Source organism: Bos javanicus, chromosome 16 (genome assembly GCF_032452875.1).
Source record: "Bos javanicus breed banteng chromosome 16, ARS-OSU_banteng_1.0, whole genome shotgun sequence".
NCBI lineage: Eukaryota > Metazoa > Chordata > Mammalia > Artiodactyla > Bovidae > Bos > Bos javanicus.
In genome coordinates this window covers 76,821,501-76,893,589 of record NC_083883.1, presented here as the reverse complement: position 1 = coordinate 76,893,589, position 72,089 = coordinate 76,821,501, and the positions used below count along the sequence as shown (strand labels likewise).

General features: G+C 39.9%; 1 protein-coding gene and 1 non-coding gene across 2 annotated transcripts; one reads left to right on the top strand and one right to left on the bottom strand.

The window, feature by feature from the left end:
* Positions 1–17,043: 17,043 nt before the first annotated feature.
* TRNAC-ACA (transfer RNA cysteine (anticodon ACA)) lies at positions 17,044–17,115 on the bottom strand. Its single transcript has one exon. It is a non-coding gene; the product is annotated as a tRNA-Cys (tRNA).
* A 3,768-nt stretch (positions 17,116–20,883) lies between these two features.
* Positions 20,884–60,004, top strand: ZBTB41 (zinc finger and BTB domain containing 41). Its single transcript, XM_061383686.1, has 11 exons — positions 20,884–21,101; positions 21,736–22,975; positions 34,256–34,463; positions 35,142–35,211; positions 38,687–38,834; positions 41,747–41,876; positions 45,206–45,301; positions 46,632–46,738; positions 48,200–48,305; positions 49,308–49,396; positions 53,804–60,004. Exons 2-11 carry the CDS (start codon positions 21,853–21,855, stop codon positions 54,457–54,459), a joined length of 2,733 nt encoding a protein of 910 aa, XP_061239670.1. The 5' UTR covers positions 20,884–21,101; positions 21,736–21,852; the 3' UTR covers positions 54,460–60,004.
* The last annotated feature ends 12,085 nt before the right edge of the window (positions 60,005–72,089 follow it).

The following is a 72,089-nucleotide window of genomic DNA, read 5'->3' as shown; positions in this document are numbered from 1 at the left end:
CGAGTCTCACTGGGCTAAAATCAGGGTTCGCTTAGCTACATTCCTTCAGAAGGCTCTAGGGCACAATCACTTGCCTTCTCCAGCTGCCACAGGCTACCTGCATCCTTGGCTCATGACCACTTCATTCCAACCTCTGATCCCAAGTCATACCTCATTCCCCAACCCTCTCTCTCTCATAAAGACCCCTGTGACTAGAGTAGGCCCACCCGATTAATACAGGATCAGCTCCTCATATCAAAATCCTTAATCAAATCTACAAGGTCCATTTTTCCATGAAGGTCACATCTTCACAGGTTCTGGGAACTAGGTGCTGAACATCTCTGGGAGGCCATTATCATGCTTACCTGGGTTTCCCAGGTGGAGATGTGGTAAAGAATCTGCCTCACAATGCAGGAGACACAGGAGCTGCAGGTTTGATCCTTGGGTTGGGAAGATGCCCTGGAGAAGGGAATGGCAATGCACCCCCATATTCTTGCCTGGAGAATCCCATGGACAGAGGAGCCTGGCGGGCTGCAGTCCATGGGTTCGCAAAGGGGTCGGACACGACTGAGCGTGCACACATGCATGCTATCCTGCATACCACAAACAGCCTCTTACTCTGGCCTGTGGAGGAGAACTACTCCTGAGATTCTTTCCACGGTTGGTGCCCCTCTCACCAACTCATTCCCCACTGTGGACCAAGAATCTTTCAGGCCCCCATGGAGCCAGCCCCTAGTGGGCTTCCCTAGCGGTGTGTCCAGTCTAGCAGGCCCACTTTGCCTAGCCGTTTGCCATCCGCCATGTCAGTTCTGGCATTTCCACCTTGCTTGTCATGGCTGCATGGCTGCTTGCCTTCTCCCTGGTACTAGTGCCGACCTTTCGGTATGGACGCACTGTTTCCCAGGGTCCTTGCTCAGCTGTGATACCCTGTATCCTCAGAGTGTTTCCGTATTGTACTTGATCCACTTTACGATACACCTCTCTTTGGTTCCACCACCCTCAGAACCCGGTTCCAGGCTTATTCTCCTGAATAGGCAGGTAAAAACCGTATGAGACAAGTCCGGCAGCAGACAAGGTGGAGGACACTCTTCAAATTTTAAATGCAAATTGTGAAAGCATTGGTAATTAGATGGGGAGGAGACAGTCCTGTCCTACTTGCATTGGGCAAAGGCGTTTTTTCCTTCACATAAAGCCCTCAAGGGCATTCCGCCCTGTCTCATGAGTACAGATTTAGAGGTAACACAGACAACTCAGTGAATCTGCTCTCAGCCTTAGGATCCTGTCACTACAGGACTGAGTGTCTTAAATTTTACTCTAATTATTGAGGGTTTGTTAAATCCTACCCACCTGTGCTATCATTCAGGTAAGACTGCAGATGGAGTACATGAAGCAAACGTTGTGTCTTATGTAATACTTTATGTTTGTATGTGTAAACTTTATTAAATGCTCTAAAGAAACCTAACCGACAGTTCTCCTGAATCCGAGGTGTCTTTAATCATCATACAATGTTCTACTTTCCATATGAAACGCTCCATCCATTCCCCTCCTCACCTTTAGTCTTAGCTCTTCTCTGAAAATTATCTTATCAAATTCATCTCATTTTAGATATTGATATACTGAAACCTAGTGTCTTGTTGCTCTAATTTATTTAAGTCCTGGATTTTAGGTGACATGGACTCACCATCAGATAGAAGTTGCTGAGGAACAAGAAGGAAAGGGCAAATGCTGAGGAGGCTACAAGTCATCCTTCCTACCTTTATTTCACTCAAACATTTTTTCACTCCCAGTATGTCTTTACTTAAGTCTTTTCAATACTTCTGTGCTCTCCCAGAACATAGTTTTAAGCCATTCTGAAAGGAGTTAATCTGAGAAGGTGGGAGAGAAAGCAGAAGAGCCGACTGGAGGGTTTTCCTTTTGTTCTTCCCTCGTAGAAGCAAGACTGCGAATGAGCTGGACTCTGACTGTAAGAGGAGAAGTGAGGGAGGGCATTAGAAACAGAAACCCAGGCTCTGAGCTCACCTTCCCTTTGACGTGAGGCTGGCTGCCCTGGCCCGGAAGAACTGGAAATCAGTCCTTAATATTCACTAGAAGGATTGACGCTGAATCTGAAACTCCAATACTTTGGCCACCTGATGTAAAGAGCTGACTCATTGGAAAAGACCCTGATGCTGGGAAAGATTGAGGGCAGGGGGAGAAGGGGACAACAGAGGATGGGATTGTTGGATGGCATCACCAACACAATGGACATAAGTTTGAGCAAGCTCCAGGAGTTGGTGGTAGACAGGGAAGCCTAGCATCGCTCAACCTCAGTCAGGGATGCCATCTTATCCTCTGTCATCCCCTTCTCCTGCTGCCTTCAATCTTTCCCAGCATCAGGATCTTTTCCAGTGAGTCAGTTCTTTGCATCAGGTGGTCCAAGTATTGGAGCTTCAGCTTCAGCATCAGTCCTTCCAATGAATATTCAGGACTGATTTCCTTTAGGATTGACTGGTTTGATCTCCTTGCAGTCCAAGGGACTCTCAAGAGTCTTCTCCAACACCACAGTTCAAAAGCATCAATTCATTGGCACTCAGCTTTCTTTAGAGTCCAGCTCTGACATCCATACATGACTACTGGAAAAACTATAGCCTTGACTAGACAGACCTTTGTTGGCAGAATCTTAAAACCTTATGATATTCTACAGTCTATTCCCACAGACCTTTGGTCATCTTCTCACCTAGGAAGTTTCATGTAATTTTTCCCAAACATTGATTAAACCTGAAGGAAAGGGCCTTAAAGCAAACTTCATTTATTCTTTTCCTTAAAATAAGAGGCTGGTGGCAAGTTTAAAGAGAAGTTGGCAAAATCAAGGCTTGTGTCTGAGCAAAGAGGAAATGCTGGGAATCCAGGAAGTTAGTGAATTTCTTTATACAAAATGACTGTGTCATACTTATTCTTTACTGACAAATCATGTCGCTAATCTTATAAAAATACTTTTAACTTCTTTGATCTCAAGAAGAGTACACCATAGTACTCTTCCTGGCTACAGAAAGAGAAGTAACACTTGGCATGAATTAAAATATTTTAAATTGACAATGGTAAAAAGCAAGTTGCAAATTATTACCCTGAGTGGAACAAGCTTTGCAATTAAACTATGGGAAGAAGCAATCTTAAAGAAATGATGGTGTAGAATTAAGCAAATGTGTATCACTAGCCCAATAACATATTCAAAATCAATATAATAGTCTGAAAGGAAGTTTGATGGCCTCATGGCAGGGTCACACATACTGAGAAAGGCTGTGGTTGGGTATTGACTGAGGATTGACAACATGGGTTTTTAAACCTTGCAAAAATCCATAATTGTTAATATGATCAAAGATAGCGGCCTATAGCAGAAAACCTCAAAATAGAGGCTTACAGGAGCTAGAAGCCTCTCTTGCTCGAGCCTCTCTTGCTCTTCATCCCAGCATCTTGCCTGAAGGTCTACAATGGCTGCTTAATCTCTTGCTGCTCTTCATGCAGGCACTGGAGGCAGGAGGAGAGAGTAAGCAGGAGTAAGTGTCGCAGACCACAGATCTTATCTCTTAAGAAGTCCCCCTGGAAGTCCTACCCAACGGTTACACTTAACATTTCCTTGCCCACCTGTTGACAAGTCATGCATCTCTGAGGCCACATGAGCTGAGACGATGTGGTCTTTTCCTCTGAGTGGCAATCTTGGTGTTCTGCTACGGGCAGGGGAGGAGAGAAGAGCTGCTGGGATAGGCAATTAAGAGTCTGAGTCACCATTTCTCTAAGTCACGATTAAGGGAGTTCTATCAGTTTTGGCCAAGGAAAAACCATAATAGTTGATGGACATATTTGAGACATTAGCTGCAATGCAACTTGCCTGCCTTCAAGTGTCTAAAATAAAAATCAAGACATTGCTATTTGGGTAACAGGAGTTGACAAAGATAAGTCTAACATAGCTATTAAACAATGATCATGTCTGGGCCATGCAGTCAGGCCACCCAGCCTGAACGGTGGTAAGTATAAACTTGGGTAAGTCACAAGACAATTCAGATTCCTCTTCTCTGAAGTGAGGAAAAATGGTACCTATTTATTGAGGTTGCTGTGAGAACAAAATAACTTTCTGTTTTTTCTGTTAAAAACAGAAAGTTAATCAGTAAAAAATTCTGCTGAGACACAACTGATTGGTAATCAATAAATATGGCTGTTATTAAAAATCTATATTTTATTAATGTTACATCTAAAGTGAAGTGAAGTAGCTCAGTTGTGTCCAACTCTGTGACCCCGTGGACTGTAGCCCACCAAGCTCCTCCATCCATGGGATTCTCCAGGCAAGAATACTGGAGTGGGTTTCCATTTTCTTCTCCAGCGGATCTTCCTGACCCAGGGATTGAACCCAGGTCTCCCACATTGCAGGCAGATGCTTTAACCTCTGACCCACCAGGGAAGCCCAATGTTATATCTAAGACACACATTAAAAGCCTTCATACTACATGAAGGCATATAATGAAAACAAAAAATTCAACTAAATGAACATATTAGTTTTATGCTTATTAAATAAACATTTAATTTTAGAGCACACATTATTATTACTGCTGCTGCTGCTGCTGCTAAGTCGCTTCAGTTGTGTCCGACTCTGTGCGACCTCATAGGCAGCAGCCCACCAGGCTTCCCTGTCCCTGGGATTCTCCAGGCAAGAACACTGGAGTGCGCTGCCATTTCCTTTTCCAATGCATGAAAGTGAAAAGTGAAAGTGAAGTCGTTCAGTCGTGTCCGACTCTTAGCGACCCCATGGACTGCAGCCTACCAGGCTCCTCTGTCCATAGGATTTTCTAGCAAAAGTACTGGAGTGGGGTGCCATTGCCTTCTCCACATTATTACTGCACATAGTCTAATAATCTGTATTTCATAGAGAATTTTAAATGAATACAGACTGCTAAAGAAAACCACTGCAAAAACTTCACAATAAGTAGGGCTGTATTTCTCTTTATTATGAGTTGTTAGCATACATTTTTGCAGTATTAAAAACCAAGAAAGTCATAGGCAGTATCCAAAAAAGAGAATAAAAAAATACACTTAGCTTAAAAATCACTTGATCCTAATTAAATCAAAAGTATACTATAGAATAAAGCCCAGATTCCTATTAGTGAAATTTCATTTATTTAAAGTTTCATAAAATCTAATCTGCATTCCACATGGAAATAATCATTTCTCTAATATTTTTTATAAAGTATACTCATTAAAGGAACTGTGGAAATATTGATACACTGATGAACTGCACCCTCCAGTGGGAAAAAAAAATGTTTATCCATAAAAATTTAGTGTGCTTCTGCAGTGCAGGTTTAATATATTCAAAAGAATTTTCACCTAAAAAATTTAATGTAACTGTGTTTTATGACCTTCACTAATGTATATCAGCATCTATTCATTTCCTCTGGGTTCCAAGGAAGTTGCTCTGAGTTTCAGAATCTATTACATAAATAGGCCATTAAATTCTGGGAAAGTAAAACACTTTCAAAGCAAAAATACAATTACGTAAAGTTTAAAAATAAAATTAAATTAAAAAAATTAAAAAAAAGAAAAGTAAAAGATAAAATTGGACACACACACTCATATATTGGTTGTTTTCTAGAAGAATATCCTTTACTCTGTGGTTGCTGCTCTGCGACCCTTCAGTCGTGTCTGACTCTGTGCGACCCCATAGACGGCAGCCCACCAGGCTCCCCAGTCCCTGGGATTCTCCAGGCAAGAACTTACTCCGTATTTAATGTAGAAATAATTTAAATATACTATACCACATCACCAGACAAATGTTTCATTCTTATTCAAAACATGTATGATTTTTTCAATGGGAAAAAATGTGAATCACTGATTGTAAAATTATTATTTTTCAGAAAGAACTGAAAGGCTGAGCACTCTCTATGATTTTCACTATAGTCTGAAAAGCATACAAGCTGACACCAACAGGATGTAAGAGGTATGCTTTGACTCCAAAACTGAACTCATCCCACGATATTCTATGCCACTCCCACGGTTACCGACCCCTTGCTTCTCATGAATCAACAGCACACTATCAAAACCAGGAGCAGGGATCACCTAAAACTGAGGTCTTTTTCTTAACCGTCATCTCTCCTTGAAATGCCTCCCTCCTTTGCTTTCTTCTCTCTGCTGCAATGTGACCTCTAAAAATCTCCTTTATTTTCCCGATCCTTCTCTAGCCTTGCCTTACACACCGTACACAGTAGGCAAAATGAAAGCCTGATAACCCAACTTGACCACCTTCCATCCCAGCACACTCTAGAGGATTTACAAGTCTCTTCCTTGCAGATGGCCATGCTAAGCAATAAAATTTTCACTCCACGTTACTACTTTGCCAAACAAACATCTGATGTCCTTGACAAATCAACTTAAAGCTTTCTGGCAGAAGAAAGCAAACCCGATCTCTGTTACCTGAGGCTCTTACAGCACAGGGCCTAATTCTGACACCCTCCATCTCCTCCCTGCTTCTTTCATCTTGTCTCATATCAGAAACCCTTCTAGAACCAGCGTAGGCACTGAGCTGTCAAGTATGCTTTGTTCTCACCCCTCTTGAATACCTTCCTCAACCTAATTCAGTGTGTTGCAGGTTCCAGGTTTAATTTCTACTTCTTCAAAGTGTTTTGTTTAATCCACTTGTTTTACTTATTACAAATATTTCTACTTTATTTTACTCAGTTCTTAATTTTTTTCATCCTTTAAAAACGTAACCCCCATTCCCTCAACTTTTTTTTCACTTAAAGGTGGTTGATTTACAACACTGTGCTAGTTTCAGGTGTAAAGAATAGTGATTCAGTGTTTTTACATATTATATTCCTTTATAGGTCACTAGAAGATAATGGGTAGAATTCTCTGCGCTATACAGTGTATCCTTGTTGCTTACCTACTTTATATAGAGTATCTTGTATCTGTTAATTCCATACCACTAATTTGTCCCTTCAGGGGTGAAGAATCTGCCGTCCTGTGTAGGAAATGCAGGTTGGATCCCTGGCTGGTAAGCTAAGATCTCATATGCCTCAGGGCAACTAGAGAAGCTCTCACACCACAGCGAAGATCCCTCTGTTGCAACTAAGACCCCATTCAGCCAAATAAATAAACTTTTAGGGGAAAAACGGGATGCTTTCCTGGTGGCTCAGACTGTAAGAATCTTCCTGCAATGCAAAAGACCCTGGTTCATCCCTGCATTGGGGAGATCCCCTGGAGAAGGGTATTGTGACCCACTCCAGTACTCTCGCCTGGAAAATCCCATGGACGGAGGAGCCTGGTAGGCTGCAGTCCATGGGGTCGATAAAAGTCGGACACGACTGAGCGACTTCACTTTCACTCTTCACTTTCATGCATTGGAGAAGGAAATGGCAACCCACTCCAGTGTTCTTGCCTGGACAATCCCAAGGACGGGGGAGCCTGATGGGCTGCCGTCTATGGGGTTGCACAGAGTCGGACACGACTGAAGCAACTTAGCAGCAGCAGCAGCAGCAGCAGAGCCATTAACACTCTTCTCCTTCCTTTCACCCTTTACCCTTTAGTAAGCACAGATTTGTTTTCTATATCTGTGAGGCTGCTTCTGTTTTGTATGAGTTTTCAGATTCCATATATAACTGGTATCATACAATAGTTGTTTTTTTCTGACATTTTACCAAGTATAATATTCTCCAGGTCCATTCACGTTGCTGCAAATGGCCGTATTTCATCCTTTTACGGCTGAATAATATTCCATTCTGTATGTGTACTTCCTCTCCTGAATCCAGTCATCTGTTGATGAGCATTTGGGTTGCTTCCGTGTTTTGGCTATTATAAACAGTGCTGCTGTGAACATTGGGGTTCATGAATCTTATCCAATTATTGTTTTCATTTTTTTCTGGATATATATATATATCCATCACTGGATAATACAGTAGTTCTATTTTTAGTTTATTAGGGTACCTCCATACTATTTCACATAGTAGCTGTACCATTTCCATAACCACTCCAGTATTCTTGCCTAGAGAATTCCATGGACAGAGGAGCCTGGTGGGCTACAGTCCATGGGGTCGCAAAGAATTGGATACAACTGAGCAACTATCACACAACAATTTACAAACATTTCATTTCCTCCGTATCCTATCCAACATTTGTTATTTGCAGACTTTTTGATGACAGCCATCTGATAGGTGTGAGATGATACCTCATTATGGTTTTGATTTTCATTTCTCTAATAATTAGTGAAGCTGAGCATTTTACATGTGCCTGTGAACCACCTGTATGTCTTCTGTGGAAAAATGTCTATTCAAGTCTTCTGTCCATTTCTCAATTGGATCATTTGTTTTTTGATTCTGAATTGTATGAGTTGTTTGTATATGTGGAAATTAACCCCAGTGAGTTGAATCATTTGCAAATATTTTTTCCTGTTCCTCGTTGATGGTTTTCTTTCTTTGCTGTGCAAAAGCTGTGAAGTCGATCATTATAGGTCCCACTTGTTTATTTTTTATTTCTTTTGCCTTAGGAGACTGATGAAGAGGAAAATATTGCCGTGATTTATGTCAGAGTGTTTCCCCTATGTTTTCTTCTAAGAGTTTCATGGCTTCATGTTTTACATTTAGGTCTTTAAACTATTTTGAGTTTATGTTTGTATATTATGTGAGAGAATGTCCAAAGAGATTCTTATTTTTTACTTCCCTCTCCCACATTTTGTGTTTTTGATGTCATTTTGCATCTTCAAGCTTATCACTTTACTGTTCATTGTAGTTATAGTTGCTTTTACAACTTTGTTTTCTTTTTTGAAATCTACATACTGGATTATTTAAATGATCTTCAATCCTTCTATGTATTTGCCTTTCTGTTGGGATTTTCCTTTTCCTATAGATTTTTGCTTCTTTTCCATTTAAAGGAAACCTAAAGCAATCTTGAAAAAGAACAAAGCTGGAGGCATCATACTTCCTGATTTCAAAGCAACATAGTATTGGCATGACACTGATCAATGGAATAGAATCAAGTGCCCAAAGTAATCCTGTGCATATATAGTCAATTAACTGACAAATGAGCAAGATATACAATGGGGGAAAGACATCTTTTCAGTAAACCTGTTGGGAAAGCTGGACAGCGCCATGCCAAAGAATGAGACTGGACCCCTTTTCTTACACCATGCACAAAAATCAACTCAAAAATAGATTAAAAACTTAAATGTAAGACCTGAGACCATAAAACATTTAGAAGAAAACAGCTGGCAAACTCCTTGGCATTGCTATCAGCAATGATTTTTTGGATTTAATAAAAGCAAAAATTAACATGTGGAACTATATCAAATTAAAAGCTTCTACATAGCAAAAGAAACCATCAGGAAACTGAATAGTCAACCTTCAGGATGGGAGAAAATATTTGCAAACCACTTACCTAATAAGGGGTTAATATCCAAAATATACAAGTAACTCATACGATTCAACAACAAATAACCCAATGGAAAACACGGGCAAAGGACCTATACAGACAGTTTTTCAAAGACATACAAATGGCCAACAAGTACATGGAAGGTTGCTCAACATCACTAATCCTCAGGGAAATGCAAATCAGAACCACAACGAGATGTCACTTCTCATCCACTAGGACGCTCATCATCAAAAAGACAACAGATAACAATGTTGGTGAGGATGTGGAGGAAACGAAATCTTTGTACACTGTTAGCGGAAATATAAACTGATACAACCACTGTCAAAAACAGCTTGGAGGTCCCTCGAGAAATTAAAAACAGAAGTGCCATATGATATAACAACCCCACTTTTGAGAATATATCCATAGAAAGTGAAACCATTATCTCAAAGTGATATATGCACTCCTGTGTTCACTGCAATATTCAAAATAGCCAAATTATGGAAACAACCTCAGTATCTGTAAACAGATGAATGCGTAAAGAAAATTTTATATTTCTTTATATATACTATTCAGCCTTAAGTAAAAGAAGGAAATTCTGCCTTTTGCAACCTAAAGGCATCATGCTAAGTGAAATAAGCCAGACACATATACAAAGACAAATATGAATACTATCAATATATATTACCATTTACATGTGGAATCAAAAAAAAAAAAAAAGAAGGTCAAACTCATAGAAACGGAGAGTACAAAAGCAGTTGCCAGGGCCTGGGAGGTAGGGGAAGTAGGGAGAGACTGACAAAGGGCACAGACTTTCAGTTATCAGGTTAATAAGGTCTGACGCTCTAATACACAGCATGGTGATGATAACAACATAGATGATTGAAATTTGCTCAAAGAGTAGAACTTAAATGTTTTCACTAAAAAATGTAATGTGAGGTGATGGATGTGTTAAAAATATGTGACATGATGGATGTGTTATTTAACTTGATGGTGTATTAACTTATAATGTGTATGTATGTCAAGTCATCACATTGTACACTTTAAATATATTACAATATTATTGTCAATTATACCTTAATAAAGTTGAAAAAAAATTTTTCTAGGTAGCAGAGAAGTCCCCAAGACTATGTTAAGTTTTTATAGTCCTTGTGTTTTCATAAGGTGACAATGACAAAGCTTTCTTATTCCTTGCTCAGCATATGTGACACTCTTCAACTTTGGAGTCTGAAGTCTAAGAGCCTGTAAGCACTATGACATTATCTGACACATTTTATTTATGGTACTTTTTTAAAAACTTATTTTCCTCATTAAAAAGTGTTGTTGTTGTTCAGTTGCTCAGTCATGTCCAACTCTTTGTGACCCCATGGATGGCAGCACACCAGGCTTCCCTGTCTCCCAGAGTTTGCTCCAACTCATGTCCATTGAGTCAATGATGCCAAAAATACATGTTTATAATAGAAGAATTGAAATTTTTGTTTTAATTGAAGAAAAAAAAATCTTATATCACCCCACAACCTGGAGAAAATTTCTATTAATGTTTTGATGCAATGCTTTCCAAACTTCACTCAGTATAACTTTTTTACACATGACCATACCAAGTGAACAAAAAGCACTCTTTTACACATAAAAATTATGTAAGCATTTTCTATGCTGTTACAATTACAAAATGAATATACGATTTTTATTGAATGTAATTCATATAAAATAAAATTTAACCTTTTAAACCATACAATTCAGTGGTCTTTCAATTCCTGGGTTGGAAAGATCCACTGGAGAAGGAATAGTAAGTTACCCACTCCAGTATTCTTGGGCTTCCCTTGTGGCTCAGCTGGTAAAGAATCTGCCTGCAATGCGGGAGACCTGGGTTTGATCCCTGGGTTGGGAAGATCCCCCGGAGAAGGGAAAGGCTGCTGCTGCTGCTGCTAAGTCGCTTCAGTCGTGTCCGACTCTGTGCGACCCCAGAGACGGCAGCCCACCAGGCTCCCCTGTCCCTGGGATTCTCAAGGCAAGAACACTGGAGTGGGTTGCCATTTTCTTCTCCAATGCATAAGAGTGAAAAGTGAAAGTGAAGTCCCTCTGTCGTCTCTGACTCTCAGCGACCCAAGGCTACCCACTCAGTATTCCGGCCTGGAGAATTCCAAGCGGTTGCAAAGAGTCAAACACAACTGAGCGACTTTCACTTTCACTTAGCGTATTCACAAAGTTGCACAAGTAAAATTACAATCTAATATTAGAACAATTTCATTACCCCAAAGAAAATCTGTACCCATCAGCAGTCATTCCTCCACTCCCCTTTTCCCTAGACCCTTACAACTACTAATCTACTTTGTTTTTGTGAGTTTCACTATTAATTTTATATAAATGGAATCATACACTACGTGGTCATTTACATTTCACATTTTTTCACTTAGAAATTTTTCAAGACTCATCTATGTTGTAGCATGTATCAGTACTTTAATACCTTTCCTGATAGAACATTAAATTCTATCAATAAGCCAAATTTTAATATCTATCAGCATGGACATCTGGGTTGCTTCCACCTTTTGGCGATTATGAATAATACTGCCATAAACATTTGTGTACAAGTTTTTGCGTGAAAATGGGTTTTTAGTTTTCTTAAGTATGGTTAGATAGCATCACCGACTCAATGGATATGAATTTGAGCAAACTCCAGCAGACAGTGAAGGAAGGACAGGAAAGCCTGGCGTGTTGCTGTCCAAGGGGTTGCAAAGAGTCAGACACAACGTTGAGAATGAACAGGAATAAACCTAGGAGTGGAATTGCTAGGTCACATGGTAACTCTCGGAGAAGGCGATGGTACCCCACTCCAGTACTCATGCCTGGCAAATCCCATGGATGGAAGAGCCTGGTAGGCTGCAGTCCATAGGGTCACTAGGAGTCGGACACGACTGAGCGGCTTCACTTTCACTTTTCACTTTCACGCATTGGAGAAGGAAATGGCAACCCACTCCAGTGTTCTTGCCTGGAGAATCCCAGGGACAGGGGAGCCTGGTGGGCTGCCGTCTCTTGGGTCGCACAGAGTCGGACAGGACTGAAGCAACTTAGCAGCAGCAGCAGCAGCATGGTAACTCTTGTATTGTAACTCTTGTTTCTCTTTTTGAGAAACTGACAAAACATTTTCCAAAGCAGGTGCACTTCATGTTCCCACCAGCAGTGTATGAGGGTCTCAACTTCTCCACAGCCTTGCCAGTGTTTGTTATCTATCTTTTTAATAATGACCATCCTAGTTGGTGTGATGCGGTAGGTATGTAACTGTGGTTTCAATTTACATTTCTATACAGACTGTGACATTGAACAACTTTTCATGTGTTTATTGGCCTTTATATATCTTCTTTGGAAAAATGTCTATTCAAATCCAATGTCCATTTTAAAAACTGGATTATTTTTTGATTCATAAAATTTTTAAATAGAATCTAGATACTAGATCACCAGATTTATCATGTGCAAGTATTTTCTCCCATCCTTAGGTTGTCTTTTCACTTTCCTGATAGTGTCCTTTCTTTCTGGTACTTTTACAAGACAGAGAGCTTGTCACTTTCCAACCATCGTTTTCTTACTTTTTAAAAATCTCTATTTTTCCCTTCAGAAACTAACAGGGAGCCAGCCTGCAAATCTGAGTGCCAGCCCAGCATCACATGCAGAATTTTGAAGGGGAGACTTGAAGTTAATACACAATAACTTAACAAATGGCACACAGGAAGGTAAGAGTTCCTTATCAACTGTATACTGCTTTTTTTTTAACAACAAAAAAAATAACTTTAGGGTTTAAAAAAAAATAAGTGGTATGGTCCAGGGGTTAAGAATCCATCTTCCAATGCAAGGGACATGGGTTCAATCCCTGGTTGGGAAACTAAGATCCCACATGCCACCAGGCAACTAGGCCCCAACTACTGAGCCTAGGCGCTCTAAAGCCTGTGTGCCCCAACTAGAGGGAAGGCTCTGTGCCATGATGATGAGCCCACGTGCCATGAGGAAAGCTCCCACACACGACAACTAAGACCCAATGCAGTCAACTACTAAATAAGTAAATATAAAAAAAATAACTTTCCATTTTACTGATATCTGGTTTTGGTTGTTTCCAATCTTATAATCTCTGGAAATTTTTTTGAGGTGGGGGGCAGGTGCTAATACTTGGAATTAATGCGTAGATCAAGAATTTTCAGTTTTTCTTCTAGTGTGAGCATTTAAAGTTGCCTTCTAAATATGATTTTAGCTATATCACATTTGTTTTGATATATTTTTATTATTATCCAGTTCGAAATAAGTTGTAAATTATATTGTGATTATTTTATCTTTAGGCTGTTTCAGTTCAGTTCAGTCGCTCAGTCATGTCTGATTCTTTGCAAGCCCATGGACTGCAGCACGCCAGGCCTCCCTGTCCATCACCAACTCCCAGAACTTGCTCAAACTCATGTCCATACAGTTGGTGATGTTATCCAACCATCTCATCCTCTGTCATTCCCTTCTCCTGCCTTCAATCTTTCCCAGCATCAGGGTCTTTTCCAATGAGCTGGCTCTTCACATCAGGTGGCCAAAGTAATGGAGCTTCAGCTTCAGCATCAGTCCTTCCAATGAATATTCAGGACTCATTTCCTTTAGGATTACCTGGTTTGATCTCCTGGCAGTCCAAGAGACTCTCAAGAGTCTTCTCCAACACCACAGCTCAAAAGCATCAATTCTTGGGCGTTCAGCTTTCTTTAGGCTATTGACTCTATGCTTGTTGTTGTTGTTGTGTAGGCGCTAAGTTGTGTCCGATTCTTTTGTGACCCCATGGACTGCAGCCAGTCACAGTCTTCTGTCCATGGGATTTCCCAGGCAAGAACACTGGAGTGGGTTGCCATTTCCTTCTCCAGGGGGATCTTCCCAACCCAGGGGTGGAACCCGCATCTCCAGCATTGGCAGGTGGATTCTTTACCACTGAGCCATCCATGTATTAATGAATTTCCAAACATTTTGGGTTTTCAAGTTATCTTTTTTGTACTAATATGATAATGTTATATATATAATTAGTATATAAAATATTATATACTAGTTACTATATACTAGTATATAAAATATTATATAATAGTACATACTTTTCTTATATATGTATATAAAATAGTACATATGTATCTACATATGGATAGGTAGAAATTTATCAGTATACAAAATATACACATAATTGAGTATAGGCATACATATTTGAAATTGCTATATCTTCTTCATGGATTGAAGACTGTATTATTATTACATGGCCTTCTATCTCAAATGAATCATTTATGTCTAAGTCTACTTTGCCTGATATTAATATAGGTACAGCAATCTATCTTTGGTTAGCATTTGCATAGTGTATCATTTTCCAACTATGTACTTTTAACTTTTCTTTAAATTTAAGCCTTACTTGTCTGCAGTAATCAAGTTTTTGTAGTAATGAAGTCTGTAATAGCAAGTTTTTATCTTTTTTCATTCAGTCTGTTAATCAGTGTCTTTTTAATTGAATAATTTGGTCAATTTCCAGTTAAGTCATTAACTGGAAATTATTACATTTGACTTTAGATCTTCCATCTTACTACATTTTTCTATTTGTTTCAAATGCTGTTGCTCTTTTCCTTTTCTTCTTCTTGATTTTTCTTTCAGTGTTCAACTTCCTTACCTCTATTAGCCTACTTATTAAACATTTAATTTTGATTTTAGTAGTTACCCCAGAGGCTAAACACCCTTGAGTTATTATATATAAATTAGAACTTTTAACACATGCTGAGTCTGGAGCTAGTGAATCCTCTCAAGATTGGCTTATTTCAACTAGTTTTTATCTTGCTTCTCATTTGAAGGATTTTTTCTAGCTCAGCAGTTGTCTTCTATGAGCATCATGAAGGTGTCTTTGGGCTTCAAAAACTTACACTGGGAAGTCAGCTCTTGGTCTAATTTTGCTCCTCTCATGCCAATACTCTTTTTTCTCCTGCATGCATGCCTGCTAAGTCGATTCAGTCATGTCTGACTCTGTGCGCCCTTATGTACTGTAACCTGCCAGGCTTCTCTGTCCATGTGATTGTCCAGGCAAGAATACTGGAGTGGGTTGCCATGCCCTTGGCCAGGGGATCTTCCCAACCCAGGGATCGAACCTGCATCTCTTTTGTCTCCTGCACTGGCAGGGGGTTATTTACCACTAGTGCCACCTGTGAAGTCCCTTTTTTCTCCTATGGATGCTTTAAAATTTTTTTCCTTACTTCCAATTTTCAGCAGATTTATATGCCTAATTTTACTTTTCTGTGAACTTATCTTGCTTGGAATTCCTACTTTTTCTTGAATCTCTGGCTTGATGTTTTTCATCAATGGGAAATTCTCAGCTATTCTTTTTAAAATGCTACATCTTCCTCATTCTTATTTTCCTCTTCTGCTGCTGTGGTTCTATTAAGATTTATGTTTGGTGTTTTATGTGTTCTAAATATTTCTTTTCCTCTTTCCTGTATTACCTATTCTTGGTTTGTGTTTTATTCTGGATATTTCTTCTGATTTATCTTTTACTTCAACAGTTTCTCTTCAGTTCTTTCTAATCGTAGGTTAAACATACCCACTCTTCTTAGATTTACCTATTATGTTTTCCTGTCCTAGAATTTGTATTTTATTTCCATTTTTTTGTTTAAAATTTCAATATTCTCTGTCAATTCCTTGAACATATCACTCATAGTTTATATGCTGTTGCTGTATTGGTCTAATAACTTCATTTTCTTCATCTTCTGTGGATCTGTTTCATGTTTTGTGTCTTACATTTTTGGAAACAGCCTTTGTGTGTATAGGTGTGTGTTTGATACTGGATATTATATATTAAAACTTAACAAGTTAGGAATTCCTTGGTGGTATACGTTATGACACCACACTTTCACTGCTGAGGGCCAGGATCGATCCCTAGTCAGGGAACCAAGATCCCACAAGTCATGTTGAATGACCAAGTTAAAAAAATAATGAGCCTGGATGATGTCATCATAATCAAGACAGGATGGGTTTTGCCTCTGGCAGGCAGGTAGGCTAAAAGAAGGAGAAATTCTTCATTGTCTTTCTCAAATAAGGAATAAAAATGTTAAGAACTTTAGTGTATGAAGACTGGTCTATTTCTGGTACATTCTTACTCACAGAGTTCCAGCTGGAAACATGGGGTGTTTATTAGGGTCCTTTTTTGTGGAAGGGGTCCTTTAATTTCAACGTTTATCTCCCTGTCTCACGGCTCTGTCAAGGATCTGCTCATGTTATCAGCCTCTCAGTTGTTTTTTTCCAGTCAGTAACTGCTTTTAGGGAGAAGCTCCCCCACCAAGGCCAGATCACCTCTTTGAGCCTCTTTTTCTTGCAGTCCAGGCCCTCACAATTCCTCATATACAACCTTGTTAGCTATGCCATGCATTCAAAACAGTAGCTTTTGTCTTAAAAAAAAAAAAAAAAAAAATTGAACTAGCTGTTTACAGCAAGACAATTGGTTCCAGCTACTTAATACACCATTGCTGATACTGGAATTCCTCCATGTAAAATATTTTTAAGTTTATATAGTTGATTTAACAATTTTCTTCCCTTGAAGTGAACTGAAGTCGCTCAGTCATGTCCGACTCTTTGCAACCCCATGGACTATAGCCTATCAGGCTCCTCCATCCATGGGATTTTCCAGGCAAGAGTACTGGAGAGGGTTGCCATTTCCTTCTCCAGGGGATCTTCCCTACCCAGGGATTGAACCTGGGTCTCCTGCATTGTGGGCAGATGCTTTATCCTCTAAGCCACCAGGGAAGTTTTCTTCCCTTAATTGCTTCTAAATTCTGACTCATGCTGAGAGAGACCTTCACATTTTACTGTTATTTTGTTATACTCCTCTTATGGTTTCAATTTTTAAATTTATATTTTTTTATTCATCTGGAATTTATCTTAATTAGCTGAGGTTATATACAACTTACTTTTATTTCTGATGCCCACCTATTTTATCTATTTTCATTTATTGGACAGTCTTATATTTTTGTCACAGACTTGAAACTTTACCTTTTTAAATAGTAAATTGACCTGTGAATTTTGATCTGTGGACTTTCAACTTTTCCATTGTTTCATTGCATGTCTGTCTGTGACATGTTTTAATGACTTTAAGATTATCATGCAATACTCTGTATATATTTAAGGTATATAATTTGATCAGGTATATATTTGATCAGCTATATATATATGTATACTAGTGTATACATATATGTATGTATACACTAGTGAAATTATCGCTACAATCAAAATTTTGTGTTTTTAATCTATACAAATTCTGATGCCACCTGCTGTGACTAAGCAACAAACTGTCATTTTAATCTGTGGTTTGTAGTTTTTTGATAAATCGAATCACATAGAATATACTGATTTTGTCTTTTATTCACAGTTATTTTGAGATATCTATTTTGTTGCCTTTGGCATTAGTTTGTTCCTTCTTACTGCTAAGTAGTGAAAGCGTTAGTCACTTAGTCATGTCTCCTCTTTGCAACCCCATGGACTATAGCCTGCCAGGATCCTCTGCCCATGGAGTTTTCCCAGGCAATGAACCTAGTCTCCTGCATTGCAGGTGAATTCTTTACCATTTGAGTAGTTTGAGACTCATCTAGGTTGTTGCCTTTGGCATTACTTTGTTCCTTATTGTAGATAGTAATAGTATTCTACATATTTATCCACTTTCCTCTTATTGGACATTCAGGTTGATCCTAATTTGGGGCTATCATAAGTAAAGCTGCTATAAAATTTTGTAAGACTCTGTGTGGATATAATGCTTTGATTTCTCTTGAATAAAGACGGACTGCCTAGCCTATATGATGTGTGATTTTCCAAAATTGTTCAACTGTTTTCTAAACTGCTTATACCATTTTACATTTCAGGAAGAAGTGAATGAAGGACTTCCCTCGTGGTTCAGTGGTTATGAATCCACCTTGCAACCCAGGGGATGTGGGTTCAATCCCTGATCTGGGAACTACGATCCCACATGCTGCAGAGCAACTAAGCTTGCATGCCTCAACTACTGAGCCCTCCCACAACTAGGGAGTCCACGCACCGAAAATGAGAAAATCTTGCCTGACAAAGCAAAAATCCCAAGAGCTGCAACTAAGACCGGATGCAGCCAAATAAATACATGTATTTTTAAATTAATGAGATTTCCAGTTGATCTATCTTCATCAGTTGATACATCTATCTTCCAGCTGAAACATCTTTTTCAACACTTGATATTATCAGTCAAATGTAGTTATTGTTATGGATGTACCTTACTGTGGTTTTAATTAGAATCTCCTTTAAGATGCAATTTAAAGATAATACCTTTCACATATTTATCTCTTTTCAAGCAATGTCTGATCAAGTATTTTACTCATTTTAAATATTTTTTTTCCCTTCTCATTAGCTGTAATAGTTCTTTTTACTTGGGGGACATTATGTTTTTCAAATATATTCTCATCTGCCTTTTGATTTTCTTAAACATGTGTTTAGCTACGCTGGGTCTCAGTTGCAACATGTGGGATCCAGTTCCCTGACCAGAGTTCAAACTCCAGCCCCCTGCGTTGGGGGCACAGAGTCTTAGCCAACGGACCAACAGAGAAGTCCCTTGATTGACACCTTTACAATACGCACTCTTCTAGTCCATGAATATGACATATTTCAATTATTAGGTCTTCTTTAATGTCTCTGAACTGTGTTTTAGGGGGAGTGCTCAGGTATTTCATATTCCCAGGTATTTTATATTTCTGATGCTGTCAAATAACACCTTTTAAGTTTATTTAAAATGTTACATGCAGGGTACAGAATAGTTGTTCAATGGATATTCAATGAGTAAATGAAGAAACACATTTTCATTTTCAGAAATAAATTTGTGAAACAGCCTTTTAAAGAATGTTGAATTAAGACCATGACAGATCAGCAAAAGGAAGCTATAGGGAAGAGGTTCTAAAGAGTGTAGATTTCCTTTCTGTCTTGGCTTTCTGGCTCCGCGCTTTCCTTCGAGGCACCCACCCCACTGTTACTTCCTTTGACAAAGACTTCTGACACCTTAGGGACACGGATGTGGGTGCCACATGATTGAGGAAAATACAAAGGCATTATTTTTCATTTTCCTATTGTTCATTGCCAGTGTACTAGTTCATTGCCAGTGTACTAGTGACGGTTCTCCAGAAAAACAGAACTGACAGGATAGATAGAGGATACACTGATATTCTAAGGAATTGACTTGCATGGTTGATTCTGGGGGCTAGTAAGTCTGAAATCCATAGGACAGGCCTATGAATAGACATTTCCATAGGAAACTCAGGTAAGAGTTGATGTTCCAATCTTCAGTCCAGACACTTCACAGCATCAGGCTGAAAACCCAGGCAGAGTTTTCAGGTTGAAGTCCTGAGGAGAACAGCTTCTGCTGGAAAGCTCAGTCTTTGCTCTAAGACGTTCCACTGACTGGATAAGGTCTAACAAAGATTCTCCTTGACCAAATTTTAACCAGGCTCCTCTAAACTCCCTTCTCAGTTAGGTTCTGACTTTTGAGCTTCTGTATTTGTCTCTGCATTCCTCAGTTTAGCCGGAATACCCCACCCTCTGTATCTGATACCTGGTTCCTTAACCTCTTCCCCAACCCCATCCCACCAGGTGATGTCTGACCAATCCCACCTGCCTCCAACCAGAATCCTGTTGGGTCAGTTTAGCCAAAATCCCCCGACACCCCGCGTTATCTCTTGGCAGTTCTCCATCCACTGACATGCCCGCCACCCCCAGGCAGCTCCTGGGCTGCAAATTCCCACTATTCCTTGTCTGGAATTGAGTCCATTCTCTCCCCCACAGGACAGAACCCTACTGAACGAAGTTTGCCTTACCGTTAACAAGTGTCAGGAATAACTTTTCTGTACCAGGTCCATCCACAGGGGAACAGGGAATGGGTTCCCCGAGCTGCTCGGCGTCAGCCTCTGCCTCATTTCCCCGGTGTCTGGAAAACCACACGACTAGGACCGCCTAGTAAACGTGTAGTCTTCGGGGAAGCAATCCCGGCACCACCCGGGACTGCGCTACAAACGCACAATCCTGGGCACTGGCCCCAAAAGTTAGCCTGTGGACCTTTTCTCCTTGGTTCAGCTTTCTTTCCTGTCCTACCAGCTGTATGCTTATGTGTACAATGTTCAATGTTTCTGTGGACGGTAAGAAGTCAAACACTAATTTTAGGAGCAACTGCGTTAGCTGCGTCCTGCTGGGTTCTTCCGACGCGGGGCGGCGTAGGCGGACACGCTGTCGCCTGCCGCTGAGGGGCCGCTGCGAACCGCCCCAGGCCGGGAGAACGCTGTCCTTTCGCGCCGCGGTGCCCCCGCCCAGGCCTCCGCAACTTCGCCTCGTCTTCTCCTCCGCCGGTCCCCGCAAGGCTGTCCCCCAGGGCCAGACTGGCTCGGGCACAGCGGCCCCTGAACCGCCGCGAAAACCCGGACTAACGGACTCGGAGTGTAGTCGCTGGGGTCGCCCGGGAGCGGGGGCATCACGGAGCATGCGCGGGGAGGGTGAGCGCGCGCACATGCGCAGGGCCGCGCGCTGTGGGGGTGGAGGGGTGTCGGGCGGCAGCGAGGCTGCGCGCCGCTGACGTGTTCGGTGGCCGCGGCGGCGGCTGCGGCGGCGGGGCGACGGCAGGGGAAAGGCGGGCGGGGCCGGGGGCTGAACCCGGAAGTGTCTCGGCGCCGGAGCGAGCGCGCCCGGAGTGGAGCTTGGCGGCCGGGAGCCAGCGGGGAGCCCTGCGTTCCCGGGTAAATGCACGCGCGGGGCGTCCGCGCGGGGAGCGGGTGGGCGGGCGGCGAGGGGTCGCCGTCGGTGGTGCGGTCTCGGCGCGGCAGCGGCCCGGGGAGGCTCTGCTCTGGCGGTCGTCCCCCGGGTGACCCCGACCTCCTCTCCGCGCCGCTCCCAGGGCAGTCCCGCCGGGCGCCTCCGGCCTTTGGACGCTCGCCGGCCGGGATGAGGTGCGCCTCACCGCCCCGGGGAAGCGTGTTAATGGGGGAGGGGGAGGGAACGTGGGTTCCGTGGCCGCGACGGCCTGAGTGTCAGCGCCCCGGCGCCCTTGCATCGCGAAGGTGGGCGCCTCGACCTGGCCCGCGGCGGGCTCGGGGGAGCCTCCCCTTCTGCCCGCTTTCCCGCTACTCCGTTCGGGAATAGGGCCTGCAAGGTGTGCCCTGCCTCCTTCAAAATTATTCTTTTGTTGGCTGTCTTTTTCTAACCCTGCCCTCCTCGTTCTCCGCCCTAAAATCTCAGCCACGAATGCGTGGAAGCGGTGACTTTGTCATAATTTACTTCTCATTTAGGAAGGTTTTGTTGACAGTACCGCGAGTGACTTAGGATGGCTGGGCCGTGGAGTTGTTTTACATGCTTCTACTCTCTTCTTCACAGACCATGCAACCTTCGGGCACGCCCCTCCAGAAGCTGTGATCCCAGACAATCCTGTTTTCCTTCATAAATCCCTCAAGACACTTATGAAGTTTCTTGTTCTGAAACCGTTGTACTGCAATGAAGAAGAGGAGAAAGGTTACTTCACATCTTGACGAGAAGATCCATCTAGGCTACCATAAAGATTCCCCGGAAGGAAATGTTGTAGAGGAGTGTGACCAAGTAACCTACGCTCATTCCACAGAAAGACCAGCTCCTGAAGCCCTACGCTGTTATCAGGAACTTCCTCCCTCCCCGGATCAGAGGAAACTTCTGAGTTCTTTGCAGTACAATAAGAACTTGCTGAAGTATTTGAATGATGACAGGCAGAAGCAACCGTCTTTCTGTGACTTACTTATCATAGTAGAAGGAAAAGAATTTAGCGCCCATAAAGTTGTCGTTGCTGTTGGCAGTAGTTATTTCCATGCGTGTTTGAGCAAAAATCCGAGCACGGATGTTGTCACCCTGGATCACGTAACGCACTCCGTTTTTCAGCATTTGCTTGAATTTCTTTACACATCAGAATTTTTTGTGTACAAATATGAAATCCCTCTTGTTTTAGAGGCTGCAAAGTTTCTGGATATTATAGATGCAGTTAAGCTGCTAAATAACGAAAATGTTGCCACTTTTCAGTCTGAGCTAACTGAAAAGTCATCACCAGAAGAAACACTAAGTGAATTAACTGGAAGACTATCAAGTAATCATCAGTGTAAATTCTGTAGTAGACATTTTTGTTATAAGAAGTCTTTAGAGAATCATTTGTCGAAAACCCATAGGTCCCTTTTATTAGGGAAAAAACATGGGTTAAAAATGCTGGAGAGAAGTTTTTCCACAAGAAGATCAAAACGGAATCGAAAGTGCCCTGTTAAGTTTGAGGACACCAGTGATGATGAGCAAGAAAGTGGTGATGGGTCAGACAATTTGAATCAAGACAGTTTTGATAAGGAAAAGTCAGATAGAAATGATTCTGAGGACCCCGGAAGTGAATATAATGCTGAAGAAGATGAGCTAGAGGAGGAAATGTCAGATGAATATTCTGACATTGAAGAACAGAGTGAAAAAGATCAGAATGATGCAGAAGAGGAGCCAGAGGCCGGTGATTCTGTTGGAAGCATTCATGAGGGGTTAACCCCTGTAATCATTCAGAACAGTAACAAAAAAATATTGCAGTGTCCCAAATGCGATAAGACATTTGACCGCATAGGTAAGAAAGAAAAGCATGTTTCTTGTCTCTAATAGTTTACTTTTCATGGGTACTTTAAAGGTGATTATTAAAAACTAAACTTTGAAAATAACTTTTGAAAAGTATGGAGGGTATTTGATTTTTGATCTGTATTTTATCCTGTTATAAATTTGTTGTGATTCAGGAATTAAGTATTTATATTACCTTTTATTTTCTTTTCCTCATGTCCTGGCAGTAGGTGACAGATCATTAGTTCCTGTGTTTAGTATGAAAAATTCCAGAGTGTCAATAATTACGAATATAGCATTTTGATTTATATGCTAATTTAATTTAAGCGCTATTTTTGAGTCATCATAGAAAATTGAAATAGGCCATATTGTATGTAATTTAATAATTCCTGTACTGTTTCCCCTTGAGCGTGGTAATATGTGAGTCATAAATATAGTCACTTTTCCAGTATCCAGTACTGTTTAGAACTGGGATGTTTCAGATTAAGAATAGTTACAGATAAAACTAAATTACTAAGTGTAATAAATGCTTTCATTCTGTAGGCAGAGACTTTAGGAAGTGTCCTAATAGTATTCTTGGGTTATTATAATAATGAAGAAATCAATTTTTTCTTTATTAGAAAAGCATATATATGAAAAGCATATGAAAAGTGATATGAAAGTGAAAAGCATATAAAAGTGAAAGTATTAGTTGCTCATTTGTGTCTGACTCTTTGCAACCGCATGGACTGTAGTCCACCAGGCTCCTCTGTCCATGGAATTCTCCAGGGAGGAATACCTGGAGTGGGTTGCCATTCCGGTCTCTGGGGATCTTCCCAGCCCAGGGATCGAACCTGGGTCTCCTGCATTGCAGGCAGTCAGTGAATATTTAATTTCAGGAGAGCTTACTTGCTAGTAAAATAATTTTTGGAGGTGTCTTATATGGACTTTATAATGTGAACTTTAAAATTGCAGCAGTTCACCTATTTACATATAAATGAGAGTTATGAAATTGGGGACTGTATTTTACCACATAGAATGATAAAAGAAGCTGCTGCTGCTGCTGCGTTGCTTTAATCGTGTCCGACTCTGTGCAACCCCATAGACGGCAGCCCACCAGGCTTCCCGTCCCTGGGATTCTCCTGGCAAGAACACTGGAGTGGGTTGCCATTTCCTTCTCCAATGCAGGAAAGTGAAAAGTGAAAGTGAAGTCGCTCAGTCGTGTCTGACTCTAGCGACCCCATGGACTGCAGCCAGATTTTCCAGGCAAAAGTACTGGAGTGGGGTACCATTGCCTTCTCCATAAAAGAAGCAGATAAGTATTATTTGACCTTGTAAAATTACTTACATACATTTAATATATCCCCATGTGTCCCTAGTGGGTCAGATGGTAGAGTCTGCCTGCAGTGCTGGAGACCCGGGTTTGATAACCTGGTCAGGAAGATCCCCTGGAGAAGGAAAGGCAACCCCCTCCAGTATTCTCGCCTGGAAAATCCCATGGACAGAGGATCCTGGCAGGCTTCAGTCCATGGGGTGGCAAAGAGTCAGACATGACTGAGCAACTTCCCTTCAGTCACTGATGTTATTGAGTTAGGAGGAAATTGGTTAAATAAGGTATTGATAATCATTTGCTCTCAAAATACTCAACAGTGTAAACTATGACACAGCAGTAGGTGCCTTTTTTTTTGCTTTTTTATGCCTTTGAATATTTTTTTCTAAATTAGAATGCTTTTGACAATCCAACTTAATAATTGTTCATGGCTATTTTTACTGTGTTTAAAGTTCTGTGCAAATGAATAGAGTAACTTTTTTTGAGCAACTAGTCAGTTGGAAGAGTGTGTGGATACAAGTAGCTTGTTAAACTAAGGCTGGTAAATATTCTTGTGGAGCTGTGAACACATACTGTGAGCATTACAGGGAACAGAAGAACATTCTTGAATTGAGATACCTGACAACATTTCATCTTTCTAGTTGATTCTGCCTTTTTAAACTTTGTATTCTTAGCACACGCTTCCTGTGTCATGCCTTGTTCTCAGTCGGGCTCAGTTGCTCAGTCGTGTCCGGCTCCTTGCCACCCCATGAACTATAGCTCCTCTGGTCATGGGATTTTTCCCGGCAAGGATACTGGAATGGGTTGCCATTTCCTTAATTTGGCCTAATTTGATTTGAGATGTGTGAGAGCAGGGTCAGTCTGCCAGTGGCATTGTGGGCCCAACAGATAGATATCAGGCTCTTGTATCCAACACTGGGCCTGTGGGATGCATTGTGAGCAAGGGATTCTGTGTTCAGGTAAGACAAGGAAGACGATACTCAATCTCTATTAACACTCTCAAATTCTCTAGCAAACAAACCTGTTAATTTTACTTAACCTGGCATTTTCTCAGATAACTTTATCACGGGACATTTGGAAACTCCCGGGAAACTAGAGTTCTGTGCACACTATTTGGGGAAATACTGCATAAGTTAAGTTCTTGATGTACTAAGAAGAAGGCATTTTGCAGCTTTTTGAACTAAGGTTAGTTCAGATAATCAGATAAATGTGGGTATCAATAGATCACATTGTCAGCTTATTTCCAGCCTCCTTTCTGAATGTGTTTTATATTATCCCCCTCTTATTGAACCCCTCTTTTGCTTAGCCTCAATGGGGCTGCTGACTTCTCCCCTGTGCAGAGAAAGAGAAGAGATTGAGATTATGATTTTATCATACTGGTTACGAAGCATTGATATGAGCTGTGGTGATGTCAGACTGCCTGCATTTTTGAATCCAGGTCTTATGTGAGTTACTTCACCTGTGTGTACTTTTGTCTTCTCACAGATAGAATGGATAATGCTAATAGTACCCTCTCATGGGGGTTACTATGAGGGTTAAATAGCATAGTCTTTGTGAAATTTGTGTGAATATAGTATGAAATTACAATACTGTGAAATTTAGGTGTGCAGTGAATGCAAGCTGCTTATTCATCATTAATATAGTTTCTAAGTGTCTATACTATGCCAGACACTAAACAAATATGAAGTGATATGTTCTTTGTCATCAAGAATCTTAGAGATTAATGAGTACAGGCAAAAACAAAATTATAATAAAGATAATCTTATCAGGACAGGGACAGAGGCTTAGGGGAATCTGGAAAGATTTCATGGAGCAGGTAGCATTTGAGCTGAGAACCTAAGAAAGGGAGGAGCTTGCACGGCAGAAGGACCAACAAGTACAAAGACTCTAAGGTAGTTAGGTTCTAGAAATTGCTAAAACTGGGGTGATTTCAGGGTGGGCTGCTGCTGCTAACTTGCTTCAGTCGTGTCCAACTCTGTGCGACCCCATAGACAGCAGCTCACCAGGCTCCCCTGTCTCTGGGATTCTCCAGGTAAGAACACTGGAGTGGGTTGCCATTTCCTTCTCCAGTGCATGAAAGTGAAAAGCGAAAGTGAAGTCACTTAGTCGTGTCTTGACTCTTTGCGACCCGGTGGACTGCAGCCTACCAGGCTCCTCCGTCCATGGGATTTTCCAGGCAGGAGTGCTGGAGTGGGGTGCCGTTGCCTTCCTCGTCAGGGTGGGCAAGTAATGGGCGTAATGAAAACGATGATAGATAGGATTGGGAAGTGAGCAGAGGTCACATTTTGAATGGTTTATATGCAGTGCAGAGGAGTTTTTAATCCAGTAAGTGATAAAAAGTTGAGAAAACAGAGGACCACCATAGGAGTTTTAGAAAGGTAAGCTGGCTTCAGGGAAGAGAAGGAAGTTGGAAAGAGCAGAGGGTTATTCAGGCTTGGGCTAGGAGGATGAGCAGCATTGGGAATGGGACGCGGGACAGGGTGGATCAGAGCTGCAGGCTTCAGTGGACTGGTGACCGGTAGAATGAAAAGAACAGGCAGATGGAGAAGACCTGTGATTCTTCAGTGTCCTCCTGTATCATCTCTATCAGAAGTCCTCTTTATTCTTGAAACATTTCCAGGGCTACTTTCCAATAACCCTTGTATCACCCACATTTCTTTAGGAGGTTTTTAAAATGTCCACCTAGGATTTTGGTTGTTATTTCCCTGCCTCATCAGATTGTGAGCTGGAAAGTGTTGTCTGTTACTTTTGGTTAGTATCCTTCATGATCCTCCAGGTCATTTCAAATGGAATAGTAAGTTTTCAGTAAGCTCCTCTTTAGTTGAACTAAGGTGAAAGATTGACCTCTGACTTGTAAGAAGCCTTTAACTTGCTGTTTAGGGGTGTTTATGAGAGGCAGCTAATGAGCTCTGGAACCATATGTAGTTTACTAATTTGATTCTCTCACTTTGGATCTTTTACCTTTTTTGGTGTGTTTCATAGATGCTCGGAGTCAGACTCCTGATGCAGTTGTGTTATTCCTGAGGCTCCAGCTGTCCTCCTCTCTGCCCATTCTCATGCAGATAAGAGTCCTTTGACCTTTCCCCCTTAAACTGAAAACCTCGGGTTAAAAGGCAAAGATCAAATTGGGAAAAGATGACAGATGGGGGTGAGAGAAAAAAATTTTGGATCATTTGTCTTTTCTGTCCTTTCCTTAGATTAAATTTGATCTCTTCTAGAAGCAAAAAATATTTTGTAGCTTTAAAAAAAATGTGACTTGTTTAAGACTATCCTGACAGATTCCAGTTGGTTCTGAATAGGGAAGAGTTTTGACTTACGGCATACTTCTCTACTTTAAAGTTAAATATTTTAGTGAAGTGTTCTTCACGCCATGCCAAATGATTTGAGGTATAATTTAAGATTTGGCATATGAGATATATAATGAGCTAATTTGGTGATGTTTCTCTTTGAAAAATCTCCACATGAAATCTGATAATAATTTAGCATGACCCCCCCCAAAAAAAATAATAATTTAGCATAACCCATTTGGAATGAAACCCAAGGTCAAGTTTTGCTATGTATAAATATGTGTTTTCTATATCTCCTAATTTGGAATATAATTCATATTGGGATTCAGTCAGAAAAATGCTGTGGATGAAATTTCTTAATATTATGTATTTTCTATTGGTGATCAAGAATGGTTGGGCATAACTTAGTATTCTGTGAAAGAACATTTTTTTGATGGAAACTTTATTTGATAACCTTGAAGTAAACACTTGATTTATACATTATTATTGAATTCCCCCCACCTGATAAGAAAGAGAGATTTGTTGTCTGTGTTCATGCGAGGAGAACCCCACCCTCAACAGCCTTACCAGTTGATTTAAACCTGGGATTTCATTGTACATTTACCTGACTTTGTGGTTCAGCGTTCCCTCAGAAGCTATGTCTCTTGTTGTTCAGAAATTCAAAGCCATGCAGATAACATATCCTGCAGTGCCTCTGTGCATAAATTTGAGATGACATAATAGAAATGTGTTTTTTATTTTAGAGATTCTGATTGTTAAAGTGAATTATTCAAATTTATCTATTTTCATAGGTGTCTTTGGATTTTACTGAATTTATTTTAAAACAATTTTCTTTTTGGGGGGTTAAATCCTGTTAAGTCTTCTGGTCTGTAGGCAAATGGAAGTTTAACAATCAGAAGTAGTTTTGATCTTTAACTGCCACTCAAGACTTTCTTGACTCTAAATAAAGGGAAATTCTACTAATTGTTAATTTAACATCTTCCCAACAGAGGTATTTTCATAGAAAATAAAAGGTTTGGGGAAGATTTTTCTTATAATTTAAGATTTTCATTAAGTTGCTCTTCCTATTCACTTGGGTAAAAATCAGGAGACTTGAGTAGTAGGAGGTTAAGTTAGCTTTCAGTTCTGAGACTCTGTGCGAGGTATGCAGTCAATCCCCTGGTAAGAATAGTCCCATTCCAAAAATCACTTGTAATTTAGTCATTTAAAAATTATACTGTATACTTTTGATTCATTATTTACATAATTTAAAAAGCAAGCTTATGAAAAATGTGAAACGTAAAAACTTTTATAATCACGGAAAACTTTTTTGCTTTAATTTCATAAAATGACCCCTATCTTTGCCAAATTAAAATTATGGGTTATTAGTACATATTAATAATGTTTGGATTCTGTACCTGTTCTGGTAACTGATAAATGCGTAAAAAGTATTTTGGAATCCAGTACAAGCATGCTATATTTTTTTAATTCATTAATTTAATTGGAGGATAATTCAAGCATGCTGTATTATAATAGAGAAATATTAAAATCAACTCAGAAAACACTTCCCCTAAGAAATTTTTATAGCAGTATTATTCTGCTTATATCCTGCAAAAAATAATAAAAATACATGCTTTTCCAACTTTTTTTGGATAGTTCAAGGTTAGAAACATGGAACATGGAACAGACTGGTTCCAAATAGGAAAAGGAGTACGTCAAGGCTGTATATGCAGAGTACATCATGAGAAACGCTGGGCTGAAAGAAGCACAAGCTGGAATCAAGATTGCTGGGAGAAATATCAATAACCTCAGGTATGCAGATGACACCACCCTTATGGCAGAAAGTGAAGAGGAACTCAAAAGCAAGGAGATCCAACCAGTCCATTCTGAAGGAGATCAGCCCTGGGATTTCTTTGGAAGAAATGATACTAAAGCTGAAACTCCAGTACTTTGGCCGCCTCATGTGAAGAGTTGACTCATTGGAAAAGACTGATGCTGGGAGGGATTGGGGGCAGGAGGAGAAGGGGACAACAGAGGATGAGATGGCTGGATGGCATCACTGACTCGATGGACGTGAGTCTGAGTGAACTCCGGAAGATGGTGATGGACAGGGAGGCCTGGCGTGCTACGAATCATGGGGTCGCAAAGAGTCGGACACCACTGAGCGACTGAACTGAACTGAACTGAAGGTTATGCTAAGTCACTTCAGTCGTGTCTGATTCTGTGCGACCCCATAGAGGGCAGCCCACCAGGCTCCCCCATCCTGGGATTCTCTAGGCAAGAATACTGGAGTGGGTGGCCATTTCCTTCTCCAATGCATGAAAGTGAAAAGTGAAAGGGAAGTCGCTCAGTTGTGCCCAACTCTTAGCGACCCCATGGACTGCAGCCTACCAGGCTCCTCCATCCATGGGATTTTCCAGGCAAGAATACTGGAGTGGGGTGCCATTGTCTTCTCCGGAACTGAAGGTTAGAAATACATAATTATGTTATATGCATATTAATATGTATGTGTATGTTCAGTTGCTCAGTTGGGTCCAACTCTTTGTGACCCCATGGTCACAAAGGCTCCTCTCTTCGTGGAATTCTCCAGATAAGAATACTGGAATGGGTAGCCATTCTCTTCTCCAGGACATCTTCCTGACCCAGGGATGGAACCACAGTTTCCTGTTTTGTAAGCAGATTCTTTACTGTCACAGCCACCAGACAAGCAAAATATGCATAGATCATCATATGGTCTGTGCTTAAATACCTTGTGGATTTTTATCATATTTTGGTTTTTCTTTGCTTATAATGTTATCCTTCCCCCCTACATTAAGGGAAATACCTTGGTTCCCTTTCTTCAGTATTCTTATGTAAGTGCAGTGCAATTAATTTTTAGATAATACTCTCTGTGTTTATTAAATTTAATCATATTTGTTTAATTAAGGAACTAAAAAGCCTCTTGATGAAAGTGAAAGAGGAGAGTAAAAAAGTTGGTTTAAGGCTCAACATTCAGAAAACTAAGATCATGGCATCTGGTCCCATCACTTCATGGGAAACAGATGGAGAAACAGTGGAAACAGTGTCAGACTTTATTTTTGTGGGCTCCAAAATCACTGCAGATGGTGACTGCAGCCATGAAATTAAAAGACACTTAATCCTTGGAAGGAAAGTTATGACCAACCTAGATAGCATATTAAAAAGCAGAGACATTACTTTGCCAACAAAGGTCCGTCTGGTCAAGGCTGTGGTTTTTCCAGTGGTCAAGTATGAATGTGAGAGTTGGACTGTGAAGAAAGCTGAGCGCCGAAGAATTGATGCTTTTAAACTGTGGTGTTGGAGAAGACTCTTGAGAGTCCCTTGGACTGCAAGGAGATCCAACCAGTCCATTCTGAAGGAGATCAGCCCTGGGTGTTCTTTGGAAGGACTGATGCTGAAGCTGAAACTCCAGTACTTTGGCCACCTCACGTGAAGAGCTGACTCATTGGAAAAGACTCTGATGCTGGGAGGGATTGGGGGCAGGAGGAGAAGGGGACGACAGAGGATGAGATGGCTGGATGGCATCACCGACTTGATGGACGTGAGTCTGAGTGAACTCCAGGAGTTGGTGATGGACAGGGAGGCCTGGCGTGCTGCAGTTCATGGGGTCACAAAAAGTCGGATACTTAGCAACTGAACTGAAGTCCCATTTGTTTATTTTTGTCTTTATTCTCATTACTCTAGGAGATGGGTCAAAAAGGTCTTGCTGCGATTTATGTCAAAGAGTGTTGTTCTGCCTATGTTTTCCTCAAAGAGTTCTACAGTGGCTGGCCTTGCATTAGGTCTCTAATCCATGTTGAGTTTATTTTTGTGTATGGTGTTAGGAAGTGTTCTAATTTCTCTCTGTTACATGTCCAGGTTTCCCAGCACCACTTATTGAAGAGGCTGCCTTTTCTACATTGTATATTCTTGCCACCTTTGTCAAAAATTAGGGGACCATAGGCACTTGGCTTTGTTGCTGGACTTCTGTCATGTCCCACTCATCTGTATTTCTGTTTTTGTGCCAGTACGATACTGCTTTGGTTACATAGCTTTGTAATGTAGTCTGAAGTCAGGGAGCCTGATTGCTCCAGCTCTGGTTTTCTTTCTCAAGATTGCTTTGGCTATTTGGGGTCTTTTGTGTTTCTATACTAAGTAAAATTTTTTGATCTAGTTCTGTGAAAAATGCCATTGATAGTTTGATAGGGATTGTGTTGAATCTGTAGATTGCTTTGGGTAGTATGGTCATTTTTACAATATTGATTCTTCTAATCCAAGAACATGGTGTGTCTAAATGTCCATCAACAGATGAATAGATAAAGAAGATGTGGTATATATGTACAGTGGAATGTTACTCAGCCATAAACAGGAGCAAAATTGGGTCATTTGGAGTGATGTGGATGGACCTAGAGTCTGTCATACAGAGTGAAGTAAGTCAGAGAAAAATAACATATATTAAGGCATGTGTGTGGGATCTAGAAAAATGGTACAGATGAACCTTTGCAGGGCAGGAATAGAGACAGACATAGAGAAAAGACTTGTGGACCCTGGGGTGGCTGGGAAGGGGAGGGTGGATCTGGAAGGTAAGATTGACATATATACACTACCATGTGTAAAATAGATAGCCAGTGGAGACCTGCGGTGTAGCACAGGGAGTTCAGCGTGGTGCTCGTTGATGACCTAGAGGGATGGGATGGTGGGAGAGAGGTCCAAGAGCGGGGGGACAGGTGTCTACATACAGCTGATTCACGCTGCTGTACAGCAGAAACTGACACAACCTTGTAAGCAATTGTTCTCCAAAAATCGTATTAGATGCATGTAATAAATTGGTGAATGTAGACAAATAATTATGATTATCTTTTTTCCTCCTGGCCTTAGAATATTTTGTTTTTTATCTAATCTCCATGATACATATAAGACTTACATATTTTTAAAAAGTGTGTGGGTGAAATGTTATACTTGCCTATTAGCTTTCGCCTGAAGAAAAATTTATGTATATATTTTTTTCAGGACAAGGCAAAGCTAAGCTTATCATAGAAAATTACTCTTCATATTGATAGTGCTTTTTCTTATTTCTATTGCTTTTCACTCAAAAGTATCCTTAATTAAAATTTCTATTTTATGCTACTAGATGTGCATATTCACAGCTTTGATTACAGAATAATAATAACAGCCAGCATTAACTGATAGGTTATAATGGGTTAGAAAACAGTAGTGTCTTATGTGTATGAATTGATTTATTATTACGCTAATCCTCTGAAGTAAATACTATTATTCCATTTTTATTTTTGCATATTTTCATTACGCCACTATTATTTTTTCAAATAAGAAAGATTTGAGAAAGGTTACTTGTCCAAGGTCACATAGCCTGCAAATTAAAGTGTTGTGATTCATGTCCAGGTGCCTGGATCCAGAGTCTCTGCCCCTACCATTAATACTGGTGTGCCTCTATAATGTGAAATTGTATATTCTGAATAATAATGTAAAAGGCTTTTAGTATAAGGTGGCTCAGTGGTAAAGAATCTGCCTGCTAGTGCACGAGACATAGGAGATGCGGATTCCATCCCTGGATCCGGAAGATCCCCTGGAGAAGAAAATGGCCACCCACTCCAGTATTCTCGCCTGGAGAATGCCATGGACAGAGGAGCCTGGAGGGCTACAGTCCACGGGGTTGCAAAGAGTCAAACGTAACTTAGCAACTAAACACACCACCACCACCATAAGAAGGAATATAAATAAAAATTAAGCCAAAATGTATCCTTTTATTTCATTTTTTAGTTGTCACTTTTCTTTTTGGACAAGCTGTGTTAAAATTTCTTTTTTTCAATTTTTTTTATTGAACTATATTTGATTTACAATATTGTGTTAGTTTCAGGTATACAACAAAGTTACTCAGTTTTATATATATATAAATTCTTTCCCATGATAGGTTGTTATGTGTGTGAGTCTGTTTCTGTTTGTAAATAACTGTATTATTTTTTATATTCACCTGTTGTATGATAGGTGATTTTGTCATATTTGACTTACTTTGACTTAGTATGATAATCTCAGGGTCCATCCATGTTTCTGCAAATGGCAGTATTTCACCATTTTTTATGAGTGGGCAGTATTCCATTATATATATATATATATACACATATGTGTGTGTGTGTGTGTGTGTGTGTATACACGTATATATACATACAACATCTTTTTTATCCATTCATCTGTTAATGGACATTTAGGTTGTTAGGGCCTATAATTTAGGACATTATACTCAGAATATAATACAGATCTCACATTAATATGCCTCCACATGTCTGCATTATACCCGTTCATTTTGTCATTTTCTTACTTTTCTTTGTTACCTAAGTATGTGGGCTTTAGTAACTTCATGTTAAGCATGCAGTCAAGTCCAGGTGGTGTACTTGTGTCCTAACGTCTTAATAAGTTGGAGAAGTCTTATATGAATGGGCTGTAGTATAAATTTTGTTGAGTAATGCTAGATTTGTAGTACCCTTTCCAGATTTCCTTCTGTGGGAAGAGAGATGAAAATATATGAGCTATATAATATATTATGCTGCCTTTTGTGATATTTTTAAAAAGTCTGCTAATCTGTAAGTTTCTTTCAACGTGTGTCTATTAAGTATACTGTTTATCATGAGATTTTATTCCACCGTCTAATTTCAGTCACTGTGTAGTAAATGTACTGAATTTAATTTTAGTTTCTGTCTCTTCATAGGGAAGTATGAGAGCCACACACGTGTTCACACAGGTGAGAAGCCCTTTGAGTGTGATATTTGTCACCAGCGCTATTCGACAAAGTCTAACCTAACTGTTCACAGAAAGAAGCACAGTAATGAAACAGAATTTCATAAGAAGGAGCACAAGTGCCCTTACTGTAATAAACTTCATGCAAGCAAGAAGACTTTAGCCAAGCATGTTAAGAGGCAAGTATGATCTTGCTTCCATAGTAGACTTTAATATGCCTTCTCATTTAAATATGTAGTGAGCCAAACACATCTATGGAGTGCTTGTCTCCAGTCCTTTGATTGCTTAAAATTTTCTAGATGACAAATTTTTTAAGAAAGGAACAGCAAATATTAGTTCATACTTGTGAGATTAAGTTTTTTGAGATTGCAACAAAAACAATCTATACTCTAGAAATTTAAGAAACAGCATTTTTATTATCCTTGGTTTTGTGTCTTGGGTTTTGACAAGTATATTTTCAACGTATATGATTATACAACTCCAGAAAACTTATTCCTCATACTCAGCTTTGTCTTTAGTATATAAAAATTTATGAGAGAATATTTATATTTAACTGAGAAATTAAATTTACTGAACTATGGACTAAAGTCAAGTGAGTTGCCTTGAAGATTCTCTGTGAATAGATAGGTTCCTGAATATATTTAAAATGATTATGTTTTAGTTTGACTATTTCTGCATAAATTCAGGCACACATTCATATATTAAAATGATAGCAATTCTTTAAATACTCAGATGTGCCTGTCTCTAATAAAGGAATCACTGCTTGATTCTTATAATTACTGTTAACATGTCAAATGGAGTACTGACTTAACTAATATCATCTCTTCCTAACAGTATTTTAATTTTTTTTCTGGTAGATTTCATCCTGAAAATGCACAGGAATTTATATCCATTAAGAAGACTAAGAGTGAAAGTTGGAAATGTGATGTAAGAGATTTTAATTTGTAGTAGAAAAACCCCAAATTAAATGTAGTGTGAACTTTTGTGAAAGTAATTAAATTTTAAAGTAATATAAACTTAGCTTATATCACTTTTAGAATCTTTTATACAGTGTTATTCTAATATTTTTACAAATTAAGCCTGGTATGAGTTACTTTTTGGATGATGGACCTGAAAAATAGTCATCCTAGATTTTATTTTTATTGTAACCACTATAACATGTTTCTATAGCTGTCTGTATAAACTGTGACATTACTGTTGCATATAATATAAAATGTTAGAATTTTCCCTCCACTTCTGATTATCAGTTGCTATATGTCAAACCACCTGAAAACTTGAAAGTGAAAGTGAAGTTGCTCAGTCATGTCTGACTCTTTGCAACCCCATGGACTGTAGCCTATCGGGCTCCTCCGTCCATGGGATTTTCCAGGCAAGAGTGCTGGAGTGGATTGCCATTTCCTTCTCCAGGGGATCTTCCCGACCCAAGACTCGAACCCGGGTCTCCTGCATTGCAGGCAGACGCCTTACCATCTGAGCCACCAGGGAAGCCCCTGAAAACTTAGTGGCCTTAAATTACTGTTTCACTTTCATTTTATCATTTTGGGGGTCAGTAATAGCAATGGGGCAGGAGTTCGCTAGGTAATTCTTCTGTCCCACGCACGTGGCGCCAGCTGAAGTCACTCAGTTGTTTTCAGCTGGTAGGTGGTCTGTCTGGTCTGATCCGGTCTGGTCTGGTTTGGAGCTGCTCCCAAAGTGCCTCACTCACCTGGCTGGAAGCTGGTGTTGGTCTGCAGCTGGGAGCTCTGCCAGGCCGTTGGCCAGGGTTGCTTCCTGGAGCTGCTTGAGCTTCCTTCCAGCATGGCACCTGGGCCCCAGGAGGGAACGAGTGTTCTAGGAAGCCAAGGTGAGCAGTATCAGGCTTTTTACAGCCTCACCTTGGAAGTCTCACAGCACCACTTCTAGCATGTTCTGTTGGTCACTCAAGCCACTCCAGCCAGGGAAGATTTAAGGGGAGTGGAATCAGTCTCTATTTTACAATGATAGGAGAAGCAATGAATTTTTAGGTATTTTTTATTCTTCTATACCCTCTAAAGTCAGTCAGTTTAGTTCAATTGCTCAGTTGTGTCCGACTCTTTGCGACCCCATGAACCGCAGTACGCCAGGCCTCCCTGTCCATCACCAACTCCCGGAATTCACTCAGACTCATGTCCATCAATTCAGTGATGCCATCCAGCCATCTCATCCTCTGTCGTCCACTTCTCCTGCCCCCAATCCCTCCCAACATCAGAGTGTTTTCCAATGAGTCAGCTCTTCACATGAGGTGGCCAAAGTACTGGAGTTTCAGCTTCAGCATCAGTCCTTCCAATGAACACCCAGGGCTTATCTCCTTCAGAATGGACTGGTTGGATCTCCTTGCAGTCCAAGGGACTCTCAAGAGTCTTCTCCAACACCACAGTTCAAAAGCATCAATTCTTCTGCACTCAGCTTTCTTCACAGTCCAACTCTCACATCCATACATGACCGCAGGAAAAACCATAGCCTTGACTAGATGGACCTTTGTTGGCAAAGTAATGTCTCTGCTTTTTAATATGCTATCTAGGTTGGTCATAACTTTCCTTCCAAGGAGTAAGCGTCTTTTAATTTCATGGCTGCAGTCACCATCTGCAGTGATTTTAGAGCCCAGAAAAATAAAGTCTGACACTGTTTCCACTGTTTCCCCATCTATTTGCCATGAAGTGATGGGACCAGATGCCATGATCTTCATTTTCTGAATGTTGAGCTTTAAGCCAACTTTTTCACTCTCCTCTTTGACTTTCACTTTTCACCCCCTAACATAGTTTTTCATTATTTAGGTAAATACTGTTTAAATGAGTCACCAGCTGTCATTTTGTCCTTTACTCCAAAGCCTCAGTTTATGACTGCATTCTCACCATTTCTCTGATCTCAGCTTCTAGGAATTGAAGTTAATTATTTGGATCTTATTATAAGATGGTTTCCTTACCTTACTAAGTTTTATCATCCTCACATGTAAAATGATAATAATTGTATCTACCTCCTAGGTTTGTTGTGAGAATTAAGTAAAGTAATCCATGAATCACTTAGCTTTGTGCCTGGTATATAGTACATGCCATGTTGTTACACCTGGTGGATAGTACATTGTTATTACAGCAGCCTGTCCCCCCGCCCCCCCACCCCGCTTTCTAAATTTGATGTCTACTGGATTTTTTTTTTTAAGTTTTATTTTATTTTTATTTTTTTTAATTTAATTTAATTTTATTTTTAAACTTTACATAATTGTATTAGTTTTGCCAAATATCAAAATGAATCTGCCACAGGTTCAGGATCCCCATCCTGAACCCTCCTCCCTTCCCATACCATCCCTCTGGGTCGTCCCAGTGCACTAGCCCCAAGCATCCAGTATCGTGCATCGAACCTGGACTGGCATCTCGTTTCTTACATGATATTTTACATGTTTCAATGTCATTCTCCCAAATCTTCCCACCCTCTCCCTCTCCCACAGAGTCCATAAGACTGTTCTATACATCAGTGTCTCTTTTGCTGTCTCGTACACCAGGTTATTGTTACCATCTTTCTAAATTCCATATATATGCGTTAGTATACTGTATTTATGTTTTTCCTTCTGGCTTACTTCACTCTGTATAATAGGCTCCAGTTCCATCCACCTCATTAGAACTGATTCAAATGTATTCTTTTTAATGGCTGAGTAATACTCCATTGTGTATATGTACCACAGCTTTCTTATCCATTCATCTGCTGATGAACATCTAGGTTGCTTCCATGTCCTGGTCTACTGGATTTTTTTAAAAGTTGTGTCTATTCTTCTTTCTGACCACTTTTAAGAGATAAACTTTCAAGTAATTTTTCTGAGGTTTTTTTATTCCAATTCCTAATCAAATACATGGCTGGTATGACATATAATTAATTTTCAAATATACATTTAATGGATTTAGAAATGTTGACCAGGATTAAGATTACTGTATAATCTGAGGAATTAGCCTATTAGAAATGTAAGATGTTGAAGTAATTTCTTACTATAATTCCTCCAGGGCTTCCCTGGTGGCTCAGTCGGTAAGTGATTTGCCTGCAATGTGGAGACCTGGGTTCATTCAAACCCTGGATTGGGAAGATCCCCTGGAGAAGGGCACGGCAACCCACTCCAGTATTCTTGCCTGGAGAACCCCATGGCCAGAGGAGCCTGGCAGGCTGCAGTCCATGGGGCTGCAGAGTCGTGACAGGACTGAGTGACTGAGCACAGTGCACATAATTTCTCAAGGCGTTCTTTTTTTTTTTTCTGTACAATCAGTTGATTATACTTTTGGTAAGTTTTTTCTTTTGGGAGAAATTCCTGACTGCTTGAATTTATATGTTTATTTCTCATCAAAGCTTTATATTTTTATTTTAGATTCATGTTCCCTCACATTGTATGTGCGTTTTCCTTTAGATTTGTAAGAAATCTTTTACTCGAAGACCACACTTGGAGGAACATATGATTCTCCATTCTCAAGACAAACCTTTTAAGTGCACCTATTGTGAAGAACATTTCAAATCACGATTTGCACGGTTGAAACATCAAGAAAAGTTCCATCTGGGTAAGCAGATTACTTTTCTAGGAGCATCACAGCCAGTGTTGGTGAGCACGTCATGCTGGGGACACTGCTGCTGTGGGACCGCTTAGGAGAGGAGCTCGTGTGAGGGGGCAGGGCTCTTGGAGACGAGTAAACGCTGGGTGTGTTTTGTTTTTGGTGGCGCTTGTGGTCGTGGTCAGAACTGCATTATTTACAGTTGATTGTCGGATAGGTTTGTGAGTGCCTGGGCTAGGCATTTTTGTTTGTTTGTTTTAGAAAAACCTCATTTTTCAGAAAGTGCAGTAAACTTGGTACACTTGGAACGCAGGGCTGTATTTGCTGAGTTTTCTGCCTCCTGCTAGTGGGCACAGTGGAGACTTGTGTTCCAGATAGGTGCATTTATGACAGCTTAATCCCAGTAATGAATTATCATCATCCAAGTAGCCTTTTCCCTGTCCTATTCACTGTTTTTATTGACAACTTGGATAAAAGATAATATACTTCATGTTTTATCAATATGCAGCATGACATAAAGCTCGCAGCGGGAGTGGTAGCAGAAAATAAAAATGTAAAAAAAAAGTCTTGTCAAAAAAGTTAAATTAACTTAAAATTAATTATGAATAAATACAAAGTTGTACATATGGGAACAATCTGACTTCCAGTCATTAGGAGTTGCAGAGCTGTAAAATGGTACAGAATCCAAAGGCCTCAGTTTTCAGATGGGCTTATTAACAGCAGAGGCCTTTTAGATACTGTCTGAATCAGTAATGTCATATGACTGACAAAAGCAATGGTAGTTTTAAACGACATTAATGAAAACGTATTGTTCAGAATCAGGAAGGTCGTCATCTCACTGATTTTAAATTGATCTGGAACATTGCATTCATTTATGGATACCACATTCAGGATGCATATTGACATATATTCCAGAGGTGGGTAATTATGGCAACATAGGGCCTTAAGATCATGTCATCTGAAAAACTTTTGAAGGACCTTGAAATATTCTGTTTAGGAAAGGGAGACAGAACAGCTGTCTTCGGATATTCTCAAGGCTCTGTGTACACAGTGAGGAATACAGTTGCCCCTCAGTATCCGTGGGGGTTGGTTCCAAGACTTCCCCAGACACCCAAATCTGAGGATGCCCAAGTCTCTCCTATAAAATGGGGTAATGTTTGCATATAATGTGCAAATCCTCCTGCATACTTTAAATCATCTTTTGATTAGTTAAATAATACCTAGTACAATGTAAATGCTATTCAAATAGTTGTAAATACAATGTGGGTTTCCCTGGTAGCTCAGTGGTAAAGAATCTGCCTGCCAAGCAGGATACCCAGGTTCGATCCCTGGATCAGGAATATACCTTGGAGAAGGAAATGGCAACCCACGCTGGTATTCTTGCCTGGGGAAATCCCATGGTTAGAGGAGCCTGGCAGGCTACAGTTCTTGGGGTCATGGAAGAGTCAGACATGACTTAGCATGTAAACAACAACAAAATACAACATAGATGCTATGTAAATGGTTGCCAGGGCCTGGCAAACTCAAGTTTTGCTCTTTGGAACTTTATGGAATTGTCTTCAAATATTTTCTATCACTTCATGGGAAATAGATGGGGAACAGTGGAAACAGTGTCAGACTTTATTTTTCTGGGCTCCAAAATCACTGCAGATGGTGACTGCAGCCATGAAATTAAAAGACGCTTACTCCTTGGAAGGAAAGTTATGACCAACCTAGACAACATATTCAAAAGCAGAGACATTACTTTGCCAACAAAGGTCCGTCTAGTCAAGGCTATGGTTTTTCCTGTGGTCATGTATGGATGTGAGAGTTGGACTGTGAAGAAGGCTGAGCGCCGAAGAATTGATGCTTTTGAACTGTGGTGTTGGAGAACACTCTTGAGAGTCCCTTGGACTGCAAGGAGATCCAACCAGTCCATCCTAAAGGAGATCAGTCCTGGGTGTTCATTGGAAGGGCTGATATTGAAGCTGAAACTCCAGTACTTTGGCCACCTCATGCGAAGAGTTGACTCATTGGAAAAGACTCTGATGCTGGGAGGGATTGGGGGCAGGAGGAGAAGGGGACGACAGAGGATGAGATGGCTAGATGGCATCACTGACTTGATGGACGTGAGTCTCAGTGAACTCTGGGAGTTGGTGATGGACAGGGAGGCCTGGCGTGCTGCGATTCATGGGATCGCAAAGAGTTGGACACAACTGAGCGACTAATCTGATCTGATGTGATTTTCTTTCTGGAGTTGGTTGGAACTGCAGATTCTTCAGGGTGGTGTTCAGTGGGCAGGGCATAGCAAGTACACCATACTTCTTTTTCGCACATCCTTGGTCTACCTTTTGGTTTGCCCTTCAGTAGAATTCTGTCTTCTCTCCAGTCATTTGGTAAAACCATGGTGACATTTTGAATGCAGTTAAAGGTCAATATTACTGTAAGAAATTTGTGTTTAGTTTTTGTAAAACAACAGAAATGTGCCACAGTATTTTCAGTCTAGACAATATCATTACATTTTTTTGGTTATAAGGAGCAACAGTATATTTCCAAACCATGAGCTCTCTTAAATCCTCTGTTTATCCTTTGAAAGTTTCTTATTACCTCTTTTCCCCCCGAACTTTGGTAGGTAGCATTTTTTACTTTGATCCAGTCTGATTTCAAGCTAGGAGTTGGCCATTTCAGTTTGTAAACCCATTGGTTTATTCAGCATTTATTATACCAGATGCCTGGTGCCATGCTCAGCTCTGGAGATCTAGAGATGTACCCTGTCTTCTGGGACTAAACGGTCCCAGAAGGAAGGAGATAACTATAAATAGATAATTGGTTGTGTTACGAGATATGCACTAGTAGTGGGAGGTATGAATTTATAACATGTATTAAATTTAACCTAGTATCTGTTCATAAACTTTACATGCACACTAATTCTTCCTTTGTAGGTCCTTTCCCATGTGATATATGTGGTCGCCAGTTTAATGACACTGGAAATTTGAAACGCCATATAGAGTGTACTCATGGTGGAAAGAGAAAATGGACTTGCTTTATCTGTGGAAAATCAGTACGAGAAAGGTGAGGAATTATCTAAATACCCAGAAAAATTCTGATACTGTTATGTAGAAATAATCAATGAATATATTTTATAAGATTTAAGGTAAAATAAGATACTTGAATCATGCCTTAATTTGAAACTTAAGTATAAAAGAAATTACATAAATGTTATAGAAGGTGATACGAAGTCAGGACTTTCAAATTTAGATGGTGAACTTAACAGAGACATCATTTTGTCTCTTTCTGAAACCCCACTAAATATTCATTAAAGGTTGTTTGTTCATTCATTCATTTTGAAGACATAAGCTGCAAAGACAGCAAGACAGGAAAGCCACAAGAGCAGCCCAGGTTTGGAAGCTCAAAAGCAGTATCGGTGGGAACTGACCTAGCAGGTCTGAGGAGGACAGATCCCAGAGCGGTAATGGAGAAATAGAGAGCCTTGTCTCCTTGCAGAGTCCACAGAAGGTGCGGGAACTGGCGGGCCCAGATGCCTCTGGAACCAGGGTGAAGGGCAGGGGGAGTAAGGACTGCTCTGCAAGTGAAGTTAGAGCGTTGGGTTCTCTGTCGCCTGCCAGGCCTGCTGCTGGACAGCCACCCCCCTCAGTGGCAGATAGCTGCGTGGAGTCATACAGTCGGACACACAGCAGTGAGCCCCAGTTACGGTACAATGCAGTGCACTGCCTACGATGTGTGCTACATGGCAGTAAGACAAAGAAAGGGAGCACTTACCTGAATGGGTGTTTCTGAGAGAGGGACGAGCGGAGGGGACCCAGGATACCACGGGAAAGTGTTGTCAGTGACGGGAGCGTTCTCCGTCTCATCCCTCACATAGCACTCTTCTTTAAACAGTATGTGCATACTAGTACACATACTAATCATACACATATACTCTTATATGTAGAAGTATGTAGTTCTGCGCTTAGTATGTGGAAGTTCATTATTTTAAAACAACTGAAGTGACACTTTCCTAAAAGGACAAATGGGTACAGCGGCAGAAAAATCAGTATGCTACATTTATATGAAACTTGTATTTACCCGATTAGCAAAATATAAATGATATACATTATAAATTATTGTTTCCCTTAAAGGTCTTTCTGTAAAAGTAAAAATCAAACAGACTGAAAAGGAAAACAACCTTTCCATCTTTTCACTTGTTAGGGTCTGGGAATAGTTTTCCTGGTGGTGTGGGCCTGGAAGAGGAGACCCCCTACTGGTGGAGATCTGCCTTTAGTTCACATTCACCTTCATGCCCGCTGGATGTGGGGCCGAAATAAAACCAGGTGGTGGTGACAGTCAGAAGCCCGCATGGTCAGATATACTGTGCTTTCCTTTCTTTCCCCTCAAAATAACTTTGTCTGCCCTTCCTCAGCCTTTATTTTATGTATGTGGGAAATCTCCGAATATTAGAACTGTAGGAGATGCCACAGTGGTTAGTGATCCATCCACAGTCGGTAGGGCTGGAGGATTTAGGAGTAGCAACAATTAATATCCTTTACATGGTTTCCCTGTTTACCATTGCCATCTGGAAATTGCAAGTATCTGTGAAGTTTTCTTTGGCTTAAAACATTACTTTAATAAGTTGTGAGCACATATTGGAAAGGAATAGTACTGATAAACTGGATTTCTTATATATTATTAAACTCTATCCACTAAAATTTACATCAGTTTTACTGATTTGTCACTAAAATTCAGTACTGACAATTGAGTATTTTTCATTTGTATGTCTTGGAAGTTTCAGTTCAGTTCAGTCGCTCAGTTGTGTCCAACTCTTTGTGACCCCATGAACTGCAGCACGCCAGGCCTCTCTGTCCATCACCAACTCCCAGAGTCCACCCATATCGAGTCGGTGATGCCATCCAACCATCTCATGCTCTGTCATCCCTTTCTCCTCCTGCCCTCAATCTTTGCCAGCATCAGGGTCTTTTCAAATGAGTCAGCTCTTCGCATCAGGTGGCCAAAGTATTGGAGTTTCAGCTTCAACATCAGTCCTTCCAAAGAACACCCAGGACTGATTTCCTTTAGAATGGACTGGTTGGATCTCCTTGCAGTCCAAGGGACTCTCAAGAGTCTTCTCCAACACCACAGTTCAAAAGCATCAATTCTTTGTTCAGCGCTCAGCTTTCTTTATAGTCCAGCTCTCCATCCATACATGACCACTGGAAAAACCATAGCTTTGACTAGATGGACCTTTGTTATTAAAGTAATGTCTCTGCTTTTTAATATGCTATCTAGGTTGGTCATAACTTTCCTTCCAAGGAGTAAGCGTCTTTTAATTTCATGGCTGCAGTCACCATCTGCAGTGATTTTGGAGCCCAGAAAAATAAAGTCAGCCACTGTTTCCACTGTTTCCCCATTTGCCATGAAGTGATGGGACCAGATGCCTTGATCTTAGTTTTCTGAATATTGAGCTTTAAGCCAGCTTTTTCACTCTCCTCTTTTACTTTCATCAAGAGGCTCTTTAGTTCTTCTTCACTTTCTGCCATAAGGGTGGTGTCATCTGCATATCTGAGGTTACTGACATTTCTCCCGGCAATCTTGATTCCAGTTTGTGCTTCCTCCAGCCCAGCGTTTCTCATGATGTACTCTGCATATAAGTTAAATAAGCAGGGTGACAATATACAGCCTTGACGTACTCCTTTTCCTATTTGGAACCAGTCTGTTGTTCCATGTCCAGTTCTAACTGTTGCTTCCTGACTTGCATATAGGTTTCTCAAGAGGCAGATCAAGTGGTCTGGTATTCCCATCTCTTTCAGAATTTTCCACAGTTTATTGTGATCCACACAGTCAAAGACTTTGGCATAGTCAGTAAAACAGAAATAGATGTTTTCTGGAACTCTGTTGCTTTTTCCATGATCCAGCAGATGTTGGCAATTTGATCTTTGGTTTCTCTGCCTTTTCTAAAACCAGCTTGAACATCAGGAAGTTCATGGTTCACATATTGCTGAAGCCTGGCTTGGAGAATGTTGAGCGTTACTTTACTAGCGTGTGAGATGAGTGCAATTGTGCGGTAGTATGAGCATTCTTTGGCATTGCCTTTCTTTGGGATTGGAATGAAAACTGACCTTTTCCAGTCCTAGCAAACCACTAGCAAAGGAGGCTAGAGCTAAATTATTTGCTTTTTTAAAGAAAAGAGACATAATAAACATACTGGTACAACTAATCCAATAGGAAGCAGAAATGTTGTAGGAGAAGGGGAACAGTTGACATTATGTTAGCTTGAACAACTTTCTAGTAAGCTTTCTAGAAATCTGTGTTTATGTATTAAATATGTGTTTCTGTATTAGGTTGGCATTAAAAAATCTGTAGCTATATATATATATGTGTGTATACTTTTTTTTTTTTTAACACAGAACTACTTTGAAAGAACATTTGAGAATCCATAGTGGAGAAAAGCCTCATCTCTGTAGTATCTGTGGACAAAGTTTTCGTCATGGAAGCTCATACAGGTAGGTCAGGCCATTTTCCCCTATAGTAAGAAAGATAAAATTCTACCTCCATTTTATACTCTCTTTTCTTAACATTGTGTTAGTTGTTTGATGAATTAAAACATGTCTTAACATTTGTGATCAAGCAAAGCTGTGCAGAAAAGTTTATAGACTTTTGCCTCTTCTTTATGCCTTTTAATATTTTCTTCATTCTGTAGTATAAAATATGTTAATATCACTAAGAGTAATGCTTTACCAAGTCGTTTTTATTTAAATATTTCATTACTTTTCTTTGAATCAAAATTCATGAAAACTCTGGTGTTCTAAAGTTGGTGTATTTTTTCAGTCCTAATTGTCAAAGAATGTTTTTGTTACAAAAATATGACAAAATTGAAAACTCGAGGATTGTCAATTTTAGAAAGTTTTCTGAAAATAAGTTGTAACTTAAGTGATTATTTTTACAGCTGAATGCTGACCACCATTGCAATTTATGAAAAGTTGTTTTTAAATGAATAAATAATAGATGACTACTTATTGTGAAATATGTATACAATTTTAAATCTTATCAGTGTTCTCAGGATTTTAGTTTTTACACTGTTATTTCCTGTTTTTAAGTTTAAACAGAATGCTGATTTTACTAATTTTAGTCATAGCAGAATCAACACCTGTTTTGACAACTTGAATGGAAAGGCTGTTTATTTCACTAGGATGTATACAGATGGAATATTGTGGGGATAAAAATAACTCAAGTTAAATGAATTCTCATAATCTGTTATTTATGATAGCCTTTTATAATCTGTTTCTAGGTGATTGTAAAATGAGCCACACTTTATTTGGTTGGTGTGAAGGAAAGGAGTGAAGTGTGACTGTCAGAAAGCTGATTCCTTATCGGCTTTGCTAAGTTCTCAGTTGCCAGTGTGTAAGCGGTGTCAGTTGTCCAGAACAGGACTGATTCTCAGTGATTTGCTCTCATCACACATCTGTCGCTTGTGCACTTACCTCGTTTGTCGATTCTGATTCTGTCCCATTCAGTCCTGCAACACCGGCTGACACCCCTAGACGTCCGGTAGGTTCCCAGAAGCAGGTTAGGAGCCTCATGTCAGGAAGGAATGTCATCCAGAGGTAGTGGAGTCTGTGCAGATGTCCACAGTGCTGCCCAAAAACAGCTGAGTGGGACCCTGGAGTCAGGTGTGAAGCGGGAAGGCCCCTAGAAGTCAGAAATGGAGCAAATAATGATGGGTGAGCGTGGTTGAGTAGCAGCCCAGTTCGCATTATTGAAAGTTTAATCGAGTTTTTCTCTTTCCTTGTCACCGGTGTCAGTGGGCTTCATTTATTTTTTTTTTCTTTGTAGACTTCACTTACGAGTACATCATGATGATAAAAGATATGAGTGTGATGAATGTGGGAAAACGTTCATTCGTCATGATCACCTTACGAAGCACAAGAAGATACATTCAGGTGAGGCGCACTTTGTAACGATTTTCCAGAGCACCTGAAAAACCACACCATGGCTGTGCTGGCTGTAATTTAAATAGCTTGGTATATTTGGTCACCTCTTTGTAAACAATGCTGATTATAAAAGCTTTTTTAAAAAGCATCTTTTTAAGCTTTTTTAAGCATTTCTTTTAAAAAGAGACATAATTTTGTGACATGTTTTTTTGGTCTCTGTAATTTTAATCATTTGGTTACCCTTTATGATCACAAACTGACATTTAAAATTTGTTTCAATCAGATTCTCAAAATTTGCATTTTGTATATAATGTGGATATGTGAAGTTATTTCCATTGGCACTTTTTTGAATCAAGAAGTCAAGATTATATTTCTCATTTTAATTGGATTTGAAAGAAGCTAGCAAAACTTAGATCCCTCAAGAGGATCATTGTAATTGGGGTGTTAAAGTTTATGTACCAGTGAATTTTTGAAACCGTATCTTTGGAAGAGCACCTTAATAATCCTGATCAATTTCAGATCTTTATTCTGTATTTATAATTTTTATACTCTGGGGATTTCTTTCATATTTTCCTCTCAGATTGATGTTCAGGAAGTGCTAAGAGAGCCACCTTTATGAGCACAATGATGGGAAAGAGCCATCTCTCTCTGAGCCCAGTAGAACAGGTGATTATTATTATTATTTTAACCATAATTTAAATGGACAGTGTGCAGCAGATGTAACAATTTCTTTAATGATCCCCGTGAGGCAGGCTGCAGTTGTTATCACCACTGCTAATACTGCTAAAGTTCTGATGACTTTGGCATTGTGCATTTCCATTTTCAGGAGGAGAATTGTAAATTTCTGATTCTAGAAGTCACATGGTTTAATTGCACACGGGTAATGAGACTGATTTTTAAAGAGCAAGCCTTTGTAACTGAATATGAGAATAGAGGTGACAAATTGAACTCTTCTAGAACTTTCCTTTATATTTGTATTTTGGCTCATTGCAAATGTAAGAAATCCCCACAGATGAAAAATCTTTAAAAGTAAAGTGTAAAGATCTGAAAATGTTCAGGTCCTTTTTTATAAACAATAAGACAGCCTCATCTTGATTCATTGTATATTCATTTGAGGTGTTTGATATCCAGACTTATATATTCCTTTAAAAAAAAAAAAAATCCTGAGTTGTGAAGTCCTTTCATTATCTCACCCTGTTACACTGAAAGTCAAGATTTGAAGTCTGCAGCAAAAGGCTACCGATTCCTTCTCCAACTGGGGAGGAGGATTCACATTCCTAAAAATAAGTACAGAGTCACTGAAGAAACATAAATTTGAGTATTAATATAAGGCAAAGAGCCCGGATAAAGGGTGGCTTTACTTTTCTGGTATCTGTTTTCTACCATGGTGTGTTAACTGCTGGATAATTTGTTTCTGGGGATAAAAAAGATTGACATGCATATTATAACAAAAATATTTGGATCTTTAAGGTGAGAAGGCTCATCAGTGTGAAGAATGTGGAAAATGCTTTGGCCGTAGGGATCATCTCACTGTTCATTATAAAAGTGTACACCTTGGAGAGAAGGTGTGGCAAAAGTAAGTTTCAGGCAAAGTTTCTCATCATCATCACCTTGGATAAAGCTAGGTTGGAGAAAAGTTGTCTCATAGTTTATTTTATTTAATTGAGGATGGGTTAATCAGTGACCTTTTCTCCAGCTTATCTAGCTTCTCTGCAGATGTAAAGGAATTGAATGTAGCATAATTTTTCATACTTGTTTTCAGTTGATTCAAACACTGGGAGATGGTAGACATTGAAGTGAGTGACTAATATAAAATTGTGGCCTTCTTTGGGGATTTCATTTATATTTGGTTGCGGTAGCTCTTGGAGAGCTAAATATAAATGAACATACTGCCTACATTTTGTACTTAATATGACAACAATTATTGGAAAATGTTGTCAGAATTTAGATCCCTTTAATGACACTGATAAATGGTACTTTAATGGAAGGAGGTATGTACTGTCTTTGAATATCAACTTTTTAATACAATTTAGATATCCAGGCTTAATAACTTGGATTGTGTGAGTATGAGATGTTCTAAGAATTCATGTTCTTGGAGTAGGTATTTGGATCAAATGGTCTAAGATATCGGGAAACTTAGTGTAATGCTGACCTAGATAATCATGGAACCAGAATTTGTCTCTTACACGTTCTGCAAGGGCTGCTAGGAGTGGGTCTAGAGTGGAGCCTTGTGATCATTCCACGGTGCGCTTTTGTGGTCAGCCCCCACTTACCCATCTCATTGATTTTTTTTTTGGTCCCTATAATTTTTCCTTCTCATTTTTAAGTAGAAAATAATATATAAAATTCTGATGATTTAAAGCTTAAAATAAAGTAGTTTAAAGTTGAAAATCTAAAGATATCTTTTTATAGATTTATTTGTTGAGTATAAATGGAGGAGGAAAAACCAGGGTTAAGGCTGATGTTTAAAAAGTATCTCCATGTTCATTTTATTCTCTGCTTTAATAATGAGACAGTTATGTATGAAGTTATAACTTATTTTCACTATTAAAACACTCAAATATTTTTATTTTCTTAGATATAAAGCAACCTTTCATCAATGTGATGTTTGTAAGAAAATTTTTAAAGGCAAATCAAGTCTGGAAATGCATTTTCGGACACATTCAGGTAAAACCTGATGGGTATTTTATATATATATATTTATATGTTTGTTTATATATTATATATATATGTATATAGTCTAATTATTCAGAAGTGATAAATGGATGTTTATACTTTGTTGTTCTTGGTGAAATTGGTTTTTTTCCTGCCAGTAAAATTTTTACTTATTAAAATTGGTGTCATGAATGGACATTAGTCTGATCATTCTGTTCCATATTATGTAAGCTTTAATACTTTTGAATATCATTTTGTAGAGTTTGGGGAAATTTTTTTCCATAGAGAATTTATTTAACTTTCAGTTCTCATTTTCTCCTTTCCTGGTTGTTTATGGTTCCTCTATATCTGCATGGCTCTATGAAGACATTTTATTTCCTTATCTTTTAAAAGAGTAATTCAGATACGACCTTGCTGTTGCTTATCAAGTCAACCATTGTATGGTTTTCCTTTTTACATATTCAGTTGTGATGTATAGGTAGTTATAGTAGAATGATTCACTTCAGCTGCTTTCTAGGACTTGAAAGTGAAAGTCATTCAGTCGTGTCCAACTCTTTGCAGCCCCATGAACTATACAGTCCATGGAATTCTCCAGGCCAGAATACTGGAGTGGGTAGCCTTTCCCTTCTCCAGGAGATCTTCCTGACCCAGAAATCGAACTGGGTCTCTTGCAATGCAGGCGGATTCTTTACCAACTGAGCTATCAGGGAAGCCCTTTCTAGGACTTATCATTTTCTAAATCTTTCCTTTTTTTCCTTTGGCAATTCTACCATATTTTGAAACATAGATTGTTGGATTTTTTTCCTATATGTTGTCATAGTTCTTGTTTTACTTCTCATGTAAATTAATAATTTTTAAAGCTTTCTTTCCTTCTTTTTGGGCTTCCCAAGTAGTCTGTACAGCATCTGCCTGCAATATGGGAGACCTGGGTTCTATTCCTGGGTCGGGAAGATTCCCTGGAGAAGGAAATGGCAACCCACTCTAGTATTCTTGCTTGGAGAATCCCATGGACAGAGGAGCCTAGTGGGCTACAGTTCATGGAATCGGAAGAGTTGGACACGACATAGTGCTATCTTTCTTTTCCTTCCTTTTAAGAAAGAAAGCTATTAATACATTTATGGCTGTTTGCTTTATATTTAGTTTGGAATTTGTCAAGCTGCCGTTCTGGAAGGGAAATTAATTTATTTTATATTTCTCATATTTAATGAGAATTGGAAATAACTGAATTTGGGCAATTTCAATAGCATAAAATTACAGTAAAAAATCTATTACTGGGACTTCTCTGGTGGTCTGGTGGTTAAGTGGTCCCAGTGCAGGGGGCCTGGGTTCAATCCCTGGTCAGCAAACTGGGTCCTGCATGCCACAACTAGGAGCCCCCATGCTGCAGCTAAGACTTGGCACTGCCAAATATTTTTTAAAAATTAAAGTAGAAAAAGGAATTTGTTACTGGTACAGTAACTGTGTTAAACATAAAAACGCATCTCCCTGAAAATGAAAAAGTCCTAATTTGGGAGTTACATAAATAGGAGTAAGAAATGAGGAAACTATATTAATACTATTCTCAATGCTAGTTAAGAATAAACTCATGATTTGAAGGAGATAGTTAAAAGTTAATTTGAAACCATTGATGATTTAAGAACTGTAAAACTATAGGAATTACCTAGAGGAGAAAGTTATTAAGGGCTGTCTTTATAACTGCATTAAGTTTTTTTAAAACATTGATTTGTAGTAATTAATTGATAACCAGTGATTTTGGAATTCTCATCTCTGGATATGTCACAGTTAGTTAGAATTAGGGACAAGTCCCTCTGTCCATGGAAAACTGGGGAAATGAGCTCTCTTACAGATTAAGACAACACTTAATGGCAGTTACAAAATGAGACAGAGGGATCATTTGAAGCAGAGGTCAACTACTTTTTTGGTAGAGGACTGCAGAGTAAACATTGGAGAAGGCAATGGCAAGCCACTCCAGTACTCTTGCCTGGAAAATCCCATGGATGGAGGAGCTTGGTAGGCTGTAGTCTATGGGGTCGCCAAGAGTCGGACATGACTGAGCGACTTCACTTTGACTTTTCACTTTCATGCATTGAAGAAGGAAACGGCAACCCACTCCAGTGTTCTTGCCTGGAGAATCCCAGGGACGGGGGAGCCTGGTGGGCTGCCGTCTATGGGGTCGCACAGAGTCGGACACGACTGAAGCGACTTAGCAGCAGCCTAGCAGATAGTAAACATTAAAGGTTTTGTGGCCCCAGCAGTCCAGACCACAAGCACTCAACTCTCTGTGGTAACATGAAAGCAGCCATAGACAAGGTATAAATAAAAAGAACGTGACCACGTTCCAAGAAAATATTATTTACCAAAACTGTCATTGTGCTGTTTGTCCCATCTGTTACTTAATGCTTTTTTCCCTTGTCTTCACTTCCTTGTAATTGTGAAGTCTTTTTATTACCCGTTTTCCCCTTGGTTTACTTGTTAATTGCATATTCTTTCACTTTTCTTTTAGCAGTCACCCTGTAGATCACAATGAGTTTTCTTAAATGATTAGACTATCTCACGTTAGCTCATCATCCCTTTTCAGACAATTCAGAGACCTTACGACACCTCGTCTGTCACCCTTTATGCATTGTGTGTGTTTTAATTTTACATATACTTTAAGTGACATAAGACCTTATTATTTTGTTGTTTTGCTTTAAATAACTTGTATTATTCATTTTTACTCTTCACTCCTTCCTGCATTACCATTCTTTGACCTGGAATCATATTCTTTCTGCATGAAGAATTCCCTTTTGTGCATATCTGCTGGCACCAAATTCTCTTAGGTTTTGATTGTCTGAAAATGTTTTTATTTTACTTTATAGAGGACATTTGGCTGACTATAGAATTTATGTTAGTGGTTATTTTTCTTTCAGTATTTTAGATGTCATTTTTTCCTCTTTGACCTTCTTCAGTTTTTGGTGAAAATTATACTGTCATACTGTCAGTCTTATTGTTGCTCATTTAAAAGGTATTTCTTTTTAATTGCCTGCTAAGATTTTTCTTTTATTTTTGATAGTTTTTTATAGTGTGCCCAGATACGCTTTTTTTTTTTTCCTCTTTTGTATTAATATTTTTTTAGATATATAGAACTTATTGCATCTATGACTTGATGCCTTTCATTTAGTAAGATTGTCAGCCATTTTTTCTTTCCAATTCTGCTTCTGACCTATACTCTGTTTTCTTTCTGGGACTCTGGTTATATGTATATTAGACTGTCCACTTTGTCTTATGTATCTCTCTCATGTAAGTGGCTTCCAGTACAAGCTTATGATGTGACAGCTTTATAAGGTGAGACGAATGACCCAAGCTAAAAATGTCAGTGTTAGTAGGGCTCCATTTCTTTCTGGAGTTGCTAGGGAAGAGCCTGTTCCCACTCGGTTGGATTATTTACTGACTTTCAGGAGTAGGACTGAGGTTCTAGTTTTGTAGCTAGTCGTAAGCTGAGATCTTCTCGGGTTCCAGAGGCTGCCGCATTTCCTGAGTCCTAGCCTCCTCCTTCCGTTTTCAGAACCAACAGTGTGGGTTTGAGTCCTCTTGTCACAGCTGTCCTACCCCTTCATCTTCAGTTATCACTGCTTTCAAAAATCTATGTGATTTTGGGTCTACCTGGTTAATCTCCCCACTTCAGGGTCTTTAAGCTTAATCATATCTTCAAAGTCCCTCTCTCCATGTAAGGTAACAAAATCAGTCCTTTCGGGGATTAACCAACCACCCTGGCTCCTTTAAGAATTTATACCATTAATAGGAAGAAACAAAAACTACAGTGTGAGAACCTGACTCAGGCACAGCCAAAACTGGCCTCCTTATTCTTGATCCTGATCAACTCTCCTTATTTTAATCTCAGGCTATAGACACCAGTATTACTACTTCTTATTCCAATCCAAAGCCCCAGGTTAGTCAGAGTTGCTGTTTTAGTTTTTAATCCTTCTTGATAGGAAGAAATCAAATGTTCTAGTTTTACAGCTTCTTTAGGGGCTATAGTGAGAGCAAGCCGTAGTAACAATAGCGTGAGTTTATAAGGTACTCACCATGTGCCAGGATAATGCTGAGCACTACTATTTACTTTTCTCATTCAGTCCTTTCACCAGTCTGTGAGGCAGGTACTATTAACAGGTGAGGAAATTGTGCTTAGAAGTTGGGGGGTTTGCTCCAGGTTTGCCTGGTAAGTGGTACAGCTAGAATTCAAACCCAGATCTTTCTGATGTTTGAGTTCATTCTCTTTTTTTCTTTACCAGTTACTATACTGCCTCCACTTTATGATAGCATATATTAATTGCTTTTATTAAGTTCTTGTAAGTATTCACATGGAAAATTTACTGCTTAATTAATATTATTGTCTTAACTGAATGTATTTTACGGTTAATTTCATTTATGTTCAAACAGGTGAAAAACCATACAAGTGTCAAATTTGCAATCAATCTTTTAGAATTAAGAAAACTTTAACAAAACACCTGGTCATTCATTCTGATGCCCGGCCTTTCAACTGTCAGCACTGTAATGCGACATTTAAACGGAAGGACAAGCTGAAATACCACATTGACCACGTTCACGGCATAAAGTCTCCCGATGACCCTCTCAGTGCTTCTGAGGAAAAACTCGTGTCCTTGCCGGTAGAGTACTCATCTGACGATAAAATCTTTCAAACAGAAACAAAACAATACATGGAGCAGCCCAAAGTCTACCAGTCGGAAGCCAAGACCATGCTACAGAACGTGTCTGCCGAAGTGTGTGTCCCCGTGACGCTGGTCCCGGTGCAGATGCCTGACACGCAGGGTGACCTGGTGCGCCACACCACCACCCTCCCGCCCCCCGCTCACGAGATCTTGTCGCCACAGCCGCCGGCCACGGATTACCCTCGAGCCGCTGACCTAGCTTTTCTGGAGAAATACACACTTACTCCTCAGCCTGCAAATATAGTTCACCCAGTCCGACCCGAACAGATGCTCGATCCTAGAGAACAGTCTTACCTTGGAACGTTATTGGGCCTTGATAACTCCACTGCTGTACAAAACATATCTAATAGTGAGCATCATTCATGAGCAAATCTAAACATTCCATAGACTTCTTCAGTGGCTATGCACAATGGTAGCCTAGCGCTGACGGCTTTTAAATTAGTGGGGCTGCTATTTTTTCATTTTCTGTATAGTTTCTCAAGTCCTCAGATGCTTTTCCAATCAAAAAAATATGTATCTCTGTTTACTGAACATATTTGAATATTTGGACCCATTTTGAGGTATATAATATTTGAAATAGACATTTTGTGATTTTTTTTTTAAAAGATTATTTAGTGCTAATTTTTAACTCTCTTAACTTTTCAAAACTATCAGCTGTTGACATTATGGGGGTATTTGTTTTTAAACATTGGTGGAAGTTTTTATTCTCCTTTAGTCTCATTCCTCTTTTCTCCTTTCCCCATCTTCCAAACAAGTGTTAAGGAACATGTACCCTTTAAGAAAGAATGTCAGAGTGTACTGATAATTGCAACTGTTCCTTATCCTGACTTAAGTTTCATGATTATTTCTTCCAGATTTAAAAAAAAATGAAATTAGGAATTTGAATTTATAAGAAAGTCTTGGGATCGATCTGTGTTGTTTTTCCATCTGGCCGTAATTTCAGTGTATCACTCTTCTTTGGTCTTTTGACAGACTCAAGACCAGAAAGCTGACTAATGTAGGATTAGCTTGTTAAATGAAATGTAGAACTGAAATAATTATCCAAATGATTGGTTTTTGCCTGTGCTTCAATTATTATGAATAAGAAATGGAAATACAGATGTAGGCATTAAATTATACAAGTTGAAAATGTGTTAAAAGCAAAATATGGCAGTTTTAACTAGATATTTTTTAAGGTAAATTAACTGTTTGTATTTTGTCATTTATTTCAGAAACATTAACAGTATATCAGCATATATCATCATCTAACTAATTAAAATTCAGTTAACAAGCCACTTTTGGTCTCATTTACCTTGGCCAGCTGTAACTCTGGGAAATAGAACCTAGAGATTTTTGTTTAATTATTAGAACAGGGGCCAACAAATTATAAAATTCATGTCTAACTGAACTAAATGTTCATTTACTTTAATTAGAGCAAACCATTCCTTGTATACAGATATACATGTAACCTAGATCTTTATTTTTACTTTACACATAACCCTAATGTCTGTGATTATCCTTAATTTTTATGTTTGTATGATACAAAAGTTGAGGACTTGGTAAAAGGAAATAGCAGTTGGAGCAAAACCTCACTGATTAAAATTAAATGAGGAAAACAAAAAGTCAGCCAAAATTGTGAAATACCTTAAAGATGTGCACTTTCCATACTCTGAAGTCAATTTAAACTTAAACTAGGATGTTTCCTAGTGGAGCTGCTCGAAGGATTAGAGACTAGGCAGGGTTGATTTATTATTAGCATGTCCTTATGTAAACTACTGGAAAATAGCAATTTTAAGAGTTTTCTATTTCAGTTTTGTTTACACTCCTAATTGCTTTAAGCACTTTTTTTGTGTAAACTGTAAAGTCTGGCCCAGCCCTTGTGAAAAAGAAAAATCACAAATAAAATAATGAAGTTTAGCAAAAAATTTTAACCACTTAATAATGTGGAAACATGTTTGCTGAAGCACTTAAGAAATGAAGGTACTTTGCAGGAATATTTACCACACTAGTGGAAAAAAAAAAAAAAAGTTGAGAATTGGGGCAGTTAACCAAAGTAGCTCATATAACTAGTAAGGCCAACCTGAGTTTTGCCTCATTTGTTGACGTTTGGTTATAATTCTCCTATAACTGATAGATACAAGCAATGTATCAATATTCTTTTTAAAGCATTCTTACTTTTGTGTGGAAATGTTGTGTCTGGGGTACTTAACATGATAGAACTTGACTATATAAGGTACTATTAATTTGTCTTTCAAACTGACTTTTAAAAACATCTCTTTATGATTTTTATCATAAAGACTTTTAACTAAAAGACTTACTATGATGAAAAGAAATCACTTTTAAAAATGTACCCTGCCTTGAATATAAAACAATGTAGAAAAGTCTGGACTTAGACAAAGGCAAATAGTATATATGTATATGTGTGTGGTATATTATATGTTTGGTAGCAGAAAAAGAGGGTGTTGCATTTTCACATTCAAAAGAATACTTTGCTTTTTGAAGGTATTGACTTTAGGGTTCTTTTAATAATAATCTCCTAATGCTTTAAATATATAATTTGATTGTAGGAATTGGTTTACAGTATAGAACTTTTCTTGAATACATCTCTTATATAAAGTGAAACATAATTATATTTACTTATTATTGTAGATAACTTAAACTTGAAAAGTAGTTTACTGTTTTATAAAATGCTTTGACGGTTAACTCATTTAAACCTCATAGCCAGCTCTGAAGTAGAAATGGCATGCTGTATTCCCATGTTAGAGATGAAGAGTCTGAGGTTAAGCCTACATCGTTAGTAAGTGGCAGAGCTACTAATAGGGGAAGAAATAGAGCATTAATGAATGCTTTCCAGGTGCCAGGCACTGCATTTTCTCATGTAATCTTAAAAATAGTATGGGAGGTAGGTAGTATAATTCTTATGAAGAAATAGTCTCAGTGGGCAAACAAATCTTCTGCCTCTAATCTCCAAATTAGAATATAAGAAGTCTTAAAATTGTGAAAACCTCATGGATTTGGGCAAACTGAATGTATATATAAGTTTTTGAAGTTGGCACAAAAAATATGAAATGAGGCCTGCTCTTTTCAGTTAAGTGTTTGTCACATTTGATTTCGAGTATTTGGGGCAAATGCTCCATTAACTCTAAAATCCATGAATTCTGTAACTATACTTAAAATTTTGAATCTTGCAACTAAGGTCAGCCTCATTCAGAATTTTTTATTTTATGAGCATAATTTATTGTTTTAAATTAATTTTGTAGCTGATAGCTGTTAGCACTTATTATGTAAATTGAATAATTTATCAAATGTAGAAATTTGTTAACCTAATCCATTTTTACGTAAATACGCCAAAGATTTTTAGTAGGTTTTAAAATAGTTTAAAAGAATTTAAATTCTTTGTTGTTTGAATAAATATTTGTCCAAAGAAGCACAGTTGAAGTCCTAGGATTATGGATTTTCTAAAAAAAAATCATTAGTTTGAATACTAAGAATAAGTGTTTGTGTTTATATGTATTAGAAATAAGAACAGAAGAAAATACTCCGGGAGTAGTCATACTGACAAGCCAATTACAAGTAAGAATACTCTGTTTTCCTCAGTTTAATTAATTGAATGTTATCTTTTAAGTGGACACTATTAATTGCTAAATAATAATAAGCTGATTTTTTACACTACACTATTAAAATAATTTTGCCTTAGAATTTTTTTAGGACAAACTGAAGATTTTTTTGTAACAAACCCCACCTATTTTTTTGCAGCCTAAAATACCATTTAAGATTAGGGTTTGTTCTTCATGCCAGCAAGATTTCACTAGCTATGAAGGTGGTGATCTTTGCATACTTTTAAGTAACTTAGTCATTTATTGAAGAAGAGTAGCAAAAATAGGTTTTTAAACTGGTGCTTTATTAAGTGACTTCCTTTAAAGTGATGGTACATCATGAAGTAGGTACACTAATACTTTTCTGTCAACCTTAAAATTGTCAAAACATCTTGGCAGAGTGAGTGACTATAAGCTATTAGTTAAGGGCTAGTAGGTATTCAAAAATCATTCATTGCTTTCACTCTGTCATTAACAAATGAGTTAAAAACACCGTTAACTGGTGTGTGTGCATGTAAGTTTGCGTTCTCTTCTCACAGGTCATTCTGCTGTATCATGGGTGGGAAGTCAGATGTGGAGCATCAGCTCTGCGACAGTGTCCTTTTGACCATGCCCAGTCATCTCTGGATTGAATGCTTTGTGCCTTTTCAGATTGAGGCAGCAGTTTGTAGTAGCTTAGAGTTGACTCTGCTGGCTAGGTTGTGCTGGTTAATAAATGATTGTGGTTGTTTTGTTATTGTTATGGGTCTTATGTTTGTGTTGCCTGCTGGTCAGGCAACAGTCTTTTTTTTTTTTTTTTTTAGGTTGCTTTATATTTTTGTAGGGAAACTGGCATCAAGTACTAGTATGAATTTTTTTTTTAATCTTTACTATTGTGGCCTTTCTAGTTACTGCAAAGCCACTCCTGGGCCTATCTCTAGATACTCACTAGAGGAATCTGACAAATAAAATGAGCAGTGTGTCTGCCTCTCCATCTCCTCCCATCTCCCACCTTTTCTTCTGAATAATCCGTTACCAAACCACCCTGCTCTAAAAAGCAGCTTCTTCGCTCAGTTTGCCTAAAACTGAGCCAAAGGTGATGGTTTGAGATGAATCTCTAAAAAGCAACATCCCAACCAACTGACAACTTGAGTTGATGAACTCAGGAAAAATTAGGACTTTTGAAGTCGTATTTGGACCATTCTAAGATTCAGTGCCAAATTTTAAATGACTCAAAATGTATTTTTTAATAAGAGTCAAGTCACATTTCTAAAACCTGTAATAGTGTTATGGTAAATGTCACTTACTATTAGGCTGAATAATGGATAATGTGACAATAATTTTGTAGTAATTTCTAGGAACCACAGACAGTTCTTTTTAGGTCCTCCCCTTTCTTTTGCACATTCCTCTCTAAAGTCTGTAGTGGTTTTTGGGGAGGGGGGACTATTCCCTGTTTTTTCAAAAATTGTTTCTACTTCAAGGTACTTTTATTCTGGACTAGTGGCATACTTTCTGCGGTTCCTCTTTGGCAGTGGCCTTAAGAAGGCAGAAGTAGCAGCAGTAGGTCATGTGAAGAATGAGGGGAAGGGCTGGTGGAGAGAGTATCTTTCCTGCATTTACTCTTCATCTTTCAATTTGCTGTGCACTCATCTTGAGTCTGTGACTGTTGAAAAATCCCTAAATAGTTTAAATTGAGCCTCTATAGCCATTCGTATAAAGAGAAAATAAGAATTATATTCAGAGAATAGAGGTTATACAAAATGGATATGTCTTTTTATTCTGCTTCCCCCCCCCAACTTCTTAGATAAAGAAGTAATTTTGGTGCTCATATTACTGCTAGAGATTCTAAAACATTTCTTGAATGAAGAGTGTGCACACTTATTGTTATTTCACCCTGTTGCTTGGTATTCCTGCTTTATGATTACACAATTTTTATTCCTTGTAACAATCGGACTTTTCTTATCCCTGTGGATAAAACTGTATTACAGCTGATGACTGAGGCTGCCAAAAATGAGCACAGAGGTGGGCACTTGGATTATGAGATTTATGATGTACATTAAAGTGGAAATGCCTTTGAACCTGTTTTCAGACTCCAATCTTAAATTTTGTTTTTAATCATTAGAACTTTTAAAAGCAACTACAAAGAAAAATCTAAAATACCAAGATTTATAATTTTGTCAACTGTGTGTAAAGTATCTTGTGAGTTTTCTAGATATTTTGACTGTCTTGTGTTTCCTGAATATCAATGTCTTTATAGAAAAATTCAGTTCTCTGTGAAGACTAGGAAGTGTGTTGTATGCTGAACTAGTTCTTTGTCTTGTTTTGATATTTAAATAAAGTTCTTTGGTCCTAATAAAGCATTCTAGGTTTTATTGAACACATTTTCACAGCATAACAATGCACAGTGCTCTGCCTGCCTCCTGAAAAATTGAATGAAAAGACAGTGAACACATAGAAAACCAAACTCTTGGAGCACAGGTATTAAAATATTATTCACTTTTCATAAGCTAGATATAATTTCAAATATTTTATGTTAAATGTATAAATCATTAATATTTAATGGTTTTTAATCCAACCAGTCCATCCTAAAGGAAATCAGTCCTGAATATTCATTGGAAGGACTGATGCTGAAGCTGAAACTCCCAATACTTTGGCCACCTGATGCGAAGAACTGACTCATTGGAAAAGACCCTGATGCTGGGAAAGATTGAAGGCAAGAGGAGAAGGGGACGACAGAGGATGAGATGTTTGGATGGCATCACTGACTCAATGGACGTGTTTGTAAACTCTGGGAGTTGGTGATAGACAGGGACGCCTGGTGTGCTGCAGTCCAGGGGGGTCACAAAGAGTCGGGCATGACTGAGCAACTGAACTAAATTGAAGTGGCTAAAGAGGAGAGTGAAAAAGTTGGCTTAAAGCTCAACATTCAGAAAACTAAGATCATGGCATCTGGTCCCATCACTTCATGGCAAGATGGGAAAACAGTGGAAACAGTGTCAGACTTTATTTTTTTGGGCTCCAAAATCACTGCAGCCAGGAAATTAAAAGACGCTTACTCCTTGGAAGAAAAGTTATGACCAACCTAGATAGCATATTCAAAAGCAGAGACATTACTTTGCCAACAAAGGTCCGTCTAGTCAAGGCTATGGTTTTTCCAGTGGTCATGTATGGATAGGAGAGTTGGACTGTGAAGAAAGCTGAGCACCGAAAAATTGATGGTTTTGAACTGTGGTGTTGGAGAAGACTCTTGAGAGTCCCTTGGACTGCAAGGAGATCCAACCAATCCATTCTAAAGAAGATCAGCCCTGGGTGTTCTTTGGAAGGAATGATGCTAAAGCTGAAACTCCAGTACTTTGGCCACCTCATGCGAAGAGTTGACTCATTGGAAAAGACTCTGATGCTGGGAGAGATTGGGGGCAGGAGGAGAAGGGGACGACAGAGGATGAGATGGCTGGATGGCATCACGGACTTGATGGACGTGAGTTTGAGTGAACTCTGGGAGATGGTGATGGACAGGGAGGCCTGGCATGCTGCGATTCATGGGGTTGCAGAGTTGGACACGACTGAGCAACTTAACTGAATTAATATATTTTCAATCAGTAATGACAGTTATTATGCTTGAAGCAGCCACCTGCTGTTTTTCCCCAAGAAGTCTAAAGTGCAGAAAACCTCATGGATGAGCTGTCCCCTATGACAGTGAGGGCCATTCTCACCGGTGCCCCTCACTCCCAGAACTGTACACTCTGGCCACAGGAGAGGCCACTGCAGGTTTATAAAAGGAACAAGCTGTGTCACAGGACACGCCTGGCCTTGCCAGCTGCTGTCTGCATCTGGCACCATAATTCAGCCTCTGTGGGCAGATGGTAGCTCAGTCAACTCCATGGACAGGAGTTCATTTCTTTGAAGCATGTCTTCCCACTGGAGTCAGTGCTGTATGAAAAACCTAATTCTCTACTGCTGTGTAACATATTAGACCAATTATAGCAGACAGTGTCTTAAAACAGCAGGCATTTATTGCCTGCTGGGTCCGGTGGGTCAGGAGTCTAGTGGCTGAGCTGGTGGCTCTGGCTCAAGATCTCCCCTGCAGCTGAGGTCAAAGCTCATGGCAGTGCAGTGGCAAGAAGGGGCAGAGGAGCTATCCCTCGCCCAAGGTCAGGAGCAGCGGCCGAGAAGAGCTACCCGATGCCTGAGGTCAGGGGCGGCAGCTGAGAGGATCAACCCCACGTCCAAGGAGCAGTGGCTGCACGGGTGGAGGACGGCTGAAGGAGCTACTCCACGTTCAAGGTCAGGAGGGGCAGCCGTGAAGAGATACCCCTCGTCCAAGGTAAGAGAAACCCAAGTAAGACAATAGGTATTGTAAGAGGGCAGACACACTGAAACCATAATCACAGAAAACTAGCCAATCTGATCACACAGACCACAGCCTTGTCTAACTCAATGAAACTAAGCCATGTCCTGTGGGGCCACCGTCAGGACTGCTGACCCCACGTGACTTTTGCATAACATCTCAGTGTATAAAAGTAGACCATGGAAAATAAAGAATTGGGATCAGTTTCTCGAAAGACTGGTCTCCCCATGTCGCTCTCTCTCCCACTCTGGCTGAGTCTCCATCTGGAGCGCGGAACCCACCATGCTTACTAATTATGCCTGGGCTTCTAAGATCCGACCGGGGAGGCCTCAGTGTCTCCTCTCCTTCGGGAGAACGGAAGGACGCCTGTGGCCTACGTAAGTGGTGCAAGCTTCTTGTCTTGAAGTTTTATTGGTCTCCCGCGTAAACCAAACCACTCAGCCTCTTTTCTCCACTGAATTTTCCTACTGAGCTATCCTCATTCTATTACTCCTTACATCTCTAATTAATATCTAATTGAAGCTATCGTATCCTGATCTTCGCCTACGCCGTCTCTCCTTCGAATACCCTGGATCAGCCGGGGCTGGTCCCCGGCAGCCACCCAAGAAGGGCAGGTCATGGTGGAGAGGTCTGACAGAATGTGGTTCACTGGAGAAGGGAATGGCAAACCACTTAAATATTCTTGGCTTGAGAACCCCATGAACAGTATGAAAAGGCAAAATGATAGGATACTGAAAGCAGAACTCCCTAGGTCGATGGGTGCCCAATATGCTACTGGAGATCAGTGGAGAAGTAACTCCAGAAAGAATGAAGGAATGGAGCCAAAGCAAAACAATACCCAGCTGTGGATGTGACTGGTGATAGAAGCAAGGTCTGACGCTGTTAAGAACAATATTGCATAGGAACCTGGAATGTTAGGTCCATGAATCAAGGCAAATTGGAAGTGGTCAAACAAGAGATGGCAAGAGTGAATGTCAACATTCTAGGAATCAGAAACTAAAATGGACTGGAATGGGTGAATTTAACTCAGATGACCATTATATCTACTACTGCAGGCAGGAATCCCTTAGAAGAAATGGAGTAACCATCATGGTCAACAAAAGAGTCCAAAATGCAGTACTTGGATGCAATCTCAAAAATGACAGAATGATCTCTGTTTGTTTCCAAGGCAAACCATTCAGTATCACAGTAATCCAAGCCTATGCCCCAACCAGTAATGCTGAAGAAGCTGAAGTTGAATGGTTCCATGAAGAACTACAAGACCTTTTAGAACTAACACCCCAAAAAGATGTCCTTTTAATTATAGGGGACTGGAATGCAAAAGGAGGAAGTCAAGAAACACCTGGGCTAACAGGCAAATTTGGCCTTGGAATACGGAATGAGCAGGGCAAAGGCTAATAGAGTTTTGCCAAGAAAATGCACTGGTCATACCAAACACCCTCTTCCAACAACACCAGAGAAGAGCCTACACATAGACATCACCAGATGGTCAACACCAAAATGAGATTGATTATATTCTTTGCAGCCAAAGATGGAGAAACTCTATACCGTCAACAAAAACAAGACCAGAAGCTGACTGTGGCTCAGATCATGAACTCCTTATTGCCAAAGTCAGACTTAAATTGAAGAAAGTAGGGAAAACCACTAGACCATTCAGGTATGACCTAAATCAAATCCCTTATGATTATACAGTGGAAGTGAGAAATAGATTTAAGGGACTAGATCTGATAGAGTGCCTGATGAACCATGGATGGAGGTTCGTGACATTGTACAGGAGACAGGGATCAAGACCATCCCCATGGAAAAGAAATGCACAAAAGCAAAATGGCTGGCTGGGGAAGCCTTACAAATAGCTGTGAAAAGAGAAGTGAAAAGCAAAGGAGAAAAGGAAAGATATAAACATCTGAATGCAGAGTTCCAAAGACTAGCAAGAAGAGATAAGAAAGCCTTCCTCAGCGATCAATGCAAAGAAATAGAGGAAAACAATGGAATGGGAAAGACTAGAGATCTCTTCAAGAAAATTAGAGATAACAAGGGAACATTTCATGCAAAGATGGGCTTGAAAAAGGACAGAAATGGTATGGACCTAACAGAAGCAGAAGATATTAAGAAGAGGTGGCAAGAATACACAGAAGAACTGTACAAAAAATATCTTCACGACCAAGATAATCACGATGGTGTGATCACTCACCTAGAGCCAGACATCTTGGAATGTGAAGTCAAGTGGGCCTTAGGAAGCATCACTACAAACAAAGCTAGTGGAGGTGATGGAATTCCACTTGAGCTATTTCAAATCCTGAAAGATGATGCTGTGAAAGTGCTGCACTCAATATGCCAGCAAATTTGGAAAACTCAGCAGTGGCCCCAGGACTGGAAAAGGGCAGTTTTCATTCCAATCCCAAAGAAAGGCAATGCCAAAGAATGCTCAAACTACTGCACAATTGCACTCATCTCACACACTAGTAATGCTCAAAATTCTCCAAGCCAGGCTTCAGCAATACGTAAACCATGAACTTTGAGATGTTCAAGCTGGTTTTAGAAAAGGCAGAGGAACTAGAGATCAAATTGCCAACATCTGCTGGATCATTGAAAAATCAAGAAAGTTCCAGAAAAACATCTATTTCTGCTTTACTGACTATGCCAAAGCCTTTGACTGTGTGGATCACAATAAACTGTGGAAAATTCTGGAGGAGATGGGAATACCAGACCACCTGACCTGCCTCTTGAGAAACTTTTATGCAGGTCAGGAAGCAACAGTTAGAACTGGACATGGAACAACAGACTGGTTCCAAATCGGAAAAGGAGTACGTCAAGGCTGCATATTGTCACCCTGCTTATTTAACTTATATGCAGAGTACATCATGAGAAACGCTGGGCTGGAAGAAGCACAAGCTGGAATCAAGATTGCTAGGAGAAATATCAATAACCTCAGATATGCAGATGACACCATCCTTATGGCAGAAAGTGAAGAGGAACTCAAAAGCCTCTTGATGAAAGTGAAAGAGGAGAGTGAAAAAGTTGGCTTAAAGCTCAACATTCAGAAAATGAAGATCATGGCATCCAGTCTCATCACTTCATGGCAAATAGATGGGGAAACAGTGGAAACAGTGTCAGACTTTATTTTGGATGGCTCCAAAATCACTGCAGATGATGATTGCAGCCCTGAAATTAAAAGACACTCCTTGGAAGGAAAGTTATGACCAACCTAGATAGCATATAAAAATGCAGAGACATTACTTTGCCAACAAAGGTCCATCTAGTCAAGGCTATGGTTTTCCCAGTGGTCATTCATGGATGTGAGAGTTGGACTGTGAAGAAAGCTGAGTGCCGAAGAATTGATGCTTTTGAACTGTGGTGTTGGAGAAGACTCTTGAGAGTCCCTTGGACTGCAAGGAGATCCAACCAGTCCATTCTAAAGGAAATCAGTCCTGGGTGTTCATTGGAAGGACTGATGCTGAAGCTGAAACTCCAGTACTTTGGCCACCTCATGCGAAGGGTTGACTCATTGGAAAAGACTCTGATGCTGGGAGGGATTGGGGGCAGGAGGAAAAGGGGACGACCGAGGATGAGATGGCTGGATGGCATCACTGACTCGATGGACATGAGTTTGCGTGACCTCTGGGAACTGGTGACGGACAGGGAGGCCTGGCGTGCTGCAATTCATGGGGTTGCAAAGAGTCAGACACGACTGAGTGACTGAACTCAATTGAAGAAGTGGCTGAGAATTTAGACACTATTTGAAAACCACCACAGATTCTTTGGTTCCAGAAGAAGCATTCTCCGGGTCCATGGGGAGGTACAGTCTCCAGACTCAGCAAATGCATCCACTCCAGAGAGGACAATACCACCTCATCCATGACAGAAGGGGTTTAATGTAACCCACACACCACAGGCAGCTGGCTGATCCTGGGTAGGGGTGTTACATTGGGGGTTCTGCTTGGCCTTTGTTAGTCAGAAAGAGGTCCTGACACCTGAGCATGACAGGTTATCTTGTTTGCTTGAGTTGTGAACTCCTTCTTGGCCATGGATGCTCTCTGATGGGCATTTACTTGGGACACAAATTTCTTAACTTCCTGTCCCTATATTGGGAGGTCCTTTAACATACCTCTCCTTCCCAAATCTACTTGTCACCAACTTTTCATTTTTCTTTTTCCAAACCTTTGACCAGCTGCCCAACCTGTTGGCTGCTGTCTTTGAGTCAGCAGAGAACCGACTCACATCTCCCCTTTGAAGAGGACCAGATGCACCTATGCAAATACTGCTCTTGAGAGTGTTGTCATCTACTCCTGAGAGGAAGATGAAGTGTAGCTCTACTCACATCTGGCCTACTACCCACATCCATACATCAGTTCAGCTGACTTCAGTCACTCAGTTCTGTCCAACTCTTTGGAAACCCATGGACTGCAGCATGCCAGGCCTCCCTGTCCACCGCCAACTCCCAGAGCTTGCTCAAACTCATGTCCATCCAGTCAGTGATGCCGTCCAACCATCTCTGTGGTCCCTTTCTCCTCTGCCTTCAATCTTTCCCAGCATCAAGGTCTTTTCAAATGAGTCAGCTCTTCACATCAGGTGGCCAAACTATTGGAGTTTCAGCTTCAACATCAGTCCTTCCAATGAACACCCAGGACTGATCTCCTCTAGGATGGACTGGTTGGATCTCCTTGCAGTCCAAGGGACTCTCAAGAGTCTTCTCCAACACCACAGTTCAAAAGCATCAATTCTTCGGTGCTCAGCTTTCTTTATGGTCCAACAATCACATCCATACATGACCACTGGAAAAATCATAGCCTTGACTAGATGGACCTTTGCAGACAAAGTAATGCCTCTGCTTTTTAATATGCTGTCTAGATTGGTCATAACTTTTCTTCCAAGGAGTGTCTTTTAATTTCACGGCTGAAGTCACCATCTGCATTCATTTTGGGGCCCCCCAAAATAAAGTCTCTCACTGTTTCCATTGTTTCCCTATCGATTTGCCATGACATGACAGGACCATGCCATGATCTTAGTTTTCTGAATGTTGAGCTTTAAGCCAAATTTTTACTCTCCTTTTTCACTTTCATCAAGAAGCTCTTTAGTTCTTCTTTGCTTTCTGCCCTAAGGGTGGTGTCATCTGCGTATCTGAAGTTATTGATATTTCTCCTAGCAATCTTGATTACAGTTTGTGCTTCATCCAGTCTGGCATTTTGCATGATATATTATGCATATAAGTTAAATAAGAAGGGTGACAATATACAGCCTTGACGTACTCCTTTCCTGATTTGGAACCAGTATGTTGTTCCATGTATAGTTCTAACTGTTGCTTCTTGACCTGCATACAGGTTTCTCAAGAGGCAGGTAAGGTGGTCTGATATTCCCATCTCTTAAAGGATTTTCCACAGATTGTTGTGATTGTTGACACAGTCAAAGGCTTTGGCATAATTAATAAAGCAGAAATAGATACTTTTCTGAAACTCTCTTGCTTTTTTGATGATCCAGTGAATGTTGGACATTTGATCTCTAGTTCCTCTGCCTTTTCTAAATCCAGCTTGAACATCTGGAATTTCTCAGTTCACGTACTGTGGAAGCCTAGCTTGGAGAACTTTGAGCATTACTTTGCCAGCATGTGAGATGAGTGCAATTATGCAGTAGTGTGAACATTCTTTGGCATTGCCTTTCCTAGAGATTTGATTGAAAACTGACATTTTCCAGTCCTGTGGCCACTGCTGAGTTTTCCAAATTTGCTGGCATATTGAGTACAGAACTTTCAGAGGATCACCTTTTAAGATTTGAAATAGATCAACTGGAATTCCATCACTTCCACTAGTTTGCTCGTAGTGATGCTTCTGAAGGCCTGCTTGACTTTGCACTCCAAGATGTCTGGCTTTAAGTGAGTGATCACATTATCGTGGTTAAGTGGGTCATTAAGATCTTTTTTGTGTGTAGTTCTGTGTATTCTTGCCACCTCTTCTTAATATCATCTGCTTCTGTTATGTCTATACTGTTTCTGTCTTTTATTGTGCCCATCTTTGCATGAAATATTTCCCTGGTATCTCTAATTTTCTTGAAGAGATCTCTAGTCTTTCCCATTCTATTGTTTTCCTCTATTTCTTTGCACTGATTACTGAGCAAGACTTTTTTATCTCTCCTTGCTAGTCTTTGGAACTCCACATTCAGATGCGTATAACTTTCCTTTTCTCTTTTGTCTTTAGCTTCTCTTCTTTTCTCAGCTTTTGAACTGTGGTGTTGGAGAAGACTCTTGAGAGTCCCTTGGACTGCAAGGAGATCCAACCAGTCTATTCTAAAGGAGATCAGTCCTTGGTGATCTTTGGAAGGAATCATGCTAAAGCTGAAACTCCAGTACTTTGGCCACCTCATGCGAAGAGTTGACTCATTGGAAAAGACTCTGATGCTGGGAGGGATTGGGGGCAGGAGGAGAAGGGGACGACAGAGGATGAAATGGCTGGATGGCATCACCGACTTGAGGGACGTGAGTTTGAGTGAACTCCGGGAGTTGGTGATGGACAGGGAGGCCTGGCATGCTGCAATTCATTTGATTTAGGTTATTTATTGACTATGAGGGTTTCATTCTCCTTGGATGGCAAGCATTCTTCCATGAACCCCACAATTCACGGGGTTGTAAAGAGTCGGACACGACTGAGCGACTGAACTGAACTGTGAGGGTCTGAGATTTTATACAACTAAAGTTTTATTGGAACACATTAAATGAGCCCATTAATTTACACATTTTCTATGATTGCTTTTACACTACAGTTCCAGGAGAAATTGTGTGGCCTCCAAAGTCTAAACTATATGGTGTCTGGTCCTTTACAAAGAGGTCTACCATCGGGGATCTAATCCAAAGAACCAAACAACTCATTGTGACAAGCAAACTTCTGTTATCAAATCAGTGGTGTCCAACAGCTTGGGGCTGAGTGGGTCCAGAGTTCACAACCTGCAAAGATGACTTGGGTCCTGTAATATCTCCTCCTCCCATGCTGCCTCAGTCTGTACCTTGGGATGGTGGGGGTGTTCCTTGAGCATTTCATAAAGGAATAAAAAGCCTGGTTAATGGAAGAATGTTTGCCATCCAAGGAGAATGAAACCCTCATAGTCAACAGGAGTCTGAAATGCAGTACTTCGGTGCAATCTCAAGAATGACAGAATGATTTCTGTTCGTTACCAAGGCAAACCATTCAATATCACAGTAATCCAAATCTATGCCCCAACCACTAATGCCAAAGAAGCTGAAGTTGAACCCTTCTATGAAGACCTACAAGACCTTCTAGAACTAACACCAAAAAAGATGTCCTTTTCATCACAGGAGACTAGAATGCAAAAGTAGGAAGTCAAGAGATACCCGGAGTAACAGGCAAGTTTGGCCTTGGAGTACAAAATGAAAGCAGGGCAAAGGCTAATAGAGTTTTGCCAAGAGAACGCACTGGTCTTAGCAAACACTGTCTTCCAGTAACACAAGAGAAGACTCTACACATGAACAGCACCAGACGGTTAACATCAAAATCAGATTGATTTATTCTTTGCTGCCAAAGTTGGAGCAGCTCTATACACTCAGCAAAAACAAGACTGTGAGCTAACTGTAGCTCAGATTATGAACTCCTTATTGTAAAATTCAGATTTAAATTGAAGAAAGTAGGGAAAACCATTAGACCATTCAGGTATAACCTAAATCAAATCCCTTACAATCATACATGGAAGTGAGAAATAGATTGAAGGGATTAGATCTGATAGAGTGCCTGAAGAACTATGGATGGAGGTTTGTGACATTGTACAGGAGGCGGTGATCAAGGCCATCCCCAAGAAAAAGAAATACAAATAGGCAAAATGGTTGTCTGAGGAGGCCTTACAAATTTGCCATGAAGTGATGGGACCAGATGCCATGATCTTAGTTTTCTCAATGTTGAGCTTTAAGCCAACTTTTTCACTCTTCTCTTTCACTTTCATCAAGAAGCTTTTCAGTTCCTCTTCACTTTCTGCCATAAGGGTGGTGTCATCTGCATATCTGAGGTCATTGATATTTCTCCTGGCAATCTTGATTCCAGCTTGTGCTGCTTCCAGCCCAGCGTTTCTCATGATGTGCTCTGCTGCTGCAGCTAAGTCGTTTCAGTTGTGTCCGACTCTGTGCGACCCCATAGACGGCAGTCCACCAGGCCCCGCCATCCCTGGGATTCTCCAGGCAAGAACACTGGAGTGGGTTGCCATTTCCTCCTCCAATGCATGAAAGTGAAAAATGAAAGTGAAGTCGCTCAGTCATGTCTGACTCTTAGCGACCCCATGGACTGCAACCTACCAGGCTCCTCTGTCCATGGGATTTTCCAGGCAAGAGTACTGGAGTGGGGTGCCATTGCCTTCTCCCGATGTGCTCTGCATATAAGTTAAATAAGCAGGGTGACAATATACAGACTTGATGTACTCTTTTTCTGACTTGGAACCAGTCTGTTGTTCCATGTCCAGTTCTAACTGTTGCTTCCTGACTTGCATATAGGTTTCTCAAGAGGCATGTCAGGTGGTCTGGTATTCCCATCTCTTTCAGAATTTTCCACAGTTTATTGTGATCCACACAGTCAAAGGCTTTGGCATAGTCAATAAAGCAGAAATAGATGTTTTTCTGGAACTCTCTTGCTTTTTTGATGACCCAGCAGATGTTGGCAATTTGATCTCTGGTTCCTCTGCCTTTTCTAAAACCAGCTTGAACATCTGGAAGTTCACGGTTCACGTATTGCTGAAGCCTGGCTTGGAGAATTTTGAGCTTTACTTTACTAACATGTGAGATGAGTGCAATTGTGTGGTAGTTTGAGCTTTCTTTGGCATTGCCTTTCTTTGGGATTGGAATGAAAACTGCCCTTTTCCAGTCCTGTGGCCACTGCTGAGTTTTCCAAATTTGCTGGCATATTGAGTGCAGCACTTTCACAGCATCATCTTTCAGGATTTGAAATAGCTCAACTGGAATTCCATTACCTCCACTAGCTTTGTTCGTAGTGATGCTTTCTAAGGCCCATTTGACTTCACATTCCAGATGTTTGGCTCTAGGTGAGTGATCACACCATCGTGATTATCTTGGTCATGAAGATCTTTTTTGTACAGTTCTTCTGTGTATTCTTGCCACCTCTTCTTAATATCTTCTGCTTCTGTTAGACCCATACCATTTCTGTCCTTTTTTGAGCCTATCTTTGCATGAAATGTTCCCTTGGTATCTCTAATTTTCTTGAAGAGATCTTTAGTCTTTCGCATTCTGTTGTTTTCCTCTATTTCTTTGCATTGATTGCTGAGGAAGGCTTTCTTATCTCTCCTTGTTATCCTTTGGAACTCTGCATTCAGATGTTTATATCTTTCCTTTTCTCCTTTGCTTTTCGCTTCTCTTCTTTTCACAGCTATTTGTAAGGCCTCCCTAGACAGCCATTTTGCTTTTTTACATTATCTTCCCTGGGTATGGTCTTGATCCCTGTCTCCTGTACAATGTCACGAACCTCTATTCATAGTTCATCAGGCACTCTATCTATCATAGTACCTGACAGCTATTTCTTGCTCATTAGATTTAATCAGCAAACATCATCAATATAATGGACTGGCAGACGGGGCTGACTCTGCTGGAAAGTGAGGTTTGTAGGAAGAATTACAAGTTCTCAGCCTTTAAAATTTTACCGAAATTACTTTGCCAACAAAGGTCCATCTAGTCAAAGCTATGGTTTTTCCAGTGGTCATGTATGCTTGTGAGAGTTGGACTATAAAGAAAAATGAGCACTGAAGAATTGATGCTTTTGAACTGTGGTGTTGGAGAAGATTCTTGAGAGTCCCTTGGATTGCAAGGAGATCCAACCACTCCATCCTAAGGGAGATCAGTCCTGGGTGTTCACTGGAAGGACTGATGTTGGAGCTGAAACTCCAATAGTTTGGCCACCTGATGCGAAGAGCTGACTCATTGGAAAAGAACCTGATGCTGGGAAAGATTGAGGGCAGGAGGAGAAGGGGACGACAGAGGATGAGATGGTTGGATGGTGTCACCGACTTGATGAACATGGGTTTGGGTGGACTCAGGGAGTTGGTGATGCACAGGGAGGCCTGGCGTGCTGCGGTCACAAAGAGTCGGACATGACTGAGCA

What these genes read in the sequence shown, in the direction of transcription:
- ZBTB41 (XM_061383686.1), top strand. Translation starts at nt 21,853, where the DNA reads ATGAAGAAGAGGAGAAAGGTTACTTCACATCTTGACGAGAAGATCCAT. An exon ending in GGAAAATCAGTACGAGAAAG is followed by an intron (nt 41,877 to 45,205) that starts GTGAGGAATTAT and finishes TTTTTAACACAG; the next exon opens with AACTACTTTGAAAGAACATT. An exon ending in GGAGAGAAGGTGTGGCAAAA is followed by an intron (nt 48,306 to 49,307) that starts GTAAGTTTCAGG and finishes TTATTTTCTTAG; the next exon opens with ATATAAAGCAACCTTTCATC.